A 68,029-nucleotide genomic window follows, 5' to 3' on the forward strand; every position below is an offset into this window, starting at 1 on the left:
CCCTATACCCTGTGCCTTCACTAGGTACATGTATAATCAGGTGGTCACAGAGGCATAAAGGGGAGGTTCCAGGGTGGCACCTGACTCAGCTTCCCCAACTACAACCTGGCATTCCAGAGCCTTTGCCACCTTAAAATGACTTCTCATTTGGAGTTAACATGACCACAGAAGGATGGGAAAATTTAAACAGGCTGCCCATGGACAAGTCAAGAGATCATAGTTTCAGGCCTTGGGGAGATGGAAGTTAAGACATTTCTTGCTGGTTGTGAACACCATTGAAAAGTGATTTTTTTTCTTTTAATGTGAGATAATGATTAAGCAGTAGGTATCATAACTTGATGATGTTAAAAAATGCTAAAGAATGAACAAAACAAGAGGAAAACTGTAAAAACTTGGTTTAGTTGAGTAAAAGTAATACTAATTACATCCATGTATAAATGCTTATGTCTATTTACCATGCAGAATAATAATAACAATAATAATAATGTACATCATTAAATATGTCAGATTAAATTTTGGTAGGTTTTATTTCATTACAATAGTAAGCTCTTTATATATTCCATTTCATCATTTGTTGCCCACATAGCATGGTTGTCTGCTCACAACATAAAAACATTAGAGGTAATACTGGGCACCAGAGAAGGGCTTGGTTGGTGGCAGAAGAGAAATAAAGGCATAGACATGAGACACGTCAAAGAAAGAATCAACAGGACTTAATGACTAATTAGCTCTAGAGGGATAAAGGAGGGAGATAAGTTAATAATTCCAAGGTTTTGAGCCTGGATGATGGGGAGAATGGTGGTGCCACTTACAGAGAAAAAGATAGGAAAGTCAGAAAAGAGAACCACTTTGGATTCCCTGATTATTAAGTAATTTACATGCCCATTACACTCAAAAGATCACACCCTGGTGTGAATTATTTGATGCTTAAGGAGTTTCGAGCGCTGACTGAAGGCTTTCCCACAGTCGCTGCATTCATAAGGTTTCACTCCAGTGTGAATTCTCTGGTGTTGGATCAGGACTGAGCGCTGACTGAAGGATTTCCCACATTCATTACATTTATAGGGTCTCTCTCCAGTGTGGATAATCTGATGCTGAATAAGGTGTGAGCTTTGGCTGAAGGCTTTGCCACATTCGGTACATGTATAAGGTTTCTCTCCAGTGTGGATCTTCTGATGGTGGATGAGATTTGAGCTTCGATTGAAGGCTTTGCCACATTCGTTACATTCATGGGGCTTCAATCCATTATGAATCCTTTGATGCTGAATTAGGGTTGAACTCTGGCTGAAGGTCTTACCACATTCATTACATTCATAGGGTTTCTCACCTGTATGAACTCGCTGATGAAGAATGAGGTTGGAGCTCCGGCCAAAGGTTTTTCCACATTCATTGCATTCATACGGTTTATCTCCAGTATGGATTCCCTGATGCTGAATTAGAGCTGAGCTATGGCTGAAGGCTTTGCCACACACATTACATTCATAGGGTTTCTCTCCTGTGTGGATTATCTGATGTTTCCTAAGGACTGAGCTGTAACTGAAGGCTTTGCCACACTCATTGCATTTATGTGGTTTTTCTCCAGTATGAATTCTCCGATGTTGGATGAGGCTTGAACTCTGACTGAAAGCTTTTCCACAATCATTACACTTATAGGGTTTCTCTCCGGTATGAACTCTATGGTGTTTTATGAGGTTGGAGATTCGACTAAAAGGTTTCCCACATTCATTACACTGATAGGGTTTCTCTCCAGTGTGAACTCTCTGGTGTTTCCTCAGGTGTGCACTCTGGCTGAAGGCTTTGCCACATTCATGGCACTCAAAAGGCTTCTCTCCTGTGTGAATTCGATGATGTTTGATTAGGTTTGAGCTTCGTCTAAAGGCTTTCCCACATTCATGACATCCATAGGGCTTCTCTCCAGAATGAATTCTCTCATGTTGAATAAGGTTTGAACTCCGCCTAAAGGCCTTCCCGCATTCATTGCAAATATAGGGTTTTTCGCTGTTGTGAATTCTTTGATGTTTCTTAAGGCTTGAGTTCTGGTTGAAAGCTTTCCCACACTCATTACATATATAGGGCTTCTCTCCAGTGTGATTTATCTGATGTCGAGTGAGGTTGGAGCGTACACTGAAGGTTTTACCACATTCGTTACATTCATAGGGTTTCTCACTAACATGAGATCGCTGATGCTTTTTCAGGATTGCATTCTGGTTGAAGGCTTTCCCACACTCATTACATATATACGGCTTCTCTCCAGTATGAACGCTTTGATGTCGAATAAGATTTGAGCTTCTCCTGAAGGACTTCCTACACTCGTTGCACTCATAGGGTTTCTCCTCAGCCTGCACTCCCAGATGTTCATTAAGGGTTGGGCTCTGACTGAAGATTTTCCCATATTCATTAAACTGACATGGTGTTTCAGACACATGGATTGTTGGGTAGTTAATTAAATCTGAATTTTGTTTAAAGCTTTGATCACAGTTTTCAAGCTGATGAGGCCACTCTCCCGAAGAAATTCTTTGATACATAACAGGGTCTGAATTCAGACTAAAGCTTCTGCCCAACTCATAACATTCTTGGCCTATCTCCCCTGGAGAACTCTTGTGGACCACTGTCACTGGTCTGAAACTCCTCTCCTGAGAAAGTGATTTTATTAGCCCATCTCCTTCTGGAATTCCCCAGGGCTGTTCCAACCCTTCCTCATGTTCACACCCTTCTCCAAATTCAGGTCCTTGGGAAACATCCCCTATAAGTCTTTCTAAGATCACCACTTGTGAGTCCTCTTCTTCAAAAATTTCTTCTTTAACTGTCAACAACTTGAACTCAGTGCTGGTCTCACAATCTGAAACAATGAACGAAAATAGAAATATTATCTCCTATTTATCATACAAAAAAGGAAACTGATGGGGAAGGAAAAGGACAATCCCATGGGAAGCGGGTCTAAATGCCACCCGTGTGGCTAGGGAAGAATGTGGGGAATGGAGAACACAGGATGGAAAGGATGTGGTCACAGAGGGTAGAGGGATCCCAGAGAGAATACATAGGACAGGAAGAGAATGATGGGTGAGCTGAAGAACATGAGAAGTGTAGAGGAGGACATGAAAAGAAAGGGGATAACAGATGTGTGGGTGTGGGAATGGGGGAAATGAATTCTTGGGAAGTGTGAAAAGGACAATGGCAGTGGGGAGAGACTGGGATGTGGGTGGGAAGGGCTTCAGAGAATATGACAAGAGGTCGAAGTAAAGATGACAAAATGGAAATGTTACCTAGAAGATGAAACTCCCTTCAATACTCTGAATACACTTAAAAAAATGCTTATCCAGTGCCCCAAACTTCCTTGTTCCCCATCCTGGCCCACTCTGGCTCAGCTTCACCATGTATCCTTTGGCTCCTATGCCCAAAAGGGCTACTGGAGGAAGTCCCTGGAATGAGCAGACCTGGATTACTTCAGATTCATGGACTTAACTTATAATTCTACCTATTCTGGCTGTGCTAAGACAACTCTGATTCACTGTTTCAGAAGAGAATTTGGCGGGAATAAAGGAAGGAGAGGAGCACGGTGGTAGCAGAGAGGAGTAAATAAAAGACCTGAGGGAGGGAAGGAGCTGTATGCAGAGAAGGCAGTGGAAACCTGATAAGGAGAGCCCTTGGAGGGTTCAGTTAGACTCCAGTGATCAATGGAAGTGGGTTCAAATTATGTCTAAACTCTCATTATTAAATATTCAAAGGCTCCCTACTCCTATATTTTCTTACTAATAATTCCTTTTTGAGATACTCAACGTGTATACTTTCTCACATCTATCATGGCTCTATTATCTACCAGCAGCTAACCCCTCCACATGTGAATGAATGCTCAGTGAAAAGGAGTCGACTTTGAAGTTGGAAGGCCTAGGTTCTTGAATCATATTCACCAACTTTCTAACTTCCAATATAACCTTGGGCAAATCACTTAAAATTGTAACCCTCAATTTCCCCATCTATAAAATGGAGATATCTCAGTTCTACCTATTTTATGGGGCTGGTGTGAGAATGATAAGAAATAATGTAGGTAAAACACTTTTAACCACAAAACTATATGCACACAAGGAATTGCTAGTGCTTCAGTACTTAAGGACCTGTGATTTCACAAATGAGAATACTCCTACCACCAGTACAGACAGTATGCCTTGGGGACAATTTGATGAGCTACTGTGGCCAGCTTCCGATAGGTGACCCTCTCCGAAGTTAGATGGGCTGGTCCTCAGACAACAGCTGCAAAGTCAGCCAGCAGGCCTGTACTCAAGTCCTTTATTCATAATAATGATAATAATGATAGTGACAGCTGATATTTATATACTACTTAAGCTTTCAAAGCATGGTTCATATATTATTTCATAATAATAATGGCCAGCTTATGTAGTGCTTAAAGGTTTGCAAATATTATCTTATTTGATCCTTACAATAACCCTGGGAGGCAGGTACTATTATTATCCTTAGTTTACAGATGAGGAAACTGAGGCTGAGAGGTTAAGTGACTTGCCAAGGTCACATGGCTACTAAGTGTCTGAGGCTAGATTCGAACTCAGGTCTTCCTGACTCCAGGCTCAACATTTCACCCAGTGTCCCACCTAGTTACTTCATGACAACACCATGAACTAGGTGCAATTATTATTCCCATCTTTATGGATGAGAAAACTGAGGCTTCATCTAGGTTGTTAACTAACCTAGAATCATACAGCTAAGAAGTATCTGAGGCTGGATTTGAACCCAGGTCTACTTGACTCTAGCACTCCAGCCATAATATCATGCTGGCCTTGCAACCTCTGCTCTTCGGTAGGAAAGGACATGCAGATCTTGCTCTCCAATAGCACTGCCTTCAGAAACCCAAGGTCCCATCCACTCCATAGTGAGTGAGGCACTGGAGCGAGATTTTAGTGCAGAAGAATTATTATCCTTTTCCAAATGGTCAATGTCCCTACAATGTCCTACACTCATGTCACGTCACTCCCTTCACTAGTTCCTTTCATTCTTCTTCATGTACCCCTACCTTCTCAGTCTTGCCAAATCCTTCCCCTAACTAAACTTTCCCTTTTCTCAGTCAACTGTCTCAACCTCTTTTCTGCATTTGACACTGTTGAGCACCCACTTCTCTTGCATACTCTCTCCCTCCTGGCTCTCATCTTACTTGCCTGACCACAGCTTCTCAAACTCCAAGGTTCTGTTCTAGACCCTCTTTTCTCTGTATATTCTTTCTTTATAACATCATTACCTTCTAAGGGTTTAACTATCATCTCTATGCAGATGACTCCAAGATTCACATATACAGCTCTAGTCTTTCTCCTGAGCTTCAGTCTTGTATCACAATTGCTTATTAGACATTTCAAACTGGGTATTTCAGAGACATATCAAACTCAACATGCGCCAAAACAAAATCATTACTCCACCTCCCTCCTGATCTGTCCCCTCTTCCAAAATTTCTCTATTTCTGTCAGATACCATCCTTCCAGTCTCTCAAGTTTATAATCTTAGTATTATCCTAGATTCTTTCTACTCCTTCAATTCCACATATTCAATCAATTGCTGAATCTTTCCGTTTGTACCTCCACCACATCTCATGCTCCAATCCCTTCTCTTTTTTCATATACCCACCATCTTCATTCAGGCCCTCATCAGCTCTTGCCTAGATTACTTCAACAGCTTCATAACTGGTCTCCCTGTCTCAAGTCTCTCCCAATTCCATCCCACATGTTGCTGCTAAATTAATTTCCGCTAAGTGTAGGTTTGACGATGCTACTCTCCTACTCAATCAATTCCACTGGCTTACTGTTGCCTCTAGGGAAAAATATAAACTCCTCTGTTTAGCTTTAAAAATTTTTATTGATATTTTTGTTTTTACAGTGCCTAAATTTTCCTCAGTATCATTTGTTTCTTCCAGAGAGTCATCCTGTATAACAAAGAATCTTTTTTAAAAGAAAAAAGAATTCCAGTGGCTCACCACATTAATGCCAAACTTAGTATGGGCATCCAATTAGATTAGCTTACTGCAGCTCAGAATTCCTTAGCTCAAGAGATAGATCCTCTAGCCACAGTAGCTGGGATTCCAAGTAGGTACAACTCTGCCTGGCTCTCCAAAACTTTTCAAAGATCACTGAAAATGCACAGCAATCACATATGCAAATCAAGAACTCCAATGTAATTTGTCTGGACCTTTTGATCTGAACCTACTAAAGGTTCTGGGCAGCTAGGTGGTGCAGTGAATAGGGCACCAGTGCAGGAGTCAGTAGGACCTGAGTTAAAATCTCACCTCAGATACTTGACACTCACTAGCTGTGTGACCTTGGGCAAGTCACTTAACCCCACTTGCCTCATCCTGAGTCATCTCCAGTCATCCTGATGACTATCTGGTCACTGGATTCAGATAGCTCTGGAGGAGAAATGAGGCTGGTGACCTGCACAACTCTCCCTCACTCAAAACAAAGTCAAGTGCGAGTCATGTCATTATTTCTCTGATGGCATGGTCTTCTTTGGCAACAAAAGACGAACACACACACACTAAAGGTACTAGGTGTTTTCTTACCATCTCCTCACTTATCTTTGGTTTCAATTCCTTGTTAATCAGTTTTATTCTAGGTATTGTTGTAGAGAGCTTTTCTTGGAGCTAAGACTTGGGTTCAAATGCTACCTTGACACATATTGAATGCATTCCCCTGGGCAAGTCACTGAGCTTCTCAGTGTTTTAGGCAACATTCTAAGATGGCAAGTTTCAGAGAAGGGATCAACCTGCATTGGCAGAAGGAGCTTCCTCATCTGGGAGGTCTTTATACTGATAAAACCACAGGTCCAATCCTTATCTCTTAATCCTATTTGAAGATTATATTTCTTAACAAAGAAAACAGGAAAAGGAAAAACTGAGAATGTTCCTTTTCTGCCTTTTCCTCTTTTTGCATCACCTATCCCAAGGCCCTCCCCTTGATCATCCTCCATTCCCTAATGTGACTAAAGGAGCCCTCCTTGTTGGCATTAGTATTCTTGGCCAACTTCAGTTTATTCTAAGTATCAGAGCCCCTGACACCATCCTTACAGGACAGTGCTACTCTTTGGGCTTCATTCTTGGCTACTGCTTCTAGTTTTATTTCTTTAGACCATGGCATTCTCTCAAGCCAGCTCCTCCTGTAGGATTTTGAGCTATGGGATCCTAACTACACTCTCACTAGGATCTTTGAAATCTAGTCTCCTCCCACCAAATATTAGGTATGAATAGATTAGGCTCATCTTTCTTTTCCTTCTCTCTCATGAAATCTATGATGGAGTGGTCACTTTCTCCAGAAGGCACCATCAAGGGTCTGATTTGGTAACCCATCCCTCCTTACTGCTCAGAAGTACGCCCTCTTCTCTTCACCACCTCTTCCACCTTCTTAGGAATGAAATTCTCATTAGAGCAAGTCAAGAATTTAGAGGCAGCTCTGCAGATATCCAGATAGTTGAAGTCCTCCCACCATTATTTTATCATCTCCCATAAGCTTTGTGAAATACTTCTAGAACTCACTGTTTATTCCCTCTTTGTGGCCAGGTGGTCTGCAGGATACTCTTTCATATGCTGTTTGTTTCTGCCTCCACTGATACTTACCCACCATGCTTCTATTCCATGGTTCAAAGATTGCTTCCCATAGATATACCATTGTGATATATGATCCTACTCAATGGAATAGGATCTATTTAATCATTTCCTTTAGAATAATGGACACAATTCTATTGCCAGATTCAGGAATACTTACAAGACAGTATTTATCATCTTGGGCCAACAACTCTGGTTTCTATTTTATTTGGCATGTCTATATGCTGAGGCCAGGGGTGTTACTACTGTCCCTCTTCTTGGATTTTGTCTGGTGCATAACTGATCGTCTACAGTTATAAAGAGGAGAAAGGGATCTTGGAAGCCATTTAGTCCAATCATTATTGGACTAGGAACTATGTATATTATACACAAACGGTCATCCTGCCTCTACTGAAAAACCTCCCCCTGAAGGAGGACACACAACTTCTTCATGTAACCTAGCTCACGTTTGGATGGTTCTACTTGTTGGGAAGTGTTTCCTTACATTGAGCTGAAATCAGCATCTCCATTACTTCCACTTATTGCTTCTAGTTCTGCCCTAAAAGACCAAGCAAAATAGGACTAGTCATTGAGAGAGGTGATGGATGTATTTTGGACATGGCCAATGGGGGACTGTGTTTGGCTTGATTATGCACATTTGTTACATGGGTTTTGCATATGTTTCTTTTTTTTTTCCAAAGTGGGATGGAGGTGGGAGAAATGATAGGAGGAAGAGAAAATAATTTTTGTTAATTAAAAAAAAAAATTAAAAACTAGCCATTCTTCCACATCAGCAAATATCTGAAGATGGTACCATGTTTCTCTTTAGTCTCAGTTCTTAGTTCCTTCAACTGATACATGTAGGACATGTTTTCCGATTATCTCACTTGCTATCTTCAAGTATCTGTAGGGCAGTCCTGGGGAAAACGCTTGTTTTACTTGTTCTACCCAGGCAGAAAAACAAGGAGTGGGGTATAAGGGATGGAGAGGCAATTTGGGTTAGCTGAAGGAACAACTGGGTCACAAAAAAGTGTAATGGGGTCTCTAGGATTTTAAGCAGAGGCTGGATGACTATTTTGACAGGGCTGTTGTAGCATAGATTCCTACTCAGGAATGGGTCTCTGAGATCTCTTGGAACTGAGGTTTTCAGTTTATAAGAAAGTCTTGCCTTTACAGTGTGACTTTCCTGATTCCCTTCCCATTTCTTCATCTCCTTTGGTGGCTTTTCTTCCTCTTTCTCAGAGTAGAGCCCACCTACATCTCCCAGATGGACCTTTGTTCTTTTTCCTTTATGTTATATCCTTTAAAAACCTCAACCACTCTTGGTTTCAACTATACAGAAAGTTCTGTATACATACACACATATACATACATGTATGTGTGTGTGTGTGTGTGTGTGTGTGTGTGTGTGTGTGTGTGTGTATCTCCTGCCTTGACCTGCCCCTCTCTGCACAACTGGCTCAGCTGTGAAAATGACTCACTTCTACTTGGATGCTTCACCAACACACGCTGCTGAAAAGGCCAAGCTGAATTCAGCTTCTTAGAAGCACTCTCCCAACAAACCGCCTGCTGGGAGATTTGAGAAATACATACAGATGTGGTCAAACCAATGCGGTGCAAATGAGTTTCGTGTTTGTTAAAGAGTATTTTGGGATAGGGAGTAGAATCAGACAATATTCCTTGGAGAAGAGAACTTTTGGAAAAGACTCTGAAGAAAAGCCCCCTAAGAACTACCTGAGTCTTCTCAGCTGACTTGCAGCTGTGATGTCTCCCCATCAGATGGGAGCTCCTTGAGAAGAGCAGTGGTCTGGCTTTTCTGTTTGCATCCATGATGCTCAGCTCAGTGCTTTGCACATTGTAAGCACTGAATACATACTTTATCATTCATTCATTCATTCATTGAAAAAGAGGGTTGTAAATTGGTGGGCAGGCAGAGGGATGCCTATGATAATGAGAGTGCCCAGGGAGGGGCAAGCACAGGGGTCAGAAAGAAGCAATACAGGTAGCTCACAAAACATTTGTGAAGTGCCCACTATATGCCAGGCACTGGTGGTAGGAAGAAAAAAAATGAAACAGTCCCTGTCCTCAAGGAGCCAACAGTCTCCTGAGGAAAAGCAATGGGTACATGGAAGTAAATTCTAAGTAAATACAACCTGATTTTGGAGTGGTCAGGGAAAGCACCCACAACTGTGGGGACCAGGAAAGGCAACTTATAAAAGGTGATAATGGCAGGGAGCAAGGAATTCTGAGAGCGGTGGGGAGGAGGAAAAGCCTTCTCAGCCTTGGCAGGGGACAGAGGCTCAGAAACAGGGGAGACAAGGGTATGGAAGGGAAAGCAAGGAAGCGGGCTTGGCTGGACTGCACTATGAGTGCTGGTGCTGGGGGCCAGGGCCAGGAGAGATTCACTGTAAATCAATCCTGAAAGACAGGTCAGAGTCAGATCATAAAGACTTTAGATGTCAACACAGAGGAGTCTACCTTTTATCCTAGATGCCATGGGGAATCACTGAAGCTTCATAAGCAGGGGAGTTGGCTGGGCTTGTGGGCGGGTTAAGGAGAACCAGAATTGTGGGGTGTGAGGTGGGGAGAGGTGGGTGAAGGGCCCTGAAGCTCCGTACTGGAGAGCTGGGACTTCATTCAGTAGGCAAAGAGCTTACAAAACCCAGCAGTGTTTTACATACAGTAAGTCCTTTGAAACAATAACAATTAACAACAAGAGGCTGGAGGAGGAGAAATGGGTAGAAAATGGAAGCCTCATTTGGTCAAGTGGCTCAGGGGGAGTGGGGAGGCAGAGGAATTGAGTACCTGACTGGAGATCCTGGAAAGGAAGCAGGGACTCAGGGTGCAGAGATCCAGGCTGGGTCCCCAGTGAGGAGTTGCTGCTGCAGGGCAGGGCAGGTGGTGACTCCAGGCCTGTGCCCACGGATGTCATCTCCATCTTTGTGTCTTCAGCGAGGGCTCTCTGTTGTTGTGCACAATCTGGGACCTGGAGACAGCAAGAACATGGCAGATGAGGATGGTGCTCTTAACCTTAGAGCAGAGACCACAGGATCCATCCTCCAGAACAGAGTAAAGGGCAAACAGGACCTGGCCTTTCCCTTATTCCCAGAAGGTTGCAGCAATGTGGCATAGAGAGAACAGGATATAGCACTGGGGCTAGAAATGTATTCGTGGCTTTGGTCCCAGCTCTATCCTACCTAAGACTAGGTCCCAGGTCCTGCACCACTGGGAAAAGAGGGAAGGCAGATGAATGATAAAACAGGTCCAGGGAGGAGAGTTGTTGGTTTTTAGGAAGGTATAAGCAGGATGTGGGGAGGGGTTAAAGCATGTCCAAAATCATACTTTCATATTTCTTCAATATTTTCTCTTCTACTAGCTTCTCCCTTTCTGCCTATAAACATGCTGACATTTCTCCAATCTAAAACAACCCTTCCCTTTATTCCGCTATTCCTTTGGTCTATTGCCCCTCCTCCTTTTAATTGACAAATGGCCTAAAAATCTAGGATCCCTGCCTTACCACCCACTGCCTTCTCAACCTCTTACAATCTGGCTTCCACCTCCGCCCTTCCACTGAAATTGTTTTCTGAAGACATACCTATGTCCTGCACCAGCACCAAATCCAAAGGTCTGGACTCAATTCTGACTCAGCTCTTGGAAGCATCTAACACTGGTAAACCTCCCCCACCCCCATCCCCTAACACCTCCCACTTTCTGGAAGTTATCTTCATACTTGGCTTCAAAGACACTCCCACCCCCCCCACCCCCCACTCTGTAGGACTGATCTCCAAGTTTATTCCCCATTTTCCTCCATATTTACCACCCTTCTAGTACAGCTATTCCCTGAGGCTCTGCCCTTGATACTCCTCTCCTCTTGTTTCTGGTTAATCACAACAACTTCCTTTGCTTCAGTTATTAGGTTATCTATTCTATTGTATTATCTGTTCAGCTGGCAAAATTCCAGAACAGTCACTTGGATCAAGAAGTGTGGGGGTTCAGTGGAAAGAGGATCAAAGTGGGTTCAAATGGCACCTCTTGTACTTATTAGATCATAGGCAAATCAACCAATCCATCTGAGACTCAGTTTCCTCAAATATAAAATGAGGATAACAATAGCACCTATTTTCCAGGGTTGTTTAGAGGATCAAATGAGATATTTACAAAGTGTTTTGCAGACCTTTTATTTTTTCCAATTACACGTAAAGATAGTTTTCAACATTCAATATCTGTAAGATTTTGAGTTCCAAATTTTTCTCTCTTCCTCCCTTCTCTCCCTCTTCCCCAAGACAGCAAGCAATCTGATAGAGGTTATACAGGTACAATCGTGTTAAACATATTTCCACATTAGTCATGTTGTGAAAGAATCACAACAAAAGGGAAAAACCACGAGAAACAAAAAACCAAAGTAAAAATAGTAAGCTTCACTATGCATTCAGACTCCACAGTTTTTTCTCTGGATGCAGATAGCATCTTCCATCATGAGTCTTTTGAAATTGTGTTGGATCATTGTACTGCTGAGAAGAGCTAAGTCAGTCATGGCTGATCATTGCACAGTGTTGCTGTTACTGTGTACAATGATCTCCTGGATCTGCTCACTTCACTCTGTAACAGTTCACATAAGTCTAGTTTTTTCTGAAGTCCACTTGCTTATCATTTCTTATGGAACAATAAATAATATTCCATTATATTCATATACCACAACTTGGTCAGCCATTTCCCAATTGATGAGCATCCCCACAATTTCCAACTCTATCTACTATCTTTTGACCCGCATGGTTTCTCTTCATAGCACTGCTCTTCTCCAAGTCAACCAGGCTAGAAATCCTGAAGTTACCTTTGACTGTACTCATCTCCCATCTGCCTCCTCTAGTCACCTATTGAGTCTACCATCCCAATATAACCACCTTAATTCAGGATTTCATTCTTTCCCAGATGACTACAATAGTTATCTAACCGGTCTTTCTGCCTTTGCTGTCTCCCTTCAAATCCACCCAGCCAGATTAATCTTTCTAAAGCACAGCTCTGATTACATCACTCCCCTGTTCAAAAACAGTGAACAAGAGTGTGGAGGTAGAACTGCACAGACAGTTGTTGCTGGGAAATAAAAGTGACCAAGTTCACCCTAAGAGACTAAAACAAGACTGTGAAAGTCTGAACACACCAGGTTGAGTTTAGACTTTATATTATAGGGATTGAGGAGTCCCTGGAGTTTTCAGATTAGAAGAAACATATGCTCAGAATTGTGTATTAGGAAGATTAATTTGAAAGCCAAGGCAAGATGAAGAGGTGAGGGAGGAGGTTGGCCTGGGGTTAGGACACCCATTAGGGACCATTACACTAGTCATGAGGTGATGAGAGCCCAAACTAGGAGAAAGCCCTGGAAATGGAAAGGAGCTCTCTCTTCACCTCATGTCACTCGGATGCCTTCTGCCACTCTCTCTGACTTCACCTCTATCTCACACAATGAGGCGGCCCTTCTCTACCTGCACAAGCGATCCCATTTTATCCCAGCTTCTCCAGTAGATTGCCCCTCCATCCTTCTTGCCCTTTTGCTTATCTTCAATCTCTCTTTGGCTGCTTCCCTATAACCTACAAACATGCCGAAGTCTCCCCTATCCTCAAAAAATCCTCACTTGGTCCATTCATCCTTGCTAGCTATCATTCCACAGCCTCTTCTCCCTTTTTCCACTAATCTCCTTGAGAAGCGAATCTATGTAATTGCTGCCTTCAGGAGAGGTGGGGGAGGGGGCAAAAGGGAGTAAGCATTTATATAGCACCTACTCTGTGCCAGGGACTGTGCTAAGTGCTTTTTACAAATATTAACTTATTTGATCCTCAAAGGAATCCTGGGAGGTATGTGCTATTATTATCCCCATTTTACAATTGGGGAAGCTGAGGCAGAGGTTTAAGTGACTTGCCCAGGGTCACACAGCTAGTAAGTCCCTAAAGCAGGATTTGAACTCAGGATATTCTGATTCCAGGCCCAACTCTCTATCCACTGTGCCACCAGCTGCCTCTGCTTCCTTTCTTCTCACTCTCTTTTTAACTCTACAGTTTTGATTCAGACTTCATCATTCAACTGAAACTGCTCTCTCCAAACTCTCTACTAATCTCGATTGCCAAATCTAATGTTCTTCTTTTAGCCCTTGTCTTTCTTGACCTCTCTGCAGCTTATGACACTGTTCATCGTCTTTTCTCCTTGATTACCTCTTTTTAGGTTTCCATGACACTACTCTGTCCTGATTCTCCCCCTATCTGTCTGACTCTTCCATCTCAATTCTTCTTTGCTGGATCTTTATCCAGGTCATGCCCAGTTAAGGTGAGTTTCCCCTAGGGCTCTGTCCTGGGTCTTCTTCCTTTCTCCCTACATATGCTTTCACTTGGTGAACCCATCAGTTCTCATGACCTCAATGATCATCTCTATGCTGATAATTCTCAGATCTGGTCATTCAGCCCTAACTTTTCTCCTAATCTTCAGCCTCATATCTCCAAGTGCTTATTGGATATCATCTAATTGGATGTCCTGTAGCCATCTTAAACTCAACACAATCAAAACTGAACTTACTATCTTTACCCCCAAACATCCCTCCCTTCTGAACCACTCTATTACTGTTGAAGACACCACCATCATCCTAGTCCAGGGTGAGGCACTTGTGGCCTTTTGACTGAAGCCAAATTTTACACAACAAGGAAGTGGAACAAGGATTCGTTCTGTAAAACTTGAATTTAGTCAAAAGTGTCTTCCTCAAATCCTCATTCTCTCTCATCCCTCCATCTGCTGCCAGTTCTTGAGTTTGCCTTTGTAGCCTCTCTCTGACACTGCCACCACCCTGGTGTAGGCACTCATCACCTCACACTTGGGCTACTGCAGTAACTGCTGCTTGGTCTCTCAGTCCCAAGTCCCTCTTCATTCCAGTCTATCCACTTAGTTGTCCAAGTGAGCTTCCTAAAGCACAGTTTTCACCCTATCACCTCCAAGTTCAAACAGAAAATCCTGACCCTTTCCTGCTTTTCCACTCCACTTTCACTTGACTCCACCTTTTCTCCACCATACACTCCAGGATCCAGTGACACTGACCTCTTTCTAGCTCCTCAGGGGCCATACTCAATTCCCAGAATCTAAGCATTTTCTGTGTGTACAGATTGTACTCACCAATATTCAGTAACATATTCCATGACTATAATCCTCGTCCTCCTCATCTCCACCACCTGGTTTCCTTCAAGTTCTAGCGAAAATCTCATCTACAAGAAGCTTTTTCTGGTTCCCCCTTAATGCTAATGCCTTTGCTCGGTTGATTATCTTCAATTTGTCCTGTACATAGCTGGTGTGTACACAGCTGTCTGCATGTTGTTTATCCAGTCAGACTCCTCAAGGGCACAGACTGTCTTTTGTCTTTCTTTATATTCCCAGCGTTTAGCAAGAGGTTAGTTAGCACATAGGTGCTTAATAAATGCTTACTGTGTGTGAAAAGGTAGAAATACAAAACCAAAAAGAAAGATTGATGCCACAAAGAAAATGTTTCTCTGACACAAAATAGTTTGGGGGGATGCAGAGGAGACTTTTAGAGAAGATTAAAGTCCCTGGAATATTTATTTTTCTGTGCTCTTTTATGGTTTGCTTAATTTGGAAACATAAAATAATCATATATGGTATTTACTTTGGTCCTAACATTATCTCACCTTGCATAATGAATCTAGGACTGTCACTGACTCAAACATTTTGTATTTATTAATTGGATTTAATTTTAAATTCTTTTATTTTTGGAATAAATTAAAGTGCAAGTTGCTAAATGCAAAAGAATTTTAGTATCTTAAGAAGCTTATGACGTAATTATGGGCGCACAAGATGATCCTAGCAATGATTTGGCAACAATACTTTTGCTTAGTGCTTTGTTAACTATACAGATGATGAGTTTTTGTTTGGACATGTTGAATTTGAGATATAGGCAGGGTTTCCAGGGGGAGACATCAAGCAGGCAGTCAGAAACATAGGTCTAGGACAGTAGTTTTTAACATGGGCCCCAGAGACCCATAAGGGGCCTGTTTACAGGTTTCAGGGAATCTGTGAACTTCGATAAGAAATTATTTTCTATATAATTATTTTCAAGTTAAGATTTAGCATTTCCTTTAATTATTTCAAAACAGGCTTCACTGGGCTCCCAAAGGGACATACAAAAAGCTAACAGCCTGGTTTGAAAGGCTGGAGGTATAGATTTTAATCATTTACATAAAGGTTGGGGTTGAATTCGAGAAAAATTCTTTGTAGCAGACTGAAGAGAAAGGAGAGCAGAGAGTCAAGGACTCTTGCTCAGTGAATGCCTACAGTGAGGGGGCAGAGAACGGAAGAGGAAATTGTCAAGGACGTCTCCATGGAATAACTATTTAGTCTTTGAGTTGGGCAAATCAGGGCTCAAATCTTGCCACTAATACTGATGAGATGTGTGACCACCAGCAAATCAGTTAACCTTGCCGAGCCTCAGTCAAAAATTTGCAAACTTCCAGGTTTTAGATAAGTGTCTGTTATTATCATTATCACTATTTTTATTAAAAACTAGCAATGAGAACAAAGTAAAATAAGATGGCAATTTGAAGAGGCTGTAGAATTAATCAAACTACAATTTTTTCATGAGGAGAAAAGTCTGTGCATGTTTATAGGCTAACAAGAAGAGGAGAATAGATTGGAGATCCTCCAAGTAGGGCTGGAGAGAATGGAGATGGGAGCAAGGGCCTGGAAGAAGTAAGAAGGGCTGGGATTGAGTAAACACAGGGACGGAGGCCAGCCTACTCTTGTGGGACACTCTAGATCCAGTTCTGCACTCTAGTCTCCAAGGCCTATTTGTGTCCCTAAGTCTCCAGCTTTGTAAGACAAGGGAGAAGGATGACAAGATAGAAAGTACAGGGAGAAAGATTTTAAGGTTGTGAAAGTTTATATCCGATACCCTCTTATGATCTTTTTCTGCAGAAGACAAGGTCATCTGCTGAGAGTCTGAAGGAAAGATGGAAATGGGGTATTTAGAAACAAGATCTGGAACAACCTCAGTGAGTAATGAGCTGGGCAGTTAACAAGAGATTAATAAGAAAGCTGCCAAGCAACAATGTGGGCCCAGCTGGGGTTAGATGGCTCAGATTTGTCGTGTTCTGGGTCTGTACAATTCTGGGACATTCTCCAGAAATGTTCTACAGCCAGAAGCAGACACTGAGAAAGCAGATGGATGAAATGATTTGGGGATAGCAATTGGCATGGCCAACCCTGTGGAAAGCCAAGAAGGTAAGGGTTTGTGGCCATGATACGAGTTCTGGAAAAAGAATTAGGCAAAAGACTTTGAAGAGGCATTATAGTACAGTAGGAGGAAAACTAGAGTCAGGGGATACTGGTTCAAGTTCTAGCTTGGACACTAACTACAGTGGGATTATTTTAAGCAGGCAATTGAGCTCTCCACAACAATGTCTTCATCTGTAAAATGGAGTCAGATATGTATACTCAAAGAGCTATTAGGAGGAAACTGGGATGCAAACTTTAAAATACTACATAAGTCATACTGCAAAAAGGGATGCAGACACTGACCCCATAGATAGAGCTGTTAGAAGCAGGACAATGGACCAGTCACCTCCATCTGCAGTAATTAAGTTTCTGATACAAATGTGATGGGAGGGAGAGAGGGAGAAAGTACCTTCTGAGGTCACATAGGTGCCCTGGCCCAGGACTCTACAGAATGCCTAGGAAAGCCTAATAATCAGAGGGAACATAACTCAGTTCAGGAGCCTCCCCTAGCAAAGATGGAGAACAGACATGGCAGTGTGAAAAGCCAAGAGGAAATAGAGAATGCACAGTGGGACTAGATCCGTTGCCTGTCCTAGGGACAGATCAACTATCCCATCGGAATGAAGCAAACATGAATAAGTCTGTTTTGGCCCAAGGCCTCGGCTGGTGGAGCCAGATCCAACATAAGGAGAGGGAGGAGACTATCCTGTTGAGACAGCTTTGAGGAGGCAAGTTCTAATAGTCAGAAACCAGTGCAAGAAAGAGGAAGAGAGCTGGATGGCAGTAGATATACCTGCATCCTTGTGAGGATGTCAAGACCTCCAAAGTTTATTACTGGTCTGCAAATAAATCAGACTGGCTCAGGAAAAAATAGAACACTCCAAAGAAACCTTTCTAAAGCAACAAAAGAAGGTTCAGAGATTAAATTCTCCATTTTTGCTTCATAATATAAAAATCCTCTGTGGATCTAAATGTTGCTAGATTTTCCAAATCTAAGTATATTTAAGTTTTTGAGGCTTTTATTGAAATTAGAAAAAATTTCTTCTAAACTAACAATTTGGGGATTATTAACATACGCTGATGGCCTCATAACTGCTCAGCAATCCTTTTATTCCACTCTAAAGAATTCTCTACAGGGAACATTCCACACCTTTTCTTTAGTCCTCCAAATGAAATCTCATCTCTACTTCCCACACTCACAGCTAATAAATCCATCTCTAACTTTAGGCTAACAAACAACAATAAATGACATGTATACAGTGCATTCCTGCCCTAAGGTTCTATCGCTGCCACACCCTTTCTCTTTTCCCCTTCTCAGCTGCCTCCTTCCCCTAATGCCGTGGGCCTTCTCTTCTGGGAGTAGAATACAAACTGGCAAATCTTGGACTATGGTACAGGAGAAGCTCACAGTCCCTTACCCTCTTTCCTGCTTCCTGTAGGGTTTTGCTCTAGCAATTATCCCTTTTCTCTAATATCTTCAAATCTCCTTAGTTCTAAATGAAGCTTTCCCATGACCATTTGAACCCATCTAGAAACCATCCCATACCTCTCCTTCCATTGCCAGATTTCTACAAAGCTATCTATATTAGCTATCTCTACTCTGTCTTCACCAGCTCACTCAATTTTCAGCAACCTAGATATCTCTCTCTCAAAGGTCAGTGTTTTTCTTTCCTTTAAAGTTCATTTTGACCCTCCAAACCAATCCCTGCTTCTCATTAGTCTCTCTTCTCCTAGATTCTGTAACGTAACATTCTTCCTACATCTGTTAACTCCTTGTCTTGTTTGCTGGTTCCTTTTCCTCTCCCCTACCTCAGCTGCATACACGGGGATGTCCCCTTGGCCTCTGTCCATGACCTACTTTTATCTATATACAAGAGCATATCATTATCCTACATACTATACTATATCTTATTGTGATCTCATGAGTGGATAATTTCTAAACCTATACTCCTAGTTTCACATTTTCCATTGCTTCCTGGACATCTAAGCATGGATATCCAATCATCTCAAACTCATTGTGTTCAAAGCTGATTTGATTAGATTTCTTCCCCAAATCTGAGAGCCCTCCCTTGCTTTACTTCTATTTTTATTGATGGCACTGACATCCTAGAAGGGGGAGACAGGAGAGTCACCTATCAAATAATCATGCATCTTAGTTATGCAGTTAGGTGGCACCATGGATAGGGTTCCACACATATTGTTGGGAAGACCCTATGTGACCCTGGGCAAGTCACTTTACTTCTATCTGCTTCAGTTTCCTCAATAGTAAAATAGGGAGAATGATGGTACCTACCTCCCAGGGTTGTTGTGAAGATCAAATAAGTTACTATTTGTAAAGCACTTAGTATAAGCTCCTGGCATGTGGTAAATGCTATGTAAATGTCTATTCCAGGGGTGGGGAACACAATACCCAATTTGCTCTGTGAGGTTTGGATTCAGTCAAAGGGCCACACTTGAGAACCTAGAGGGCCACATGTGACCCTCCCCACCACTGGTCTATTCCCTCCTTTCTACCTACAACGTACCAGGTAATGTAGATATGGAGACAAAAAGAAACCATTCTAGTTCATTCTTCTTATATCTCATAATTATTTGTGGACATCCTTCCCTCCCTCTCCATTAGGATAGGAATTACACACTGTTTATTCTTTAAAACTCACAGTATCTTATACCTAGTAGGTGCTCAATAAACGTTTGAACTAGATTTTGTCTGGACTGGTACATTTGACATTTGCATTCACTTCTGTTCTTGTACTTGCTATCTACTGGAAGACCCCATTCATTCCATCCTTCAAGGCACAATGGTACCATCTCCATAAAGTCTCTTTTTTATTCTTATCCCACCCCCTCCAACTCCAGGTAAAAGGGACTTCTTTCTCCTTAAACATTGTATGTTTTTATCTAATTCTCTTCAGCTCTTTGTTCCCTCAAATTTACTTGTATCCATGTCATAGTGCCTCAGCCCTTCTCTGCAAGGCTGTTGGGCAGCCCAGAGAGCAGGAACTATATAATTTGTCATCATTGTAGCCTAGCAGGCACTTTAAAATGGTCATTGAAGTGAAAATGAAATCATGTATGTATATGTATATATATATATTCACACATCTATATGTACGTATATCTAGTCTCTCATTGCCAATATATGTGTTGCATGTATATATACATATACATACACATATATGTCTACATCTATATCTATCTATATAGTCTCTCATTGCTCTGACCCTTAACTTACCACCTGACACCTATTATAATTTTAACCCTGTTCCTCTGGCTCAATCCTCTCTCCTGTTAGCTGTTCCATTTCTTCTTCCTTGACTACCTGCTTTTGTCCCATCCTCTTCTCCCATTACCACAGCCCCTCCTCATCCAGTTTCATAGTCCATGTCTTAACAGCAGTCCAAACCTCTCATTAAATAAGGAACTGACTGTATGCGGTACCTGAACACTTGTTTTATGAGATTTTCAGTCAATCATGGGTTCCTCAATTTATTCTTCAATTATTTTGTACTGCAGCTTATTTCCTCTGCTGTATCAGTTTTCTCTTTCAGCATAGATCAACTTGTTCCTTTCTAAAAGCAAGCTTCTTTCCCAGAAAGCTGGCAATACAAGGTCTGAGCAACTTACTGAATAATATCTGAGAGCTTGGAAAGAGAGCAGTAGTGATTCAAGTACAAAGACTTTTCCTTTATGCAGTGATGATGACATGGATGGTTTACCTGTATACTTTTAGACCACTGTGTCAAACAAAAATCACTATTTTGCGCTGCTGCATTGCATTGTCAATCATATATTTAAAAACATTTTTCTTTGAGAACTTCTGAAATTGGCTATGTTCTTTTTTCTTAATTTTTATTGTGACTTTTAAACATCACCTTCATTTCCATCTGCCACATTCTTAGGAGTTATTTTTATGTACATAAATATGAAATAACATGTCCTTTATATATAATGAATATGAAATAATATATCTTTTAAAGATAGTAAGGACTCCAATAGTTTGGAATTTGGACAGGAGCTGCAATGGACTTGACTTCTCCCTGCAGGTCTACGCACAAAGCGACTGCCAAAACAAATTAGCAATGCAAATGATATTTCAGGGAAGATAATTAAATTATAGTTAAAAGAAGTGATTAAGAGAACACTGTTTTCAAGTATCTTCTAGTTCCAAGCAAAGTACAAATCAGTCTGATTTATTTATTTACTGAAGCAGATTTTTTAGGAGCTCTCTACTAAGCAGCGATGGGCTACTCTAATGCAGAAACAATCCTAGTGGAAAAAACTGGATAAAAACTGAAAGTTAATGAATAATAACTCATATCTACAGGGGTTTAAGGTTTACCAAGTAAAATCTAAAGTACAGAACCATTCTGTAAAATGGTACAAATATTGCTATCTTCATTTTACACAGAAAGAAACAGACAAAGAACTCACTTGCCAGGATTACACAGTGAGCAAAAGAATTCAAACTTAGATCTTCTAATCAGTGGGTCCAATCATTATACTATGTCACCTACTAAAGAAATTCTGAGACCTGAAGAAAAAAACATAACATGGTGAAAAATGTGTGGTAATTGGCTAATGAAATAAACTAGTATTTGTCCTCTGCCCAACCTTGCCAAATTTTATTATAATTGGGTGCTAAAGACTCAAGAGCCGAAGGTAAAGGATATCTGCCTATAGACAAGACACCAGGCAGTCATGCTTTGCCAGAACATAGGCTAATAATGATGGGACAGTGTAGATGTTAGCTGGGTGGCCAATATGACTGATCCTAAGATGCTGCACTGAGTGAAGTGATAAACTATTTAGGTCATAAGAAAAGAAGTGCATCCATCTATCCATCCAAGCATTCATCTCTCTCTCTCTCTCTCTCTCTTTCTCTGTCTCTCGTACGTGGGAACTCAGAGCAAAATAGCCATTTCTATCACAACTTAGATTCTTCCCAAGCTCACCACTGAGTACTGCTAAGACAGATTTCAAAGGCAAGAGCCCAGTGATCCAGCACACTTCCAGGATTACCCAGTCCTTTCCTTTCTTCTTGTCTAGCACAGGTCTACTTGCTCCATGTGTACCATAGGAACTCTTTCTGGCTGATGATCAAAGCATGGTCCATAGGGCTCTCTCAGCCCTAGGAACCATGTTTTACCCAGAATCTCTTAACAGATCTTGCCTATGCTCTCTACTTCATCATTCATGAGTTGCAAGAATATGCACTTAGCTTGGTCATGTTCAATAAGTATTAGGGATCTACTCCAGGCAGTACAAAGCACTAACTCAGAGCTAGAGGAGAGACAAAATTTAGCATGGTTCTTGCCCTCAAGGAGTTTATACTTTCTACGAAGGACTCCAGCCAAAACTCTTCCATTGCACTGTATTGCCTATTGAATAAAGTTCAAACTCCTTTGTTCAGTATTTGTAGTGGAAACAATATGAGGCCAATGCCTGGCCTCATATAGGTTAGGTTAATTTTTCCTTAAAAGGTAGTGAAAGTAGTCCAAGATTTAATTCATTGGCTCAGGGGGTTAAGGTTCAGGCTATTGATGTGGCTTTCTGGTTCTGGGCACCAAAATCTATGACAAGCTCTAGCTGGATCCCAGGATGGATGGCCCTAGGCATTGAAGAGGTAGGCAATGTCCTCAGATAAATCAGTGTGGAGTAGTCTTTGCTTAGGGATCTTCCCCTTGCTGTAGTTTAGTAAATCTCCTTTTGTTAATTGCTAAAATGTTTCACGTGTGTCATTTAATTCCAATTGCAAGCCTAAACTACCAGGGAACTGTGGAAAAGGTGCTGGATTTAGACTCAGGAGATCTGGGTTTGAATCCCAACTCTATTACCTATGAGACCTTGGGAAAACTGCTCAACCTCCCTGTGCTTCAGTTTTCTTGTCAGTAAAGTCAGGTTAAATGGTGTCCAAGGGCCCTTCCCACTCTAAATCTGTTATGTTATGATACTATGAAAAAGCAAGAAAGTGCCAGCTGTCCTGCCCTCTCTCCTGATCCCAGCACAAGGACACTCACCCATGAGCCACATTTGACTCTCCCATGGTCTTCTGTTTTTGTTTGTATTGTATGTGGGTGTCCATGTGCTTACCTGGCCCAATCCCCAATGGATGTCATATCTGATTAGAAACCTTTTCCAGGTCAGAGCCTACACAGAATTCAGCATGTGGATAAATGAAGACATTGATTGATGGTGATAAGAAAATTGCTAAAGAATGCTAAGAATGGGAACATTTGGGAAAGCTTGCTCTACTCCTGACCCCAAACTACCCCAATGGGCTTCCTTGCCCTCCCCTTCAAACTGGAATTAGCTCTGGTGACAAGTGGTCCACCTCCCCATTACTAAGCTTTTCTGGTGCTAGCATACCCGAACCATACTCATTACTGGAGATAAAAACAAACCTGTACCATACAGATTGTTTATTTTTCAAAGCCTGACAAAGCTGCCATCCATAATCTCTTCCTAGCCTCTCAAGGATCCAGTCCCCTGAAGGGCACCTTGAACTGTGCTGCAAAACTGGTAGCCAGAGGAATAGCCTCTATCCTGAAGATTCCTAAGACTCAGGAAATTTGAAGCGTGCAGCAGGGCCGGAGGGGAGTGGCAGCCAGGAAGAGAGCAGTCCATCAGCACCTTCCCCCTCATAGCTAAGTTCTCCATGGAGCTTTAAGGGTCACAAAGCAACCCTGTGAGCTGGGTAATGCAAATATTCTCATCCTCATTTTACAGATCAACCAATCACCAAGCACTTATTAAGCTCCAACTTTGTGCCAGGCACTGTGCTCAATGCTGAGAATAAAACAATGCTTATTCTCAAGGAATTTAAAGTCCATTAAATGTAAGATGCTGCTGCTGCAGCTGAAGTTCAGGGACTCTTTCTTCAGAGTCAGGATTCAAACCTGGACATGCTGACTTCTAGTTCGATGCTGTTTCCATTGTACTATCCCGTTTATTAGATGGTAATTCACTGAATAAGAAAAGCCTTCCTCCGTACCCTGTACTAGCAGGGCATTAACAAACTGTTGGGGGCTAGAGGCTGCAGGAGCGGGCTTCCCTCATGTATGGATGGTTTTATCCAAAAGACAAGATTTTCTGTTACAAACTTATTTGGGACAGGAGTCCTCCCTGACAGTATAGATTCAGCATTTAGGAATAAGCTCCACCTGCTTTCCATGTTCTCTTCAGATTTAAAAATATTATTTTTAAATATAAATATATTTATTATTATTTTATATCACATTTTTATTTATATTATATATTAATTATTAATATAAAATACGTTAAAAAATAACCAGGACCCAGAGCCAGGGAGAAAGGCAAGGGACATGTAAGATACGTAAGAGTTCCAATATTTTAAATCTAGAAGGGACCTGAAAGGTTATTGAGTTCGCCCTGTACAGGAGTCCTTTCTACAGAAAGGGTCTGCTTGCAGATCTCTAGTGATTACTTTTAAACTATCCCATGCCACTTGGAGACGGCTTGGAGTGTGGGGAAGTTTCTCTTCATAAGAGGCTAAAATCTGCCTCCCTGTAACTTCTGCCTGCAGGGGCCAAGAGGGACAAGTCTAATCATAGCTGCCTACTGCATCCCGCCCCCAAATCACTTCAATTGATGCCAGCCCAGGTTGGGATTCATTTCCCTGGCACAACTAACAATTTCATCTCTTTAGTCAACAGCCTTTAAAGGACAGGAAGTGGGGGAAAAACAGGTAGACACATGAGCCTGATCTCTGATGGACACCCCTGGACCACCCACTTGGGACACACCAGGGAATGGTGGTAGTAAGCTGCCTTCTGATGCTGAGTGGGCAGTCTGGACACTAGCTTGTTTTACACGCTGTACACACAATGCGTAAATGCAGTAAACACAGATGGGGCTGTTCTTGCCCACTCTAGAGAAATCACACAGAGGGATGAGAACAAAATAGGCAGTGCCACCTATTAGTGCTGTGACTGTAGATAAATCATTTCACTTCTTGAATGAGCCTCAGTCTCTTTAACAGTAACAGCTGGGCAACCTGTGTGCTGCTTATCTCAGGGCTGTAATGAAGGAAGTGACAGAAAAGTCTTGGGATACCACAGGGAGACATTATTGTTGGTACCCAATGCCTGGCACATCATGGACTCTTAATAAATGATTGCAAATTGATTCTCTCCCTCGGTAAAAGAAAGCCTCCTTCTCTACTGATCTTGTGGAGGAAGCTTTGGCCAACAATACCAAGGGATTCATCCATCATTGTGTCTGACCCTTTGATTACAAGGAGAAGGAAACTGAGATTCATGGAGTGAAATGACTTGGCCAATGCCACGTAGGTGGTAAAAGGCAGAACCAAGATCAGACCCAGCACTCTCATCATCAGGAGGGCTCTAGTCACCCATTTTCACCTGGTATTATATGCATTAATATTCATAACTGTTTTGATTCCAGAGGACCCAAGACAAAACATGCTCCCTGCCTCCTGACAGAGAGGTGATGGACTCAGGGAGCAAGCTGAGACATTTGATTTTGGACATGACCAACATGGGAATGTTTTATTTAAATATGCATGTTGATCACAGGGGTTTTTTCGTTTCTTTTTCTTTTTCCCATTGCGGGGGAGGGAGAGTTTATTTTTGTTAATTAAGAAATAAGATTAAATTTTTTAAAATAAAAAAAATCACCTGTTAATGAGTCACTGACAAATGACTACATTTTAAATTGAAAACATTCGTACTTTTCCTCCAATCAGTCATTACTAAGAAAATAAAATGTTAAAAGAAAAAAAAATTCTGTCAACAGAGGTTTCCTTTTTTTTCCCCCATTAAAACAGATTAAGCTGTGTCTTTAAGGATGCAGATAAAGGGGTAGCTACCAACCAGTCTGCAAACAGACCAGCCAGTGCAAAAACAATGGTTTCAGTTTGTCACCAAGGAAAAACTCTGAAAAAGATGCAGCCAGCTTGGATCTGAGGTCACTAGCCTGGCCAGCAGGGGATGGAGCTGCCTCCATTCCATTTGCCCACATCAGCCCACCGTGTACTGAAGACTCAAAGCTGGTGGAGGTCATTAGCTGAACCCTTTGCACACCCACAAAAGACTTCTCAAGTACTGTTACTGCATCATTCAGTTTGTTAACCAGAACAAAGCATTAGGGCATGCTGTCTGCCCCAGGACACTTCTGGAATGAGTACAAAATATCCTCACACAATGAGTATATTTGGGCTCTTGGCAGACAAGCACTGAAATTGAAGTAGTGCAACAGCATCAGACTTGGAGTTAGCAGTCTTAGGTTTAAATCCCAGATCATTTAATATCTCTGAGCCTGAGGTTCCTCTTGCAAAATCAGGATCTGGGATTTAAACCTAAGACTGCTAACTCCAAGTCTGAGAGCAACCCTCAGCTTTGTCATGAAAAAAGCACTTTGTAAACCTTAGGGGAGCTATTATTACTATCATTTCATGGGGGCAGAGGGAGGGAGGGTTCCCTTAGGCCAAGGTCTGTGATGCTTGCACAGGCCCCCCCAGAGTCAGCCAGACCTTGTACAGCATCACATCCTTTGTAGCGTCCCAACCCACAGATTTATTCTTCCACCTTTCACTCCTTCTGAGTCTCGTTTCTGTTCTCATTGTACCTTCTGCTCCCCGGAGTTTATTCTCATTCTCTTAAGCCAGCAGCCCAATTTTAGACCTATTCACTTCCTTACTAACTTAGCCTAGAGTCATAGTTAGCGATTTAAAGATATTCTTGCTACTATCCAAGGATCCCCTATCCTCCAACTTCTTGACATACCTACCTTGCCAAGCCTATTACTTCCAACATTCATTGTTCCCTTCCCAAGCTGTCAAGAATGTTACATACTCTGCTGTCTAATCAATGCCTGACCTCACTACCAATGACAATTCCTCTTTTTACCCCCGTTAACTCCCTGATGCTTTCTCCACAAAGACTGGTGTAGTGGAGAGGGTGTTGGGCTTGGAGTGATAGAGATTCGGGTTCAAAGTCACTTCCTAGCTCTGTAACCTTGGACAAGTCACTTCATTTCTCTATTCCTTGATGTCCCCATCTATAAAGTTAGGAGGGTTACACTTGGTAACCTCTAAGGTTCCTTTCAACTATAAATTTATAATTCTATGAGTCTTCTCAAGAAGATTGTATCCCTGTATCCCTACTTTCTACCCAAGAAAATCATCTCACCTCCTACTTTATGAAGATAAGTGAGACCATCAGACTTAAGTGCATTGTCCCTATCTGAAAACTTCTCTGTATCTGCACCCCTCCTGTGCCAGGTATTGAGATAATCTTCCTTTTCAGGGCTAAACTTTTCACTTTGATCTTGTCTGCTACTGCAAGACTTTATTCCTTCAGTCATACAGCCCAATCTCTTTCATTTTTGGTCTTTTCCTCTACACTGACTCCTTCTCCTCATTCAAACATGCTCCACACCCTGCTACATAAATAAGTGACTATCTCATTTCTCACCTTCTTTCACTGCTACAGTTCTAGAACGGGATCTGCCTCCATTTCCCCATTATTCACTTAGCCATAAATTTATAGACATGAGCTAATTTTGAACTTCCACACTCTGTGGCTACTTCTTTCTGGTCAAACCTAAGGGTCCTTTGTCAGTTCTCCTCCTCTGAGACCTCTCTGTAGCACAGTGTGATGTCTGGGTTTCTCAAACATACTTGTGAACAGGCTGGAGTCAGAACATTTCTGCAGATGTACAGCCTAAGCTTCATCATGAGTCTTCCCTTTCTGGCACAAAGACCCCTATTCTGTAGCAGACACCAAGCACAGTATGTATAGGGGCCAGACCCAGGCACCTGGGAGGTGTTGTCTTCCCCATTCTTAGCTGCCTTTGCAGCTTCCCCACAAAAAAGGAAGCCCCTACACCCAGGCTGTTCACACGTTCACAACACTGACTTAAGTCAGCACCTTTCTGTAGCCAAGAGCCTTCTTCCCAAGGGAATTGGGATGCAACCAGTAAGCATTAGGAGGGCAATAAGAAGCTATTCTCCCTTTTCCTCACAAACCCCTGCATGCCAACATGAAGAATATTACTCACTGGGTTTTTCAGCAGCTCTCTTCTGGTTGGCAGCTCCCCTGGGCTCCTCTAGTTACCATGCTAACACGTTTGACATGGATGAGCATCCCTTCACTTCTCCATACTCCCTTCTCCTTTGGTTTCTTCTCTTGACACTGCTCTCTCCTAGTTCTCTGCCTGCCTTGCCGATTGCTTCTTTTGTGACTCATCTTTCTCCTCTGGCCCCTGAAATGTGGGCGTTCCTCAAGCCTAAGTCTGGCTTCACCTAACACCTCCATGCAGATGATTCCCAAATTGGCACAAGACAGTGAAAAAACACTATGGCTTAGAGTTCAAGTTCTACCACCCTCATCTGTTGTACTGGGCAGAACACTTAAAACTTGTTTTTAATCACTATCTTTTGTTTTTACATTGCCTAAATCTACACTCCTCCCTAGCCATCACGTCTTTCCTCATCCCCATTTCCAGGGGACCATCCCACATAATAAAGATTTTTTTTTTTAAGTTGGAAAGAAAACTACAAAGAGGAAAAAAAAATCAGCAAAAACAATCAATACATTAAAAAAATCTGACAATATAGGCAATGTTCCATATGTGAGGAGCCCTCACCTCTATAAAGGTGGTCAAGTCATTGAGCATTTCTGAATGTCAGTTTTTTTCATCAAGATAACAAAGTAAGATGGGGATAATAAAAACTGTCCCACCTCCCTGGATGGCTGTGCAGAGCAGATAAGGTGGGTACATGTGAGTGAAAGTACTTTATCAGGCATAAAACATAACTATACAAATATGCAGCATTGTTATTGTTAGAATTAGATCCAGATCCTAATCACACACTGCCGACTGGAAATCTTTACCCAGACATTTTGCTGATTCCTCACACCGGGCATGTCTACACCTAATTTCCTAGTCTCTGACTGGCACCACCATCTTCCCAGTCCCAGTGGAATCATCTCACCTTGCTTTCCTTCTTTCTCTCCCCACAGGCATGACCCTAGTCTACCAGCACCTCATTACATTTGACCTGCATGTTGTAACAGCCTCCTAGCAAGTTTCTGCCTATAGATTCCCACACCTCCGATCCACCCTTTGCCCTAGTCACCAATCCAAACCAACTGGCATTTATTAAATTCCTACTATGTTCAAGGCACTGTGCTAGGCACAGAGGATACAAAGGCAAAATGAAAAACAGTCCCTGACCTTGAGGAGCTTATATTCTACTGGGGGTGATACAACATATAAAGAGATAAGTAGAGAACATGAATCAGGAAAGATGTGCCATGAAAAGTGGCACAGGAGCTGAGCCGTGAAGAAAGTTCAGGATTCTAAGAAGCCAAAGCAAGGAGGGAGGGCACTGCAGGCTGGGGAACAGCCTGTGCAGAGGCAGCTAGGCAGCAGATGGAAGGCTGAGTTTGGAGAACAGCAAGCTTGGCTTCAGCAGAAAGAGTGTGAAAGAGAATAATGGGAAACAAGCCTGGAAAAAGGATGATGGAGCCAAACTGTAAAGGGCTTTAACTGCCAACCTGGGAAGTGTGTATTTTGTAAGAAATGTTTGGTGAATTCCATTTCTGAGGCAACAGGGAGCTCCTGAAGTTTTCTAAGAGTAGAGTGCTCATGTGCCTCAGGAAGATTATTTTGGGGAGCTGTCTGGATGGCAAGGTTCATTTAGAAAGCTGCTGAGCTAGAGAGTGGTCATATGAGCAGAAAGAAAGGGACTAACAAAGGAGACATGATGGAGGTAGAATTCACAAGACTTTGCAACTGACTGGAAACAAAGGTGAGAAAGGGGGAAGAATTGAGGATGAAGACACTGAAAGTATGAATGGGAAGATGGTGGTTCCAGCAAAGGAAAAGGGGAAATTTCCATAGGTAAGATAATGAATTCCATCTTGGACATATTAAATTTGAGGTACCTACAAGATATCTAGTTGGAAATGTCCAATAGGCAGTCAGTGCTATAAGAATGGAACATAGGAGAGAGACTAAAGCTGGACATGAGATCTGGGAGATGTCTCAGCAGGGATGATAACTGAACTCATGTGAGCTCATAAACTCACCAAGGAATCAAGGTTTGTATCCTCTGTGCAAAGAGCAAAGAAGAAAAGAGTTCCCAGAACAACCTGGAGGAATATCGATAATTAGGATATAGGATATGGATGATGATCCAGCCAAAGGGACCAAGAAAGAGAGAATACAAACGCAAAATGAATACCAGCCCCTGACCTCGAGAAGCTTTACATTCTACTGGGGATGGCGGATATGGGGAGAACCAAGAGAGAGTGGTACCATGAAAACCCAGGGGAGAGAAAAAGGCAGTCATCTGTGTGCAGAGCTATGGAGAAGCCAAGAAAGAGGAAGACGAAGAAGAGGCCACTGACTGACCTCAGCAACTGAGGTTGTTGGCAGCTTCAAAGCAGGCAGAAACCAGATTACAAAGGGCTGAGAAATGGCAATAGGGGAAGAAGAATCAACAAACATGGACTTCTTTTTCTAAGAGTTTGGCTACAAAAGGGATGAGAGGAATAGAATAAAAGCTTGAGAGGAAAATAGTCAAGGATGGTAGGACATATTTGAAGGCAGGAAGGATGGAATTAGTAGTTTGTAAGAGAGTAAAGATTGAAAAATAGGAGGATGATTGAAGGGACAAACTTGCAGAGGAGACAGGAAGGGATAGGATCAAAGACATGAGAAGAGGGGATAGCCTTGGCAAGAAGGGCCACCTCTAAAGAGACCATATTGAGGTCTTCTGGAGAGCAGAAGAGGGGAGAAGTCCCCAGCAAATGCCATCATAATTTTCCTAATTCACAGGTGTGATCATATCATATTACCTTCAATGAAGTCCAAACTCCTCAGCTTAGCATTCAAAAATCTTTACAATTTGCACTTTCCTGTATTGTTCCTCACCTCTTCACATAACTTTAAGCCCCAGTTAAAATGAACTGTGCACTGTTCTCCTGAATAGAGCCCTGTTCTTTCTTACTTCCATGTTTGTAATTACGCAGTTGCTTCTAAAAAGTATATACTCTCCCCTAACCTCCACTGGCTGAAAATGCAGCCTTATCCTCAGAGGTTTACATAAGGTACCACTTCCCCTGGAAAGCGTCTCCTGATTCCAGTGACCTTCCTCCTCTCTTTTTCCCTTTTCTACATTGAGCCAGAAGAATACTGTAATGGCAGATTTGTAATGAGTCTCTACTCAAATCTGTTCTAATTTGGTAGGAATGCATCCCCCCGGCACTCAGAACACAGGTTCCCAACCAGGTTGCAATCAGAACTTTTAGTGATGGATGGCCAGAGTAGCACAGAAGAATTAAATGAGCAAGTGAATTCCACAGAAAACAGACAGTAAAATCAGGCAGAGAGAGCAGCAGAAAGGCCAGCATCAATCAATAAACATTTATTAAGCACTTACTATGGCTTACCTGCAAACAACAGGTCTGAAGCTCAGCCTAGACACTTAGTAGTGGTTCAAATATGGACAAATCACTTAATTTCTCAGTTCCCTCATTTGTAAAATGGGAATAATATTTTTTCCATGACCTATCTTGATGGGATATCGTCAGGATCAAACGAATTAATAGATATTAAAGTATCATAAAAATATGAGTTGCTCTCATCATTATGTTTAAACGTAAGCATGAGAAATAAGATGTGTCAGGCTACAGCAGGTGTACTGGTTATTTAACAATTAAAGGGATATGGACTGTGATTCCACCGGTGTAGGGAACTCCCTGTCCTGATGCAGGTCAGCAGCCTCTTTGCAACACTGCTGCAATCCAGCCTGAGACAGGTGCCTAGAGCACTGAGAGGCTAAGGGCCAGTAAGGCTGGATCTAGTACCCAGGTTTTCCTAGTCTTGAGGCTTGCTTGTTCACTCTCTCTCTACCATACCAGTGGTGTCAAACTCAAATAGAAACAGGGGCCACAGAGGGTCCTAGCAGCCCACATTGCTTTAGAAAACCCCATATTAACATTGTCTATGTGCATTGTATTTTTATTTTTTTGTCCAGTATTTCCCAATTACATTTTTTTTTGGTTCAGCCTTACACAGGGGTGTTGCACGCAGATGGCCTGCATGTCTGATACCTCCTCATTACCCCACAATGACTCTCACTTATGTTACCATTTGACCTTTACATCATGCTTAAAGTTTGCTTTACATCACAAACAACTGCACTTGATCCTGACAATAACTCTGTGAAGTAGGTACGACAGGGATTATTACCCCCATTTTACAGATGATGAAACCAAGGCTCTCTGATATGAAGTGACTAGTCCTGGGTCAGACAGCTGCATGTGCTGAGGTAGGGATCAGAACCCGGGTCTTCTTGATTCCAAGTCCAGCACCTCAGGCATCTCACCTTGCCCTCTGAGACTCACAGACTGTTAAAATCAGAAGGGCTCTCTGAAATTATCTGCTGCCACCTTCATATTCTGTAAAGCAATTAAGCTTGGCCATCTTCACCCAGCCAAGCAGCAGGAGATGTAGGACCAGGACAAGGACCCAGGGGCACCAATGCTTTTTCTACAGGGCTCTCTACCTTTGTACCTGGTAGTCAGTTCATCTGTCTGCCTGACAATTCACAGTTTGACCACATTAACTATTCACCAGTGGCCAAGCAGGCTAGATGAGGAGGAACAGCTATTATTTTAAATGGCCCCTTAAATGGCCAGTTTATAAGCTTCATGGCAGGAGTGCCAACCATGAAAGAGATTTATAAATCCCAAATGCAGATGACAAGGATAGTATTTAGATCCTATAGGTAATCCTAAAATGAAATGGGCCCCCTCACTGAACGGTAGTTGGTAGAAAATGACAAGTGATAGGGGAAGCCAGCCCTTCTCTGAGGTCTGCTTACCCTCAATCAATTAACAAGCATTTATTAATCTGCTACACTGTGCTGGGTAAAAATGGAACAGTCCTTATCTTATAGGAGCTCAAAGTTTCTCAGAAGAAACAAACCATTCCACAATAAGCACGCACAAAATATACCTCAGAAATTTCTAATACATTTTCACAAGAAGGGCACTTTCATCCGGGAAGAACAGGAAAGACTCCAGGTAAGAGGTGCCACTTGAGCTAATAGGAAAGGAACAAGAGAAGACGGCAGAGGTGAAAAGGGAGGACATTCCAGGTCTGGGAGAAAGGGCATTGCAACAGCACACAGACAACAGCTGGAGAGTCATTGTGAGCATCATGCAGGGAGGGCAGAAATGGAAAGAAGGCTGGAAAGGGAGGGTGGGCCCAGCTTATGAAGGGCTTTCAAAACCAAACAGGAACTTTTACTCTAGCCTCGAGGCAATAGGGAGGCACTGGAGTTTATTGGGCAGGGGAGAGACAGTATCAGATCAGCACTTTAGGAAAATCACTTTAGCAGCTTTGTGTGAGATGGCTTGGAGAAGAGAGAGAGAGGTAGGGAGATCAATTAGAAGACAGAGAGCTAGCAGGTAGGAAAACTGTTGGTGCTTTCTGTACCAAGTACAATAACTGGTGGCAGGGGAAACATGAGGCAGATCTGCCCTTGACTGTATCTAGGTCATGGTAATAGCAGCAGACAGGGTCTGTGCCTTTAGTTATTAGAATTTCCCATCCCTGGAAAAAAAAAAGTATGCTAGCTAATAGGAGATTCTGGGCAAACATGGAAAATACTCCCTCTGGCTGGCTGGTTCTGTATGGAAGAACCCCAAAGGAGAGGGCTGCCTTGCCTGACCATACTACAGAGATACTTGTTCATCTGTTCCCAGCTGTGAACAAAACACAGTGACAGAGAAAAAACGAGTAATGATTTTTTATAACCCAGAACACAGAGGGAGACCAGTAGAGAACAGTGAATAAAACGCAGATCCTGCTGTGAAGAATCTCTGAAGAGATAACATGGCTGGGAGCTCCTCAGTCAGATCCATGAGTATGCTACCAATGGGAATGTAATATTGCAAATTCCTTGTCACCTGGAGGGAGGAAGCAATGTTACTGCCCAGGATGGACTATAAATAATCCTGCTACACATTTCTACAGGATTTACAAAGCACTTTTAGCTTGAGTGGGATTCCTCTGGCAATAAGGTACAGAAAGACCGAGCCTTGGTAAAAAGGATGTTAGGGCCAATCAAGCCTGGCTCCAAGGATGTAGGATGACCATTAATACTGTCAGTCCTCAACAGGAAAATGCAAAGTGCATTTAAAGGAGTAGACTGGGTTGCTTTGGGAGCTAGCAGTCTTGGAGCAAAGTCTGGATGGGCAATGGGCAGAAATACTAAAGGAAGGCCGCTTGTGCAGGGATGGGTTAAGCCAAATGACCCTCTGAGGTCCCTTTCAACTACGGAGAGTTTGGTGAACTGGGGTTAGAATCTGAAGAAGAAAAGTCTCAGGGAGAGCATCATCGCTGTCTTCAAACACCTGGAGGTGGGAGATGAGGGCTTAGACTTCTGGTTGATTTGACTGGGTCAAACTAGATGGCAGCATAATAGCTGCACACGTATAACCTATATCAAATTGTTTGCCTTTTCAATGAGGGGGGAGGGGAGAGAGGTAAGGAGAAAATTTGGAACTCAAAATTTTTTAAAATGAATGTTAAAAATTGTTTTTATGTGTAATTGGGAAAAAAAATACCAAATAAAAAATAAGGAAAAAAGGGCAGCATAGAGATAGGATTCAGCCTGATATAGGGGAAAAAACTGTTAATGATTCAAGTCATCCCAAAGTAAAATTAGCAGCGTCCAGGGGATGTGAGATCTCCACCTTTACAGGTCGTCAGGCAGAGATCAATCGCTCCTATGGAGGACTCTGCAGAAAGGATTCCTGTCCATCACAAGTTAGACTCACTCACCTCTGACATCTGACCTTTCAAACTCTAAGATTCTGTGACTATGAATGCAGTTTCTCTGCAATTCCTCTTCAGAAATAAACCTGCACTGCATGCCTCAATGGAGAAACAAGCTCTACAGAAAGGCTATGAAAGAATGAAACAAGTGGAAATCTGCTGCCCTTTGAGTGTCGCTGATAAGTTGGCAGGCTGAAGGGGTGCAGGTGACACTGTCCATCTCCAAAGGTAAGAAGGTTGGGTAGTTCCAGGAGAAAAGTGGAGGGAAGGGAGGAGGTCACGGGGTGGGCAGGGTAGGAGAGGAGAAGACTACTGGTCTAGCTCCTTGGAAAAGAAAAATTTCTAGGAGAGTGGCATTTGAGCTGATAGAGAGGGTGAGATGTCACACTTGGGAAGTACATCTGTGCAAAAGGGAGAGGGGATATAGACAAATGGCTTAGTTCAACTTCCACAGCATGATCCCTAATTCCCTTCAGAGGCCATCTGGTAGGCTACATCACAGATCTGCCACCAAGGGCAGTTAAAATGGTTTTATACAAAGAGGAAGGGATCTGTTTCCACTAAAGCACATTATGCCATGGAGCTGACTCTGAACTCTAGAGGGCCATGCCAAGGGTGCGCCAGCACTGACAGATCTTACAGAACTAGAAAGTCTTGCATATACAGAGCAACACAGCATGTAATATACCTAGCAACATACCATGTGTCTATCATCCAAGGAACATCCTAGCTAAGTTCTGAGACTCATCACCAGAGAAAGTACCCAAGATTTTTAAAAAAGTATCCAAGTAAGGGAATCTAGACAAAGTAAACTATGATTTCCCCACCCCCAGGGCGGCCCAGCCTAGTGGGACAAGGCCTTCAAGGAAAGGCAGATTCCACTGTCTTTACACACAATACACAGGCTTGTGTTTGTCCTTCATTGCCAAAGGAGACCATGACTTGCACTTGACTTTGTTTTGAGTGAGGGAGAGCTGTGCAGGTCACCAGCCTCACTTCTCCTCCAGAGCCATCTGAATCCAGTGACCAGATAGATATTCATCAGGATGACTGGAGATGACCCAGGATGCACTGGGAGACCTTGGCCCCTTTAGGCCAGGGTTTTTGCAGGTACTCACTTAGGGTGAGGCAACACCCATTCATTGAATAGGCCTGTTTAAGAGGTAGCCAGGGTATGGTCCCTTTAATGAGGGTTAGCTACACAGGCTTACCTACAAGTGGAAAACCTTACAAAAGTAGATGTCATTCATTCAAAGTGCTTATTTGTAAACACAGACAGTTCTACCTTTACATAAATTCACATTATGATAATTGGACTTTACATAAAGAATTCTGAAAGAAATCCACATTCCAGAAAAATACCTATGTTAGCATTACTATATAGTACTGGGGGCTCTCTTTCTCTCTCCACTGCTGCCCCTTGGCTCAGTGCTCCAATCCCCGCCCACTCTCCAAAAACCCCCCACCAAAACTCATCCAAGTAAAAGCAGAAGAATGGACTCTTGGAGAGACCACCACAACCTCCAGAGAGAGAACCCTTGCTTTGTTCTGCCCTCCTGCCCACATGTCCAACCCTCACGTATCTGTCTTTCATCCACTCCTGCTCTGGGACCACATACCTGTCCCTGGCCTCCGTGTGTCTCCTGTCCTCTACTGTCTATGTCGAGGCCCCACATGTCTGCCCCCTGCATGTTCTTCCTCTCAGCTGCAGCCAGGCCTCCACATGGCTGGCCCTGGCCCCCACATACTCCTTAAGTTCTTGCTTCTCTGTCCTCAGCCTCTCACATGTCCTTGAACTGTGTGTCAGGCCCCTCCTTCTGCAGTGGCCAGCCCCCTTCTTGTCTACCTCCCTCCCTTCTTTCCCCATGTCCACAGGCAAATTTGCATTATGCAAAAATTGCTTTATGTAGAGGTCTGTGGAACAGTCCACTTATGTAATCTGCCAAGGAACTACCAATCTGCATAACTTATTAAGATGAGTTAAGATCTTGTTAATGGCAAAATGTCAGAAGTCATAAAGTTGAGTGACCCTGTAATGTCAAAGAGTTCTGGTAGCTGACAAAATAAAGCTACAGCATTTTTGAGATTAGTCTTAAAAACTGTTGGGCCAAAAGCTGGGATGGTACTAAGGAACCTAGCCAAGCAAGGTCCAGGGCTCATTGAGTTCTGGCATCAACTCTAAAGACTGAGAAATCTGTTTCCTCTCCAAGGGTAAGGGCTATCCTAGGTTCCTAGGCAGGGAAGTCCTTTTTACTCTTAGTGTGGTATAATTTGCTGACAACTAAGATATGACTTACGGAAGGCTCTGCCTCCAACCCAGACCTAAAGAGAATACATGTTTTTCTGCTCAGTTAGGGAAACATGATTAGAAGGGATCCTGTCAACAAGTCTACCTTAAGGATAGCCTATGCTTGTTCCCAGTGATGAAAGGCATAAAATATTCACCCCTCATGCTCATCAATTGGGGAATAGCTGAACAAACTGTGGCATGTGATTATGATGGAGAACTACTGAGGTGCAAGAAATGATGAGAGGGTGTGGTCTCAGAAAAAAAAGCATGGCAAGATCTATATGAACTGATGCAAAGTGAAGTGAGAAGAACTGGGAGATCATTGTGCATAGTAACAGCAATGTTCATCATAGAAATGATGAACAACACTGTAAGACTTGACTATTCTAATCAATACAATTATCCAAAATAATTCCAAAGGACTTGAGGGAAAAATGCCATCCATATCTAGAGAACTAATAAACTCTGAGTGCGAACTGAAGTCTAAATTTCTTGCTTTATTGGTGGGTGATTATTTTAGTGATATAGCTAACATGGAAATGTTTTATACAATTTCACATGTATAACTGATATAATTTTGCTTACCTTCTCAGTGGGTGGGGGAGGGAAGGAGTGAATTGGAACTTAAAAATTTAAAAATAAAAGAATGTTTAAAATAATACATTTTTTAAAATGCTCACTTCCTCCAGAGAATTTGGGGTGAGCAAACCTTTGGAAGAGGCAAAAGTGACATAATACAATGGAGATTCTGTTCCTTCTGGTACCCCGGGGGAGGATGATGGCTAGGGAGGGACAAGAGGTGGGGAATGAGTACTCACTGCCATCTCTCCCTCAGGGAATAGGGAGGAGGTATGCCCACGCCTGCTACTGCCTCTCCTGAGCAGGGAGGCGACTGGCTCTGGAAAGTACAAGCAGTGCCTCTTGTGGGCTGAGGTAGGGTGGGGGCAGGGAGGCACAGAAGCTGGAACTAGCCCACACGGTGGTGGACGCTGACCACTTTATGTCTGTGCCAGTGCTGCAGGCTCCCACAAGAAATCAAATAAAATCTCTGGTGATTAGGAAGCGGCATCATTCTATAGCTTCAAAAGAAATCAAATATTGACTTTATTTTCAGTCCTTTGCTCTCTCTATACTCTCTTTCCTTTGTGATCTCCTTTATTACCACGACTTCAACTATTACCTCTATGCAGGTGACTCCTAAATCTCAGGCCCTGGTCTTTTCTTCACATCTACCTCTAATCCCTTTATAGAGATCACTGCATACTGGAAAGAACCTGGACCTGGAATTGGGGCCTAGGTACAAATTCAAATGTCAGTCACTATCTGAGTAACAGTGGGTACAAATCCTGACCTCTACAGACCTGAGGTCTCCCAATTACGCAATGGCCAGGGGAAGGGCTGTCTCAGAGGACACACAAGGTCTCTTCTGGCTCTGAATCATATCATCCTAAATCTGGCACCAACCCACACATTCTACCAGCACTTTGGGCCCAACACTTTCCCCAAAAGGACCTCATCTTCTTCCTTCTATACTTTGTTCCTAGGTCCCAACTTGCCAGTTGCATCATGTCCCTGCACATCCAATTCCTTGCCAAGTCTGGTCAGTTTTGCCCCTTCTGCATCCATCCATTCATTACTTTGCTACCACCCTAGTTCAGTCCTTCATTATCTCTCACCAGGAAGACTGCTGCCAAATGAATCCTGCTGCCCTATCCAACCCATCCTACACACAGCTGCCAGATATGTCTTCCTAAGGCACAGCTCTGATCTCATCCTTCTCCTGTTAAAAACAGTAAAGCCCAAAATTCCTCCGCATTCCGGGGCCTCAACAATCTGGCTTCAACCTGCCTGGCTGGCAGGCCTTATCTCACAGTCCTCTCCTTTAGACTGCATTCCAGTCAAACAAGACCACTTATCATTCCCTAAACTTGTCCCCACCCTTTCCGACCTGCAGGCCTTCACACTTTGCTTGCCCTCCCCCAACCTGGTAGAGTGGGAAGCTTTTTGGTCTAGCAAGGTCCATCTCAGGTGTCAGACATTTCTTAAGCAACTACTACATGCCAGACACCAAGCATACAAAGGGAAAACTAAAACTGCTCCTGCCTCAAGGGGACGGGAAGGGGAAAGTAGCAGGGACACATAAGCAAAGACAAAATACAAACAAAATACATTTCCTTTTGGGAGTGGAGGGAAGAACACTAACAACTTAAAATATCAGGAAAACTCTCCCGAGAAGAAGGTCCTGGGAATTTAGGCTGGAAGGAACCTTCAACACCTTAGGTTTTCTCACTAGCTGGGGAGGAAGGATGAATAAATGGAGCCCCCATCGAACACCAGCCACACAGCACAGCCCCCAGCTGATCTGGCAGGTATGTTGGGGCAGGCCAAGACACGTTTTTGTGATTGGTTCCTTCATGCATTTGTACAGGTAACAAGAATGCTTTTAGAGCCAGAGGCCTTCCTGAAGATGGCAAAGTTATGGTGGTGATAGCAATAACAACAATTCACATTTCTAGAGGACAAGTTTACAAAGTGTTGTCGTTACCATCATCTCCATAATGTACAAGGATTATTCCCACTCTACAGATGAGAAAGCTGAGGCTCTGAGATAAAACTGCACAGATGCTTTGTGCCAGAGTTGGCATTTAAAGGGGATGACTCCTGACCATAACTCCAGCACTTGTTCTACACAGCCTTTCAATCATTCCAGAAAGGGAAAGAGCAAGCAGGGGTGGGGCCTGTAGGTATTTCTATAATCTTCCAGGCTCCTAATGTTTCCTCACTGATTTACTCTAAAAACAGAAAAGGAAATGTTCTTATAGAAGGGATTTCTGGAAAAGCCACTATGTGTCAGAGATAAACCTTGAGCCTGGGTCTTTTAATATTTCTTGGGCCTGGAATCCCACTCAGTCTATAGGCTTTAGGGCAGGTCGCCCTATTCTTTATGTAGAAGCTCACATTCTTGAAATGAGGAAAGCCGATCCTGCTGCATACCTCCATCATGACCCTCACTATATCACTGTAAGGAGATTGCTGATCACTGTTTAATAACAATAAAAGCACAAATCGCTAAAGAGTTTTACAGTTTTCAAAGAGAACAGATTTCTGCTATTTAACTGGATTCCAATAAACACAAGAAGGCAAGTCAGGGTCCATTATTTGCATTTTACAGATAAGAAAATTGAGATCGAGAAGTAAAATGCCTGGTCCAATCAGTATTGAGATCTGGACTAGAACCAGGTATGCTGGTCACTTGGGCTCCACAATCTGGCACAATGGTTCCTTTCCAAGCTTATCTTCTACTACTCTTCTCCATGTGCATTATACCCCTGGGAAACCAGAAGACTGAATAGACTTATCTAGCACTCACCTTCAGTCTTTCCTCACGTTGTTTGTCATTCTAAGTACTCTCCCTTCCCTTTTGCATTTGCTGAATCCATATTTTGAAACCCAACTGAGATGTTCCCTGAGTCTATGCCTCATACTTCAGATGTTGTCTGTGTACAGTGGGACTATTACTACCTAATTCCATAAACCTACTCTTCTCAATACAATCTAATATCCTATTAACTTTTTACCCTGGTTCTGCCTCCTCACCATGGTTATCCCTTTCAGGCTCTGTCCTGGCTCCCCTTCTTTTCTTCCTCTATGCTATTTCTTTTGGTGATCTCATCAGCTCCATGGATTTATCTTTCAACTCTAAGTTGATGATTCTCAGATCTATTTATCCAGCCCTTACCTCTCTCCTGACCTCTGGTCTCACATCTTCAACTGTCTACTGGATTATTTCCAACTGGATGTCCCATACATACATTAAATTTAACATGTCCAAAACTGAACTCATTATCTTTCCGCTCAAGCTCTCCTTTCTTCCTAACTTTCTCATTAATGTCAATAGCACCAGTGGACATCTCCAGTCACCATGACCAATATCTTGCCATAGGACCCAGATGGCTCTGGAGGAGAAAGTGAAGCTGGTGGCTGCACAGCCCTCCTTCACTTAAATCCAATCCACTTACAAGTCATGGCATCACCTCCTTGATGTCACAGTCCTATTCAAGACTGAAGGACGAACCACAGCAAGAGCACCACCATCCTCAGAACTTAGGTATCATCCTCAACTCCTAGCTCAGTCATCCCCTACATTCAAGTTGTTGCCAAGTCCTGTCGATTCTACCTTTGTAACATCTCTTCTATATGGTGCAGGCCCTCATCACCTCATGCCTGGACTATTCCAATAGGCAAGTCTCCCCAGTTCAAGGTCAATCTCCACTCACCTGTCAAAGTGATCTTCCTAAAATGCTCTTCTGACCATCTGACCCCCTATTCAACAAACCCTAGTGGTTATCTATCATCTCCAAGAGCAAATGCAAAATCCTTTGGCATTCAAAGCCTTTCCTACTTTTCCAGTCTTCTTAACCTTACTCTCCCCTCCTCCTAGCACTCTGTGATTTGATCCAGTGACACTGGTCTCCTTGTTGTTTCTTAAACAAGACACTTTTTTTCAGGCATTTTCACTGGCTCACCTCCATTCCTGAAATGCTCTCCCTCCCTCATCTCTGCCTCCAGGCTTCCTTCAAGTCCCAGCTACAATCTCACCATCTATAAGTAGCCTTTCCCAATCCCCTATTCTACTAGCGTCTTCCTTCTGATGATTATCTCCAATTTATCTTTCATATAATCTTATGTATTTGCCTGCTGTCCCCCCTATTATACTAGTTGCTTCTTGTGATCAGGGACTACTTTTTGTCTATCTTTGTATCCGTAGTGCTTAGCAAAGTGCTTGGCACATAGGAGGTCATACATAAATGCTTTTTGAGGTTGGCTGCCACTGATCCCCAAGATCCTCCATGTCTTGTCATGTGTCCTGATACTTTCTCTGCTAGCCATGAAGTTAACAGGAACACAAGCCCTCCTTTACACATTGTGAATTTAAATTAGAACATGAGCCTAACATGGTATGTGGCACATAAAGTGTTTAATATAGGCCCTTCCATTCCATTCCACTGAGATCACAGTTGACTAAAACTCCCAGATCTTTTTCAGATTCACAGCTGAGGAGGGACCAAGAAGGGACAGAACTTTTGCTCAGAGTAGGTGGGACAATAATAACTGACAACTGAGAGAAAGCAGAGATGTTTGATGCTTATTTTGCTTCTGTTTTCTCTGCCAAGGAGAATGAATGACCTTTGCACTACCAACAACAGAATAAAAATGACTCATAGGGAGTTGGTGCCCAAGATAGGTAAGGCTTGTAGCAAAAGTTCCTACTTTTTCTTAATGAATTCAAGTTACTGAGGCCAGATGAACTACATTGTCAGGTTTTGTGGTAGATGTGATTAATGAACAACTGTGTTACTGAAAGATCATGGAAAGTAGGAGACATATACAAGAATGGAGAAGACATGTTCCAATTTCCAAAAATGGAGAAGAGACTAACTGTAAACTACAGGCCAGTGAGCTTGACTCTGATTCATGGGAAAATTCTAGAATGGATGATTGTAAAGGGATGTTGGGGAACATCTGGAAAAGGAAGTAGTGATTACGAAGAGCCAATAAAGGCTTCAACTAGAACAAGTCATAGCAGACTAATCTAACTGCCTTTTTTTGACAAGATCACTCAACTAGGAAAGGAAGGGAATGCTGTGGATATAGTATACCTAGATTTCCCCAAAACTTTTTATAAAAATGTAGTATTTTATATTATTTTTGTGGAGTAGAAGCCAAGAAATAGATTAGGATACAATTAGATAGATTCAGAAGTGACGGGATAACCAGACTGAAAGTGTAGTTAGCTATTAAGAGTTAAATGCTCTCTGGTGGAGTACCCCAGGGATCTGTGCTTAGCTCTGTGCTGTTTAACAGTTTTATCAATGACTTGGATAAAGTCACAAACTGTATGATCACCAAATTTGCAGATGACACAAAGATGGGAGGGATAACTGACACAACGGATGGCAGTCAGGCTGGGGCAATGGGCTGAATCTAATAAGATGAAATTCAATAAAAATCAATGTAAAATAAACTTCACAAGTATGAGAAGACATATTTAGTCAGTCAATGAACATTTATTAAGCTCCTACTATTTGCTAGACCCTGTGCTAAGCATCAGGGACACAAAGAAAGGTAAAAGACAGTTCCTACTCTTAAGCAGTTCGCAGTTTATATATGTATATATACATATACTTATAATAAATTTGGTATGACCATCAAAGGGAAAGCACTAGAATTAAAGGGAATAAAACCTTTTCTGGAGTATTGGGTTCATGTCTGGGGGCTGTGATTTAAGAACTGGGGATGTTTAGCATAAAAAAGATATGGGAGGAACACAAAAGCTGCCTTCAAGTATCTGAAAAACTGTCATAGAGAAGAGGGTTTGGATTTGTTCTATTTGGACCCAGAGGTCAATATAATATTTCATGTTGTTACTGTGGAGTACATGGAAAGATATAGATTAATTTAGAATACAATTAGAGGGATTCAGGGCTGATTGGACAACCATACTCAAAGTATAAGTAGCTGTCCATGGTTCATGAGTGGTCAAGCCAGGTGTGATGGTAGAAGTTGCAAAGAGACCAATTTGGACTCAATACCAGGAAAAACTTCCTTACAATTAGAACCATCCAAAAGGAGAATTGGCATCCTTGAGAAGTGGTAGCAAGTTCCCTCTCTCTGCAAGCATTCAAGCAGAGGCCTGATGGGTACTTGTTTGGAAGGTGATATATAGGTTAGACTAAAGGCCAGTGAGGTCCCTTCTGATCCTTAAATCCTGTGATTCTGTGCTGCCCAGTTTTCCACTCCTGCCCCCCATCTACTCTGACCTGTTCCTCCTCCATCTTTGTATATGGTACGGTTTGATATTTTATTTAACAGAAATAAAAACGTACAAAGCAGTATACTCCCCTTCTTGCCTCCTCAGGCTAGCATTTAGATGGGTGATTGACGGCTAGACAAACTTCTTTCTCTACAGTGACTTGATTCTTAGAGCAAACAATGCAAACAATCTCTACACAGATTACGATTTGTTGCACGTCAAGAGCATTACTTGCTCTCTGATGTGGTGTACCAAAAATTCCTGAATTAATTGGAAAGCATGTGTTGTGCCGTCTTAGTGCTTCCCTAAACAACACAGGGTACTAAGAGCTGGCCTCTTTTCTGCCTCTTGGTTTGTGGAAGTTTTTCTTGGTCTTGCTGGACATATCAATCCAGTTGGTTTCAGAAGAACTTTTTGGTTCTCTTTTTGACTATTTTCGGATTCACAGAGGATCTGAGAGCAGGCATGTTCCAACAAGGTAACAACCCCCTACCTGGGCAGTGTCAAGGAAAAAAATCTTCTGTCCCTATCTTTTAAAAAGGGTTAAGTCCTCTTTGTATTCACTTCAGTCAATTCCCCCTTTCTCTTCTTCAGCACTGTTTCTTTGGGTGTTTTCAAGATTTTAGTTTGAGTGCTTCCTGTCCCTCTAGGACTAACTTCCTGTATAGAATTTTAGTCTGCTGGATCCTCCTTATCCTTCTGGACCCTTTGAAATCTGTTCTCTCTAAATCCAGGGCACATGCCAACCCATTCCCAGCTTCCCTGTATCACAAAGACTAAGACAGAAGGGTCACTTCTAGAACTTCCCATCATTCCTACCTCAGTGGCCAGTTTTTCTGTGGGGATAAGGATCAGTTGCATAGTAAAATTTCCCCTTAAGTTTTTCCACCTTTGTATTCATTAACTTCAATAAACATTTATTGAGCAATAGAGATGTGAGAGAAAGACATCATTCCTAACCACAGTGAGTTTCATTCTACTGGGGTTGATAAACCATACGTGGATAAGAAAATACAACATATTTGTAACGTAATTTAAAAGAAGAAAGTCCTAATGACTGGGGGGAACCAAGACATAATCAGGTTTTGCTGGGAGGTGACACTTGAACTGTGCTTTGAAGGGAATGATCAACTAAGAGACGGCAGGGGACAAGACGAGAGTATGTTAATAAACCTAGGGAAACACTTGGACAAAGGCTGGGAGGCCAGTATGCTTGGAGTGGAGCACGCATGAACCAGCTAGGAAATATGCACTAAGTGTGGAAGATACAACAGAAGTGAAAACTGTTACTACTATAAGGAATTTACATTCTGTGGGGTGAGACAATATAACTATATGCAAATTTAACACAAGGTCAATTTGGTGCTATTGGGGAGAGGGTGATTGAAGGTGCAGGAATCAGGAAAAGTTTCATGTTGAAGGTGGCACCTGAGCAGTTTTGAAACGAACAAGAGAACCTAAGTTGCAGAAGTGAGGGGAGTGAATTCCAAGGATGGAGCAGCCCAGCCTAAAGGCAGAGACCCATTGAGTTCCATTTGTAAGGAGTCATGAGAAGGTCAGCTGGCTCAACTGTCAATCTCCATTTTAAGGAGGATACTCAAGCCAGCCACATCCTCATTCCTCTCCAAGCAGCACCCTTATGCCTTGGACTTTCTCTATGGTATCCCAGAAACCTCTTCACCCTAGAAACTCACTCAACCCTGCATTTCCCCCATCAGAAGCACCTCCCTCTTACTGGCTGGTTCTCTCAGAACCTCCATTTTATGAAGAATGCCCAGTCTAGCCACCTTCAGGCTGCAATCCCAACTCTTCAGATTTTCCTTGCAATGAACCTTCTGTCTTCTCCACCTCCTTGAGGGAAGGGACTGTCTTCCTTTCTCTCTTGTATCTGTACTCCCATCACTTAGCACAGTATTTGGCATGTTACTAAACACTTGTTGACTTGAATTAAGTGTGGGAAGGGAAGAAATATATAACACTGGAATGGTAGGTTAGGGCCAGATGGTGAAGGGTTTTTAAAGCCCTGAATTTTACTGAATAGGGCAGTGATATGGTCAGACTTGCATTCGATGAAAATCACTTTGTAGACGATGGACTGGAGAGAGGAAATGCTTAAGGTAAGGACATCAATTGAGAAGCTATTGCAATAGTCCAGATGAGAGGTCCTGAACACCTCAACCAGGATGGTGGCCATAAATACAGAACAGGTGTGGGAGATGTGGAGTGGAAGTAGAAATGCATGTTTGGACATTAGACTGAATATGTAGGAGAAGAGAAGAAATCAAGAATAATGCCAAAGCTATGAAAGGGCAAGGAAAGGATGGTGGTACTCCTCAACAGAAAAAAGAAGCTTAGAAGAGGAAAGGGAATGATGGTTGAGCTACTTATGGGTCACCAAGTTTGAAATATACAATAGTCAGTGGGCAATGCAAAATCATACTCAGGAGAGAGACTAGGATTGGATATATAGCCTTCAGAGTCATCTATGTAGAGATGGTAATTAAATTCCTGGGAACTAAAGAGGTCACTGAGTGAAGGGGCACAGACAGAGAATATTAGAGGGGCCTAGGACACAGTCCTGGGGAACATTCTACGCTTCGTAAAGGGGTATGAAAGGATGAACCAGCAAAGTGGAATGAGGATGAGTCACATTGGTAGGAGAAAAACCAAGAAAACAGTAGCATGCAAACTCAGAGAAGAGAAAGCATCCTGGAGAAGAGGGTGGTTAACCAAGTCAAATGCAACAGGGAAGTCAAGTAGAAAACTGAGAAAAAAAACATCAGATCCATCTTGGTAAATTTGGACAGAGTAGTCTTCAGCTGACTTGAGGTAAGTAGGCAGATTGCAAAGGGTTGAGAAATGAATGAGAGGAGAAGAAGTGGAAACAATGGGTGCAGACAACTTTTTCTAAGAGTTTAGCTGTAAAAAAGGAACGATGGAGGGAGGTGGTAGACAGGTGTAATGAGGATTTTTCAGGCAGAATGGAATATTTGTAGGCAGCAAGGAAGGAGACAGAAGACAGAGATTAAAGATTAGAGGAAAGACCTGGAAGAGAGGGGATGATGGTGGGAATAATCTGCTGAAGAAGGCAGGAGAGGAAAGGATCAAGAATAGAAGTAGAACACAAGAATAAAGTCCAAATGGGTACACAAGCTAGGTATAAAGATTGATACTATCAACAAATTAGTGGAGCAAGGAATAGTGTATTTATCACATTTATGAAGAAGGGAAGAATTTTTGACTAAAGAAAAGATTGAAAGCATTATGAAGTGCAAAATGGATAATTTTGATTACATTTAACTGAAAAGTTTTTGCACAACCAAATCTAATGCAACCAAGATTAGGAGGGGAAGCAGAAAACTGGGAAAGAATTGTTGCACCTAGTGTCTGTGATAAAGGCTTCATTTCTAAAATATATAGAGAACTGACTCAAATGTACAAGAATACAAGTCATTCCCCAACTGATAAACGATCAAAGGATATGAACAGTTTTCAGAGGAAGAAATTAAAGATATCTATTGTTATATGAAAAAAAGCTCTAAATCACCATTGACTAGACAGATGCAAATCAAAACAACTCTGAAATACATCACAGCTATCAGATTGGCTAACATGACAGAACAGGAAGATGATAAATGTTGGAGAAGATGTGAGAGAGTTGGAACACTAATTCATTGTTGGTGGAGCTGTGAGTTGATTCAACCATTCTGAGGGCAATGTGGAACTATGCCCAAAGGGCTACAAAAATGTGCATACCCTCTGACCCAGCAATACTGCTTCTAGGACTGTATCCCCAAGAGATCATAAAAATGGGAAAGGGTCCCACATGTACAAAAATATTTATAGCAGCAGTCTTTGTGGTGGCCCAAAACTGGAAATCAAGGGGATGCCCATCAATTGGGGAATGGCTGAATAAATTGTGGTATATGAATGTAATAGAATATTACTGCACCATAAGAAATGATGAACAAGAAGACTTCAGAGGGGCCTGGAAAGATTTATATGATCTGATGCTGAGCAAAAGGAGCAAAACCAGGAGAACTTTGTACACAGCAACAACCACAGTGTGCGAGGACTTTTTCTGGTAGACTTAGAACTTCATTGCAATGCAAAGAATTAAAAAATTCCCAATGGTCTTTTAAGGTAAAATGCCTTCCACATCCAGAGAAAGAACTATGGAATTCAATTGCAGATTGTAGCAGATCATTTTCTTTTGAATTACGTTTTGGTTTGTTATGTGATTTCTCCCATTCATTTTAACTCTTCTATACAACATGAATATGGTGAAAATGTATTTAATAGGAATGGACGTGTAGAACCTATATAAAATTGTATGCCATCTCGGGGAGGGAGGGGAGAGGTGGGGAGAGGAGGGGAGAGGTGAGGGGGGAGGGAGAGAAAAAAAAATCTAGGTTGTGTGGCAGTGATTGTGGAACACTGAAAATAAACAAAAGAATAGAAGTAGAGAAGTTTGTACTGGTGAGGAGAAGAGTCACCTCCTCATCAGAGACTAAAGAAGAGAGTGAGGGAAGACTGGTAAGACGTTTTGAGGTATATGAAAGGGAAAAGAGGGACAAATGGTCTCTATTTTCTCAGTAAAGAATAAGGTGAGATTTTTACCTCATTATAAGGTAAGGACCTCATAAGCTAAGAATGGGTATGGTATGGTTGGAAATTTTTGTGGGGAGCAGGATAAAGAATAAATTTGGGTATTGTAAAAAGATTTTCTTCCTGTGAGAACCTAGTTAAGGTAACACAGCAAAGCAGTATGAAATAATTCTGGAAAGGTGGGTGGGGACTAGCCTAAGGATTTTGCATTTTATCCTATAGAAAATATGGAACTACTGACAAATTTTTGGTAGGATAATGACATGGTCATACCTGAGTTTTACAAGTACCATCAGTAAGGCAAGTCAAAAACTTGTGACCTATTCCTTCCACAGAGAGCTTCATCAGATGTTCTGATCATTGAAGTCCCCCCACCTCTACTATGCCATGCTAGGCTAGGTTTGTGGTATTTCTTGAACTCATCTATTGCCTCCTTCTGTCCAGGTGGTCTGTAATACAGTCAAAAAACTATCCTGATTCCTGTCTCTGTTTCCATGCATCTTTATGTAAATGCCCTCCTCTATACTGCCCCATTCTGGTTCCTGACTGTCTCATTTTTTATGTTCCTCAAAGCCTAACAAAGAGTAGGTACTTAATAAAAGTTTATTGGTTAAGTATGCTTTGAATACACAAAGCTGACTCATCCTTCCTTTTACTTGTCCTGTTTCATTTGAATGAGATATACCCTTCATATTCTAGCCATGGGTCTCATCCAGTCAAGTCTTAGTAATATCCATGAGGTCAAACTTTCTCCTACTGGGATTTCTAGCTCATCATGTTCATACTTCTTGTTTACTGATCTGCTTAGGAAACCTATGACCCAAGTCTTCCTTTTTAGTGGAGTATAATAAAGGTCAGTATTCTGCACTATGCATGAGTATGGTGCTACACCTACCAAAGGGTTTCTATTACTACCACATCTGGTGTTTGTGCTGTTATCTTCAACTATCTCAGCCACTCCCCCACCCCCATTCATTCATTCATATATTAAGCATTTTTTAAGCACCTATATAGAGAAAACTGTGCCAGGCACTGAGATATAAAGTTTAGATAAGATACGGCCTTGTCCTCTTATGGGTTTACAATCTAGTCTGGGGGTAAGCTACAAACACAGGTAACTATAATCCATAACATTACATGGTAAATACTATGTGAAGTTTGTAGGAGAAGAATATTACCAATTAGGGGAAATCAAGGAAAGTTTCCTAGAAGAGATGACATTTCAGCTGGGCTTCAAATGATGGGTAGGAATTCACTCTACACCATAAATGTGCTTTTCCTATTTCATTTATTTACACAGAAAGAGAAGCATACAGAAATAACAAATAATATGTATAATAAATAATAAAATCAAGTTAATCAAAAAGATTTATAAAGTGGATTCTAGAATTCTATTCAGTTAAAAGAAGACTCAAAAAATTATTAAACTGTCCTAGCTAGTTAACATTTCCCTATCATTCCCTATAATCCCTATAATTTGGACCACAGTGGTCCAAAAGATATTATATCTTTCCTCCCAGAACCTCTTCTCCCCATTTCCTTCCCAATATGGGTTTGGGATATATTGTCCAGATGGTAATCTGGACAAAATTAATTAATTCTAGTTGAACCCAGGGTAACTCTATGCCTTCCAATCAGGAAGTCATGGACTGGTTTTTACTTCTCCAGATATACCACTTTTTATTCAGTGATTGTAGTGGAAATGTTATAAGCCTTTCCAGGCCTCTTCATGGAAATCAGGAGAACAAATTCCAACTACAAAATCTACAAGCTATGTGGCTGTGGCAGGTCAGTCTACTTCCGTGTGCCTCAGTTTGTTCACTGTTAAAAATGTGGCTAAGACTTCCACCATTAGTCCACAAAACAGTTCTGGGAAAAACACACCATAAACTTGAAAGCACGGAGAATAATAGTAATAATAAGAGCTAGTATAATATCTGGCTTTTAAGGTTTACAAATATCTCATATGACCCTGACAACAAACCTGGGAGGTAGGTGCTATTATCCCCAGTCTACATTTGAGGAAACTGAGGCAGATAGTGGTTAAGTGATTTACCTAGAGTCACCCAGCTAATAAGTGACTGAGGCAGGATTCAAACTCACATCTTCTTGACTCCAAGACCAGTAATTCTATCTTCTGTGCCATCTAACTGCCCTTAAGACTTTACAATGATCCCCTTTTTTACATTCTCAGGGAAAGGGGTAAAATATAAAAAAAAGAATGAAGTTCTAGAGAGGGGGGGTCTCAGGAAAAATAGCTCACCTGGGGCCTGACTGGCAGGAGCTCTGCTGCCATCGCCTGGTCTCCTGGGTTCCCCTCTGGGAGTCAGGGAGGAACCTGGTGAGTAGCCAGAGCTGAGAAAAGAGAAAGGCATATGTGGAAGACCAGTCCCGGCTTGTGGTTCCCCCTTGATGTCACTCTGGGATTCCCCAGTTCTCCTCTGGATCCTCCTCTCATCATCACAATGAACACTTAATGTGTCCGTGAAGGACTGTTAGCTGTTGCTAACTGTACATAAGGTACCAGAAACCCCATTCAGTCTCATCTCTTCCAGCAAACCCTGTTCTGATTGTTAAGTATATATTAGCAATCACAGAGATATAAAAGATTTACATGTCCCCTCTGAAAGACTTTTGAGACAAAGTAACCCTTTCTCCTGCAACTTTTCAAGCTTTATCCCTTCTTAACTGTTCACAACAGCAACCTCACTCCCTGTTTCTTTTCAAGGCTTGACTACTTCAGGAAGACTCCCCCAGCTCACCTCTGCCCATAGTGACAGCTCCCTGACTACTCTGCATGCACTTTAGGATATGTGTTCATTGTTTGGTTCTAACAAAGCTAAGGTCTACTCCTCCAACAAGGTGTCTCTCACAATTGTGTTAAAAATATATGATTATTTGTTAGATGCAACAAGAAAGAGGTAATTTGCTCAAAGATCTTCTGATTAGCATTACTGACTGTAGCAAAAAATAGGGATACATTTATGCTCTGGTGTTCACCACTGTTAAGTAATATATTCTACGCTATGACTCATTTAGAATGGGAAATCTCTGTACATGCTAAAGTTTTCCAAGTATTTGTTTGTAAATGACATTGCACTAGTTACCTAAGCCCTAGTTGGTTATTGGGCATCCTCAATGAGATCCACAGAAGCTGAAAAAAATCAACTGCACAATCTAGATAGGAAAAACTAAATGGATGAAAAATCTATATTGGTCTGATTATGATATGCAGATGGATGGAGAGGTTAATGATACAGTCTGGTAGTTCAGAAGGACAACAAGCATAGGAGACTGTGCAGCACACAATGATCTCAAGATGTTTTGTGGCATAAAACCTCATTAAAAAATATTCTTTTGAAGATAGGCATAGTGATCAAACAGAGTCAAGAAGACTTGGATTCAAGTTCTGCCTCTGACTGAATCAACCTCTCAGTGTCTATGGGCAATTCTCTAAGCCTGTCAACTGCAGAGCAGTTGCCAATTTATGTCACAGAACCGGCCTAAGATCTTTCAACGACACTGTAAGGCTGCACACCATGCAATAACAGTCTCTGAAGATTCAAAATTGTGGGTGACCCAAAGAAAAATGGTGAACATAAGGAGGGCTGCAGCATATTACCAAGGGTGAGATGTGACAAAAAGGGTATTGTCCATAAAATGCATGATCAAAAAGGAGGGAGGGGCAGTTATATAGAACAGCCTGAGGGCTGTGCTTAAACCCACAGAGTGTGTAAAAACCTCAAGGAAGGCCTTCAGCATACTTGACTGGCTCTAAGGATGACTTTAGTCATGCCACAGGACAGGCTGGGATCTGAATCAATAAAATGAGTACCTGAAGACCATGGAGCCATTAAAGTACACAGGACACACAACCCCCTCCCCCCCTCCCACACACACACCCTGCTCTCTAATCCATTCTTCCAATTCCTGAAAAGAAGGGCCCACATGTTCTTCCTCTGTGCCCTCCCATAAAGCCCTAGTACAAGCTGGACACTGAGAAAACTCAGTGAGCATCTGCAGGAGGGGGCTTTTAGGTCCAACTTCAGTTCGAGGCAATAAGAACAACGCATGGAGTTGGAAGGGCTATTTGAGGTCATCTCATCCAATTCATACCCAAATAAATGCTTGGTATCTATTCTACTTTGTGTTTGCAGATCAAGGATTAAAATCACCAAAAAAAAAGTGGACTTTTTGCACAGGCAAAAATGGATCTGCAATCTTCTCAGAGCAACTTTATGGAGTACAGGGAGAAGGTCATATGTTTTCTAAATTCCTTGGAACATGAATAGCTGTTTTAAAATCTGTATTGAAATTGAGTGGGAAAATCAGTCACCTCACTAGATTTCTGATACAGATTACCTGAATTCCTCAGAGAACGGAAATCATATCAATGGGAATTTGACATATGGAGACCTAGCACACACAAAATGCATATTCTTGGATGACACATGAAACAGAAACATGAATTTAATTCATCATCAATTAGTTTGCCTTCAAACCCCTTTCTCAGATTTTAACTGGCTGAATCTAAGTTGAAAAAGGCTATTTGACTCTGCATTCTTTGCATAACCAGATCACTACTGTAATGATCCAAAAAGTAGCACCTCCAAGTTCTGAGGGATGAGAAATGGTTTTTAAAAAATGACATGGGACCCATGGGAGAATTTAATTGTAATTCTATCTCCTCAGTCTAAACCTGATGGACTTAAGCTCTTATAGTAATCCTTCCACAGAGACAACAGAGGCAAGTGGAAAAGAATCTGTCACCAAGAATCAGGAAACCTGAGCTTTACTACTTACATCCATTTATTCTCCATGGGACTGTGGGAACAGCACTTTCTCTAAGCCTCAGTTTCTTTATCTATTCAATGGGGCCAATTATCCCTTCAAAGACCTGTTGTAAAGCTCAACAGAAAATGGACAGAAAGGCATAACGTGCAGTTTACAGACATGAGATGTTATCATTAATGGAAAAACCTGTATTTTTAGTTCTGGCTAATTAATTTAGTTGTTGCACCATGATTCATATTAAGCTTGGATAGTTCTCACATAAGCACCATCATATTTCTCATACAGAAAGGCACCTGAAGCTCAAGACTTGGAGAAAGGAACTAAATCATAGGGTTCTGCCAAGAGGGCAGAAATGTTGTCCAGATCCCTTTTTCTGGCCAAGTATCTAGTAGCAGTCCTTCCCTCCCTACACACACAGCAAGCAAAATGTAAAGAGTTGGAACTGGAAGAAGATCACTTGGCATAAATTCTTCAATTTACATGAGGAAACAGATCCAGCTAAGCAAACATCTAGTAACATCCCTTTGCCTCTAAAAGCAGCATTTGCTAAACCACAAATCAGGTAATAACTCTCACATACTGAACACAAGGCAGACATACAGAGTACCTCTATAAAGTTTTGACCCCAAAAACATAAGCTTAAAGCACCTCTAGGTACACCTAAATGAGTCCTAACAGCTAAGATACTCAGGAAATTTGTTTGACCTACATACTATGGAACAGAGCAACTGTATATGGAAGGTGTGCAGTTGTGATTGGATAGGTTTGAATGTGCCTGGTGTAGTGATTCTGTGTGTGTGGGAATGTAAGTACCTGTATAACATGCACAAATGTGTTTGTGTCTATGTGAACCCACTTGGGTCTGCCCCAAAATGTGTATCTCCACACAACTTCATATCCATCCATGCAAGAGTGCGTGTGTCTTGTCCTGGAACCCCTTTAATTTATTTTCTTTCTGGAACCCCTTTTAACAGAGCCAAAAAAAAATCCCTAAACCCTCAAACCCCAACCTGAAGCTGGACCTAAAAGCCCCGTCCTACAGATGCTCACTTGGTTCTGTCTTGTAGAAACACTTAGGGGGATGGAGAAATGAAAGAATGGAAGAGGGATGACATGGAGGGATGAAACTTCATGGAAGGAGAAAGAAACCTATAGAGGGAAAGGCTGAGGACACCTGAAGGGAGGAGGGGAAGTGAAGCAGTGCAAAAGAGGGTTAGGTAGAATCTAAGAGAGGAAGAGGGAGGAAGGAAGGGAATTGGCAGAGGGAGGAGAAGTTATGGAAGCTGGGGAAAGAGAGGACTGTAGGGGAGAGGATCCCATGCAGGGAAGAGAACTGGCAGGGGTGGAGGGAGAAAACAGAAATGAAGAGTGCTAGTAGGGGCACAAGGAAGAGAAGGGGACTGGAAAAAGGAGATCCAGTTCAGGACAAGGGAAGAAAGGGCTGGTAGGGGTGTGAGAGGGAAAGGGACCTCATGCAGGGGACAGAGCGAACTGGGAGAAGACTGTGAAGGGAACTGACATCTCAGAGGGCATTCCTGGCCTGGTAAAAGAAGAGGAAAGGGACTAGAAGAGAGTGGATCTCTGGAGGTTTGGGGGTTTAGGGAGAGGGGATACTTGGTACAATGGGGGAGAAAGGAAACTGGAGTTGGGGGGAGGGAAGAAGAGAAAAGGGGACAGTTGAGGAAGGGACCCCCTGCACTGGAGAGGGTTGGTTATGCCTTAAAAAGAGGGGATACCTGGAGGAGCAAACTTCTGTGTAGGTGAGGAGGTGAGTGTGAAGGGAAGGAAGAGGAAACTAGAAGGGAAAGGAAGGAATCTATGAAGGGGTGGGGCTAGAGGACCCAGTGCAGGGGAGGGGGCTGGAGAAGTGAGAGGAGAGGACTAGCTGGCCAAGGGGGTAGAAAAGGGGTTGGAAAGGGACCCTGTAAAAAGGAGACTAGTAAAGAGGGTAGGGAAGAGGGGGGATGGCTGGCAACGGCAAGAGTGGAGATCAATGCAGAAGGAAGGTGTGTGAAGGGGAAAAAAGAGGAAGTTAAGTGGGGAGGGTTATCTACGAAGGCTAATAAAGGGGAGGGAACTTGTGGGCATCGGGGAGAAGGGGGTCCCCGGAGGGGAAGAGAAAGGTGAGAATGAGAGACTGGGGGAGAGTCCTACAAGAGTGGACTGCCGGGGGAGAGAGGAGGGAGTCCTGCAGGGGAGGAGCCAGGAAGAGGGGACTCCATGTAAGGGATGGGGGCGGGCGGGGAGAAGAGGCTGGAGGGGACCTTGGGAAGGGAAGGAAGCAGAGGGGCCGATGGGGAAAAGAGAGGGGCTGTATGAGCAGAGGAAGGGGTCGGGAGTAATAAGAAGGGTGGAGAGCAGGAGAGAGTCAGTGGGGGCCACAAGGGAGGAGCCTAGGCAAAGGAGGGAGCTAGAAGAAGCGAGAAGGGGGGAACCCTAGGAGAGGGAGGCGGGTCGGGTCAGGGGGCGCTGCGGGTAGATAGGGGCTGGGGCGGGGAGAGCAGAGGAGGGGGTGCCGAGGCTGACAAGAGGAGACTCCGAGGACGAGAGAAAGGGGGCACCCCGGGCAATGGAGAAAAGGAAGGACCCTAAACAGGGGAGGGGACCAGTGAGAGAGACGAGCAGCCGCGGCAGGGGAGAGGGCCAACGGGGAGGAGAGCAGAGCCCGGACGGGCGAGAGGAAGGGGGGCTCTGGGCAGGGGCGAGAAGCGGGGACCGCAGGCAGGGGAGGGAGCCGATGGGGCGAGGAGGGAGCCGATGGGGCGAGGAGGGCCGCAGGCAAGGGAGAGAAGAGAAGAGGTGAGCGACGGGGGCAAGAGCCAGGACAGAAGGGGAGGGAATCTGGGCAGGAGACCTGTGGGGGGTCGGCAGGCAGGGGAGGGGACCCCGGACCCTCCCCGACTCTCCCCCTTACCCCTCCACGTCTGGGGCCGGCCAGGACTCACCCTCCGCTCCGGGGCCGCGACGGGGACCGGGGCGGTGGACGCAGACCGGCCCCACTGGACCCCGAACCGCCCCCACGGAGAGAGCCTGATCTCCCGGACCGGAAGTGTCGCCCCAGATTCCCGCCCCCCTTGGGGGAGCTGCCCAATCCTAGATCGGAATGCGCCTGGGGCCGCAATAGGCTGCAGGGAGGACTCCAAGTCTCGGTGGTCCGTCCGCCCGTCCTTGGCCGGGCCTGCGCAGAGCGCGGTGGGCGGGCCCTCGCCTCGACACGTGGCTATGTGAGGGGAGGCGGGGCTGTGAGTGCAGTTATGCGCTTTTAACGCCTTCTCTGAGGGGGTCGTAGCGACACCTAGTGTGACGAGCGGGATGTGGAGCCGCCCCACAGGGGCAGATCCTGAGCTGCGGCCCGAGGTAGAGGCCTCGGGAACACTGGTCATTCACCCGGGAAACACTGAAGTGCCCAGGGCGTGCAGCCTTAGCTGAGCTCCAGGACGCTGGCCCAGCTGGCCTCGCGGGAGCTCGTGGGTGCCCCCTTGGCCTTGCCCGCTGCCGGTACTGCATGAGATGCACGGCATCTCTTGAGCGTGCCCCTGCCATGTGAGGATGCCAAAAAAAAGTCTTTTCCTTAAGCTCACCATCTAATGGGGGTGGGGCAGTGGGGCGGCGGGAATCTCGGAGGGAAAATACGGAAATTAGGGCTGGGCAAAGATTCTTCGCCGGAGAAGCCGGGCTGGTGAGGGAGGAAGCGTTCGAGGCTTGGGGGAGAGCCAGCGAAGACGCTTCAGGAGCAGCTTGGCTCGGGCCCCTGAAGGGACGGGGAGGTGCTGAAGAATGTGAGGGGCTGGAAGGGCATGGGAGCCTCTGGGGCCGATGGATAAGAGGCTGAGAAGAGAGCCCGAGTGTTCCTTGAAAACGCTTTAGGATGATGTTTGTGAGGCCAGAAGGGGCATGGAACCGAAGGCTTCCAGGAGGACACATTTTAATCAATTCATGGGCACTTAATAAGCGGGTTCAGTCAACGTGTGCCAGGCCCTCTGCCCTGAGCTAGGGACATGAGGAAATGAAAGTCTCTGTTCTTAAGGAGCTTCGATTACCAGGACTTCCCATTTCTGATGTCTTGTCCTTCATTCTTAAAGTGTTCCTGTCTGGTAGTTATCTTGCCTGTACTTAGATATTCCTCTCCATTAGACTGTAAGTTCCTTGAGGACAGGGGCTTTTTTTTTTTGCTTTAACTTGCATTCTTAGAACTCAGCCTAGTGCCTGTCATATAGTAGGTGCTTAATAAATGCTTATTGAATTACTTGGATGACCCAGCAGGTGAGACAATATATACATATATAAGTACATACAAAACAGACACCAGCTAAGTCCAGAATGATGTTGGTGCGGACCCACCAGCAGCTGGGGAATTTGGGCAGGACCTCAGGTAGAGGGTGGCCTGTGAGCTGAGATCTGATGGAAACTAGGGATTCTAAGAGAGGAGAAAGGAGAAGTAAATGCATTGAAGGCTCAGAAGACAGGCTGTGTAGGGGCAGAGGACACCAAAAGGCCAGTTTGGCTGAACCAAAGATCGTATGAAGTATTTAAGCGGGGCCTGGCCAGTGAGGCCAAACAAGCTCCTATTCCCTGTAAAATAAACCTGAGAAATTCAATTGGTCTTTAAGGACAATAGCAATCACAAGCTGGTATATGCAGAGGAAGAAACTAGCTCAGAGTTTAGTGGCTTTGCACACAATCAGACAGGTAATAATTTTATGATTTGAATTAGTCTCCTAATTCTCAAATCCAGCCTCTGTAATTTATCAGAGATGGATGAAGCGTATTCTAGGTATGAGGAACATCATGAACAAAAGAAGGAGGCTGAAGCTTGGAGTAGTATGCTGCAAGTTGGGCTGAGTCAGAGTTTGCAAAGGGGTGTCGTGAGATATGATTGGAAAGTTAGGGTGAAATCTTACTGTGAAAGCCCTTAAATGCCAGGCTAAGAGTTACAGAATCAGATTCTTAGAGTAAGAAGGGACCTCAGAGACCAATTAGTTCAATCTATATCTGAATAATAACTTTAACAACATTAATGAATGGATGAAAATGCATTTGTTAAACATTTAGTATGTACCAGGCATTATGCTGAGCACTGGCGACAACAGTGAGAGGGACAGTGATCATCCAGGAGGGGACAAGTGGGGAAGGGTGAAAGCAGATAGTGAGCTGGCATGAGATGAGGGCTGGAAGGCAGATGATGGGATGGCACAGGTGAAGGGCCAGATAAGATAGAAAGGTCTGGGGGTCTGGGACCATAAGGTACAGGGGGCTAAGTGGGCTAGTTTGCACTCAGTCAAGACAGCCCTGCCAGGAAGGGCTCAAAAAATGGTCATCCAGCCTTTGCTGGAAAACCTGCAATGAGGAAGAACCTACTACTTTGTGAGTCAACCTATTCCACAAAAGACAAAAGAAAAAGAGTAACAGAGGCAAAGGGAAAAAGTGCCCATCATGCCCCAGCCTGCTATACCGTAAAGTGAACTGAACGCTGACACAAAAGGCAGGGGAGTAGGGCCAGCAGAGAAGAAAGCAGCTTGGACACTCAAACTCTGTGGATCAGTGCTGTATCCTGGCAGGCCAAGAGTGGAAGAGGACTGGACTAGGCAGAGCCGGGGAGAATATAAGCAGCAGCTTATTAGTTCGTTTTCCATTTCCCTCTATCAGTGGAGGGAGGGAGGATGAAGGGCAGCAAAAACAAAAACACAAAAACCAAAATGAGATTGCCCAAAATGGAGCTCAGACCCAGGGTACCCATGGCCACAGCCATAAACACTTACCTAAGGGTATGACGCTGCAGTAACTTGTATCTCAGCCTTCTATAATGTGGAAGTAGCAGTTCAGACTAGCACCAATTCTCTCCTCCCATACTTGAATATAGGAAGGAGAGAGCCAATTTGGAACTGGGTGCCAGGACCGTAGACGTCTGTTGTTCGCCTTGCTTTTCATTTCAAATAATGCCTTTTGCTTTGACTTAATGTGTTCTCTGGCTAGTCTGTCATTTACTGTGTGCCAGGCCTTGTACTAAGCAATGGGGAAAGAAGGAAAGACAAAAACACAGCACCTGCCTTTAAAGAGTTCATATTCTAAAGAGGGAGACAACATGCAAACAACCATGTGCATAAGATACATATAGTGTAAATGCAAGGTGCTCAGAGAGAAAGCACTGGCAGTGGGTGGGTGAGTGGGGCCCGAGAAAAATCTCTTTCAGAAGGTGAAATCTGAGCTGTCTTGAAATAGGCAAGAGAAATATCTCTGGGGGAGAAACTGTGATTTTTGTCCCAACTGACCACCCCATCTTCCTGAATATTTTGATGAATTCTCACCCAAAGTATGCCTTTAACCTGAGGCAGTTTTAAGGGAGATACCAGCTACAAATACATGCAAGAAAATCTGGGAGAAGGAAAGAACACTAATAACTAGGGAGGATAAGGAAAGGTTTCCCTTAGGAGGTGAAGGAGTACATTCCAGGCATAAGAGACAGCCTGTGCAAAGGCGGGAGATGGAATGTGAAGTTCAGGATAACAGTTAGCTGGCCAATTTGGCAAGAATATAGAGTACACGAAAGGGAGTAAAACAAAGTAAGTTCAGAAAGGTAGGAGTGAAATTGTGGAGGACATTGAATGCCAACCTAAGGAGTTTGTATTTGATCCTAGAGGCAATGAGGAATCGATAAAGATTTTTGACCAAGGATGTGATATAGTCAGATCTGTGTCTTGGCAGCTGTATGGAGGATGGATTGGGTAAGGGAGAAACCCAAAGAAGGGAGCCTAACTAGAAAATTATTGCAGTAGTCCAAGAGGTTCTGAGGGCATAGCTGGTAAGAAAGGCCAGGTGAAGTGAAAGGACACAGAAGTTAGAGATGTTATAGAGACAGAACTGTAGATTGGGGGATGAAGGAGAAGAGACAAATTATGAATGACTGTCAGGTTATGAACTAGGATGACTGAAACCATGGCAACACCCTCAAAAGAAACAGGAAAGCTTGGAGGAAAGATAGGCTTAGATAAGTAGCATGATATTATATTTTGGATATATTGAATTGGAGACATTGATCCAGGTACAGATGTCCAACAAGCAGTTAAAGATATGGGATTGAAAATTGGGAGTGATTAAGGATAGATAGATTTGGGAGTTGTCATCTGCATAGGGATAATAGTTGAAACCAGGGAGTAGGATGATGAGATAAGATGATGGGGGGAGGAGATAGAAAGAGAGACAGACAGACAGACAGACAGACAGACAGACAGAGAGAGAAAGACACCGACCCAGAATGGAATCTTGGGAGAGTGCTAATCTTAGTGGAAAAGTCAGACAGATATTAGAATGACATAATGACATGAAAGCCAAAGGAAAGAGAGAGTATTCAGGAGGATGATGTGGTCAAGTGGGACAAATACTTCAGATATTTGAAAGAGTTATTATTTACTCCCCTAAGTCTTCTCTTCTTCAGGGTAAAGTTCCTGCATCTCCAATATTCTCACCATCTTGGTCATTTTCTTCTGGATATGCTCCAATGTCTTTCCTAAAACATGATACTGACAACTGCATACAGGACTCCATGTGTTGCCCAACTCTATGGGAGAGTGACACTGTTATCTTACTCATTCTGAAACATGTGCTTCTTTTTAAAAAATCTTATCCCATTCTTATTGATAGTATTTGTTTTTATATCATATTAATTTCCAAATATATCCTTACCCTCTCTTCCAACCTAGTAAGCTGACCCTTTTGACAAAATTTAAAGAGGGGGAAAAAGAGTTTAGCAAAACTAATCAGTATATCATCCGTGTTAGATAGTGTATGCAATATGTCACATCCATAACCTCTCACCTTGCTGAAGTGATAGTTTTTAGGGCGTCAATAGCCTATAAAAAATACAAGAAGATATAAGACTGACCTAAGCTGGCAAGATGTGATAAGATAAAGTTGACTGTTTCAAAGTCCAAACAAAACTCTCTGTCACAGAAAGGAGAAAAGGCAGAAATCAGAAATCCAACAGTTACTAAAACACCACTTAATAGTTATAGTCATTATTACTCATACCTGTGGAGGATGTGGTCACTGCCAGCATAATAAGCCTGTATTCCAAGCTTTTTTGAATTTGGTGTAAAAAAAGTGCATTGTTTTTTCAGCTCTTCTCAGACCAAGGAATTACAGCATTCAGTGTTTTAATTTTTGTTTCTTCCTTTGCTCTTCACTCTCCTAATTTTTGTTGTTTTGTTCCTTAATTTTGTTCTTCCAATATTTTGTTTTTATATCACCTTAATTTATATATGCATGCATATCTGTATATGTATGTGTGTATACACCCTTCCCTTCCCCAAACATAGGGAAAAGAATTTTAAAAAGGGGTGGGGGGAGCAGTTCAGTAAAGCTAACCAACACATCCACTAAGTCTGACAGCATATGCAATGTTCCAAGCCAGTTTCCTACTCTGCAAAGAGGGGAGAAAGGCACATTTGCTCTTCGCTTCTTTAGGCTCAGGCTTATAATGTTCAGTTTCATTATTTCTTATTCTTTTTACACTTTTGGAGTCACTGTGTATATTTTTTCCCTAGTTTTGCTTAACTCACTTTGTATCAGTTTATATATGTTTTCCTAAGCTTCTCTGATTCGCATCTTCATTGCTTCTTAGGCCCTAGTATAATTTCATTACATTTACAGACCACAATTTTTTAAAACATTCTTTAACTGATGAATATCTAACTTTCATTGTTAAAACAAAAAATGCTACTACAAATATTTTGCTGTATATGAAACTTGTCTTTGACATCTTTGAGTATATGTTTAGAAACAAGAAGCATAGTCACTGACTATGAACATTTTAATCATTTTATTAGCATATTATGCCTCTCTTAATGCAAACCAGGACAGTATCAGTTTTTATATCTTCTGTCATACTGTTCAGAGGCAGTGTGGTATAGTAGAAAGAGTACTCTGTAGTGTTGTGCAGGATCAGAGAATCACATAATTTGAAAGTTGTTAAGGATGCCAATGGCTGCCTAATACATTCCATAATCAAAAAGAATCTCCACTATAATACCTTGAGAAGTGGTCATTCAGTGCCTTTGCAATCTTCTGTGTCTACAGTGCTTTCTGTCCTCATTTCTGCCCCTTAAAAATTCTGGCTCCTTTTAAGTTTCATTTCAACTCCCATCTACAGGATGGCTGTCCTGCTCCTCTCAGTTGCTAATGTCTTTCTAAGATTACATTCTGTCTATACTGTTAACATCTCATTTGTGCCTTTTTACATGGTACATGTGAATGTGTCTCCCGTTAGAAGGTGAGCTCCTTGAGAGTAAAGACTATATTTTTTACCTTTCTTGGTCTTGGATGCACTTAGCACAGGCACACTGGCACAAATTTAGTGCTTAATAAATGATTTTTGATTGATGGGTTGAGTACTTAGCCTCAGCTTGAAGACCTCCCTTCCTAGGAGGGGGAAACCCCCCCACTTGAGGCAGCCCATTCCACTTTTGGATAGATCATCATTAGAATGTTCATGCCTAAATTTGCCCTTCTGCAACTTCTACCCATCACACTTAGCTCTTCCTTCTGGTGCCAAGCATCTACCATGTCTACCATCTACCAGTCTTACCATGCATCTACAGGACACCCTTTCAGATATTTGCAAACAGCCAATATGTCTATTCTGAATCTTTTCTCCAAGTTAAATATCCTCAACCTTCAACTGCTTCATATGATATGGGTTCAAGGCCCTTTACCAGCCTGGCTCTCCTCCTCTGGACATTCTCCAGTATCTCAGTGACCTTAAACTATGGCATGAACATGATATTCTAGATGAAGTCTAATCAGGGCATGGGATAACTCCTGATTCCTGAAAGCTGTTTAACATAGCCTTAGTTGCATTAACTTTTAAGGCTGCCCTATCTCACTACTGATTCATATCTTTCAGAACTGCTCACTAGAACTTCCCCCATTTTGTACTGGTGAAATTGATTTTTTTCTAACTTTGTATCCAGCTTTTAACATTTATCTCTACTGAATTAAACTTAATTAGATTCAGTCTGATTAGCCATTTTTATCCTGTCCTTTCCAGTTCAAGGATCATTCTTCTTGGCAGAGAACAGAAGCAAATGTTAATTGAGTGTCTCTGCCTTCGTTTTTCTGTCAGCTATTAGTTTCCCAATTACCTTAGCAACAGTTCTGTCTCTTCTTTAGTTTTCCTCTCCCATAACATGGCCTTAAAAAAAATTCTAAATTCTTTTTGTTCTCCTTAACTTTGCTTGAGAGTTGAGAAATCTGGAATTCCTAGTTTCAGCATTTCTGACACTTCTTAGAGGACTGTGCCAACCTTTGGAATCTATCTAGTTACCTCCCCTTGCTTCTGCTTTTCATATATTCTTTTAAAAATCTACTCCCCAACAGCCAATTCCTCCCTATTAGTGAAATCTCTCCTTGTTGCTTCTTCTACCCTTTCAAGACTGAAATTATCATTAAGGCAAGTCAAGAATTGTTAGCAGCTACCTTTGGCCCAGGAAATGTCTGGTTAAGTGAAGTCCTCTACTACTACTATATCATACCTCTATGACAATCTTGTTATCTAATTCCCAAACTTCTTCCTTCCAAGTATTCTACAGTATACTTTGAACATGAAATCATTCATTTTTCTCGAGTGATCTTTAATCGTGTTTTCCTCCATGCTTCTCTCCTGATTCCTGGATCATGAGTATATTGTACTATATAAAATATTACCCCACCCTGCTTCTTACCTATCCTGTTTCTTTTGAATAAGATACACTCATTTACAACCACAGTCCAGTCATGGATTTCATCGCCTCACATCTTGGAAATAATACCTATGAGAACAAATTTGCCTCCTTGCGTTAGGACCTCTACTTCATCTGTTTGTTGTCTATACTTTGCATATTTATGTATGCATATCTCAAAGTCTAAAGCTCAGTCCTGAACATCAAGTATAGATATTTAGATTTGGGAGTCTGTATAGAGGCAGTAGTTGAAACCATGGGAGACAATAAGATTGCCAAGGGAGAGAGTCTGCACATGTAGCCCTCCAGGTCTTCAAGTGCAGTCCTTTGACTGAATCTAAACTTCACAGAAAAATCCCCTTAATAAAAGGATTTGTTCTGTAAAACTTAGACTTAGTCAAAAGGCTGCACTTGAGGACCTAGAAGACCACATGTGGGCCTCAAGGTCACAGGGTCCCCCCTAGTCTAGAGAGACCACATAACACCTAAGACAGACCCTAGGGCAGCACCCACATTAAAGTCTAGGAAAAGGATGAAGAGCTAACAAAGACAAAACAGAAAAGGGGAATGGTTAAAAGAGGTAGGAACATCAGTTTTCTAATTGGAAGAAACAGCCCTTAGCAATCATCTAACCCAACCCCTTTATTTCACAGATGAGGAGGTTGAGGCCCACAGGGCCTCAGTTACATAGTGTAAAATGCAGTATATCCAAGACTGAGATTGAGACTTATGTGTCTTCTGACTCCAAATCCAATGCTTTTTCTACTGTACTCTGAAAGTGCCAGTGGAGTATAGTTTCTTAAAAATCAGGAAAGGGTTCAGCATCCAGTAGGAGGGAATGGTCAAGAGTCCAAAGCTGCAGAGGAATCAAATTGGTTGAAGACTGAGAAAAAGCCATTGGATTTGATGATCAGGAGGCCAATTTTGAGAGAGCTGTTTCATTAGCATGGTGGGATGGAAATTTCATTGTAAGAGGTTGGTTGAGTTGAGAGTAGGTGGTGATGAAATGGAGGAACTGGGTACAGAGGACTTTTTCCAAGATGTCTAGCAGTGAAGGGAAGGAGATAGATGGAATGGAGCCAAATGGAGTCGAAAGATTAAGAGCAGACTAGAACCAAGGAACCCCAAAGCTGTCTGACCTAACTTCCCCACTTTCTGTCTGATCTTTGCTCTTGTAATGTTTCCACATCCTTATTCACCCTCCCCTATGAACAGGAAGGCTAGTCAATCAAGTGATCAGCAAGCATTTAATAAGTATCTACTACTTCCTAGGCACTATGCACTGGGGTTACAAAAACAAAAAGTTCAAGCTTTCAAGGAGCTTACATTCTATGGGGGAATCAACATGTACATATATAAGTATATTCAAAATGAATACAGGTTAGTATAATAAGGATCAGGAAGACTTAATGTGGAAGGTAGTGCTCGAGGTGTCTTGAAGTAAATTATGGATTCTATGAGGCAGAGCTGAGGAAGGAGTATTCCAGGTATGGAAAACAGCTACTGTAAAGGCCTGGAGACAGGTGATAAAGTACTAAGTTAAGGAACAGCCAGGTCATCAAATTCAAATAGAAAGGAACTCTTACAGGTCACATATTGACTTAGAAAGCCACAAGTCCATGTTATCTGTTATAATTTTACTTATTTTGTTAAGCAAAAAATACATTTTTTTTCTTTGCAGAGCAGTTGAGGTTAAGGGACTTGTCCAGGGTCACACAGCTAGTTTCAAGTATCTGAGTTCACATTTGAACTCAGATCCTCCTGACTTCAGGGCCAGTGTTCCGTACCACCTAGTTGCTTCCTAACTACATTTTAATCTGCTTCATGAGAGTGTAGTTTGGCTGTGATTTTGGCACGTCTGGCATAGAGGACAGGAAGAAGAGTGTTGCGTGATGAGGCAGGAACAATAGGTTAGATCCAGGTTGTAAAAAGTTTTAAGTCAAACAGAGGACGTTCTGTTTTAGATTAAGGAGTCAATAGGAAATCATGCAGACCTATGGTTTAGGGAAATCAAAATCACTTTGATAGTTTATTCTGGAGAGCAGTTCGGAACTATAATCACTAAACTCTGCATGCTCTCTGACCCAATGAAGAGGTCTAAGAAAGGAAAGGGACACTTGGACAAAAATCATGCAGAGAACCACATTTTGTTGGTGTAAATAATTATATACAAAGTAGGTGCTCATCAACTGGGGAATAGATAAACTAATTTATAGCATATGAATATAATATACTGTTCTGCATTAAAAAATGGTGAAAGGAATGAATTCAAAAAAAGTTGGGTAGATTTTGTATGAACCGGTACAGTGAAATGAACAGAACCAGAACAATTTATATAGTGACTATAACATTATAAAGAAAAACTGAGACTTAAGAATACAATGACCAAGTATGCTCTAGAAGTCTGATAATGAACCATGCCTTCCATTTTTTGGCACAGAGATGCCAAAATTAAATAGACAGAAGTCCTATTTGACTTATATTTTCTCAATGTATAGGACAATGTACATATTTGTTTTGTGTGATTATACTTATCTGTTACAAAGAAGGGGCTTTCATTTTTCTTCTTGGGGCAAAGAAGCTGGGAGATGGGATAATAATGAAACTAAAAAAGAAAAAAAGAGAATGTCAATGAATCATTAAAAAAATAAAATAACATAAGGCAGCCCAGAAGGGAATGCAGACAAGAAGGGTAATATTGGAACTTACCATGTTAAATGAATTATCCAAGAAAAAAACCCCAAAAACAAATGTCATGAGAAAAGATATAACAGAAGTTCATCATTTTATATACAACCCCGCTTTGTTTTTCTTGGTATACTGAAATGTGTTTGTTGTTGTTTACAGTAAGAAGCAAAAATGTTAAATCACTTTAGTATCTGTGTGGCAGATGGATTGGAGTAGAGGACTTGTGGTAGGATGACCAATTAGGAAGCCACTGCAATAGTTTAAGCAAGAGGTGATAAGGGCCTGAATTAGGTGGTGGCTGCATGAGGATAGATGCAAGATGTTATGAAGGCAACTGACCCAATATATGGGATGAGGTTGAATGAGAAGTTGAGGATCACAATGAGGTTGCAAACCTAGGAGGCTGGAAGAAGAGTGATGTCCTCTACAGAAGGTAGTTGAAAGCAAATTTGGTCTGAAAGGAAAGATAAATGAGTTCTATTTTAGACATGCTGAGTTTAAGATATCTATGGAATATTCAGTCTGATGATGAGCAGGTGGTAGCTGGTAATGGATATATATGGAAATGGTGATGGATCAATGGTGGCATGAAGCATGGATGTAGCTGGAGCTCAGGAAATAAAATGTGGTAAGATATCTGGCACTTATCTACAAAGGGATGTGATGATGCGTATAAAATGCTTTGCAAATCATAAAGGGTTAACTATCAGCTGTTATTAGATTGTGGCTTTATAAGATCTATCCATTGTATTTCTATCAAAGGATCCTTGTAAGCCAATTATTCAGTGCTCTTCTTGATGTCAAACTTCAAGGACCTAGCACTAATTTTTAGTATGCTACAGAAACGACTTCCTAAATCCCATATTTATATGCCTAAACTCTAATATTACTTTCTTTCATTTCAAGATTCCTTCTATCTAAGCTTATCTTTCTTGATCTGTTCAAGCACTGGTCCCTGTCTCATCTATGTCTACAGCTGCTAGAAATGCCATGGGCTATTACATAGGCCTATATGAAACATGGATTTTAAGTGGGCAGAATATCCGTACTATGTGAACATCTTTGGAGACCAAACACCCAGATACCCAGCTTCCAGGATCCCGACTCTTTGTTTTCATGTTTCATTAAATAAAGGGCTTATACTTACACTAGGTTTTCAGGTTTACAAAACACTTCCCTCGTAACCTTAAGTGATACATGTATAAATATTATCATCATTTTATAGATGAAACGAGGCTTCAGAGGAGAAGTGAGATATAACCAATAATTAGACCCAGAACTCAAATCCTCACCCCTGACTTCAGGGTCCATTCTCTTTCCACTGCATGCTGGCTTTTGATACATTCAAATAAACCAGTGCCAGCCCAGGGGAGTTTGACTTAATTGACCTTAATCAGAACACTGCTTACTGTCCATTGGTAAGAACATTGGCAAGGAATCACAATGTAATGGA

General features: G+C 42.4%; 1 protein-coding gene across 6 annotated transcripts; it reads right to left on the bottom strand.

Moving 5' to 3' along the window:
• Positions 1-503: 503 nt before the first annotated feature.
• LOC140500165 (uncharacterized) lies at positions 504-56,574 on the bottom strand. Of its 6 annotated transcripts, none has more exons than XM_072602496.1 (4): positions 56,091-56,260; positions 50,646-50,737; positions 10,376-10,556; positions 504-2,839 (listed from the first exon to the last, which is right to left on the bottom strand). In XM_072602496.1, exons 2-4 carry the CDS (start codon positions 50,676-50,678, stop codon positions 900-902), a joined length of 2,154 nt encoding a protein of 717 aa, XP_072458597.1. In that variant the 5' UTR covers positions 50,679-50,737; positions 56,091-56,260; the 3' UTR covers positions 504-899. The 6 variants fall into 6 exon arrangements, with proteins under 6 accessions (XP_072458597.1, XP_072458598.1, XP_072458595.1 ...); XM_072602497.1 differs by having other exon boundaries at positions 56,122-56,243; XM_072602494.1 differs by lacking the exon at positions 50,646-50,737 and having other exon boundaries at positions 56,122-56,574.
• Positions 56,575-68,029: the final 11,455 nt, after the last annotated feature.

This window comes from Notamacropus eugenii, chromosome 4 (assembly GCF_028372415.1).
Source record: "Notamacropus eugenii isolate mMacEug1 chromosome 4, mMacEug1.pri_v2, whole genome shotgun sequence".
NCBI classification, from domain to species: Eukaryota; Metazoa; Chordata; class Mammalia; order Diprotodontia; family Macropodidae; genus Notamacropus; species Notamacropus eugenii.

Bases quoted from the DNA above. Each gene is read 5' to 3' on its own strand.
- LOC140500165 (XM_072602494.1), bottom strand. From the start codon at position 56,559: ATGACCAGTGTTCCCGAGGCCTCTACCTCGGGCCGCAGCTCAGGATCT. The intron at 10,557-56,121 runs GTGAGTCCTGGC...TGCTGTCTCCAG, and splicing joins TCGCGGCCCCGGAGCGGAGG to GTCCCAGATTGTGCACAACA. The intron at 2,840-10,375 runs GTACTCAATTCC...TCATTGTTTCAG, and splicing joins TTTCCAGGATCTCCAGTCAG to ATTGTGAGACCAGCACTGAG.